Source organism: Lissotriton helveticus, chromosome 11 (genome assembly GCF_964261635.1).
Source record: "Lissotriton helveticus chromosome 11, aLisHel1.1, whole genome shotgun sequence".
Lineage (NCBI taxonomy): Eukaryota > Metazoa > Chordata > Amphibia > Caudata > Salamandridae > Lissotriton > Lissotriton helveticus.
Window position 1 is genome coordinate 381,728,008 of NC_136072.1, and position 72,089 is coordinate 381,800,096.

Here is a 72,089-nt window from a genome sequence, read left to right on the forward strand (position 1 = left end):
AATAGGCAGGCTCTTGTACAATACATGTGCTTCAACATGTACATAGAGTTAAACATTAATTGCATAGGTCGTCATGAAATTGTGATGACAAAATTAATATATTCGAGTGGTATGGGCAGGAGAGTCAGTATGCATGTCAAGGGAATTTTATTTAGTATTTGAATGTCAATAATGGCCACTGACACTCTCCCCATTTTCTAGCATGTGCTGAATTCTTTAAAAAATTGCATTTTATCTCTACTGAATGCGTGCTCCCTACAGTGATCTCATCAGCTTAGGCACCTTATGCAGTCTGATGGCCCTCAACCATTGCACGCTCGTCCCCATCTGTGGTAGAACAGGAAGAGCTGTTTAACCTAAAAAGGCATTAACAATTGTTTACATGTTGCAGAGGAATATTTAGGCCTAAATTCAGGGCATTGTCATCGGATAAAATAAATAGAAACAATGAATCCAAAATTACATAATTGGGTCTTGTAGTAGCAGCAAAGGAAGGACCTGGATAATGAGGTTAAAGGTGGAAACAGTAGTGGAAAACAGAAAAAAAGGTATGTTTCTACCTAATTTCCTTGGATTCTGCCAAATCAAGTTGGGCAAGACCCCACCACAGTTTCCTCGATGGAAAGGCACATCGTAATTGAGCCAGCGGTAATCTTGTCTGCACTCCCTCTGATAGTCGCTTTTGCCCATGACGCTGTCAACAAGGGAGAAAAATTCTGTCAGAGACGCCAGCCATCCGACAGACAATCTTCCATAGAGCCACCAACATTTAAATAGAGCGGGTGGACCGCCAAGTAGGCGGGCTGTGTAACCGTTAGAAAAGTGGTGGCAGGACAAACCCCACCAAGATCTAAAACAGGTCCTATATACGATCAACAAAGATCACATTGATATAAGTAATCATTTCTTTAGAAAAGAAGAAAATTACTTCCACAGAGTGTCTCAATCCTGGATTGGTTTATTCATCTCGGGCTGCCATTTTTCTGTCAGAGCTGGCCTGTTTCTGCTGCAGCAGGATAGCCTCGACATTTAAGACATCCAAAATATTCGATAATTGGGTGAGTGGTGCTCTAAACATCAGAGAAGACAATTGAAAGGTAGCTGCTGGGAGAAGGTCCTAAGATGGTGTTGAACTACATTTAGAGCTCACCTAATAAAGGTTACTTAGTTGGAATAATTACTCTACAGCAACAATTTTAACACCGAGACTTACAGAATGTGGATGGATCTAACTTGAACCCAGAGGCCTACCATTCTCACATCAGTGAGTACATACCTCACATACTTTTTTGTCTCATGACAAACTGGTCAGTGAGAGTCGTGAGGGAAATCTAAAGTTTGTTTATTTAACATATGGTGAAAATGAGGATTTTCGATAAAAAGTATGGTGAAAGTCCTGTACTGATTTTCACTGGATGGCTAAAATCATATACTGTGAATAAAACTCATTGCATGCATAATTATTTTTGAGAACTCTGCATAGTAAGGAAGGTAAAAATATGCAGCTTTGCACACCCCAGTGTTGGACTGTCTTTATTCACATTTTTATACCTTTAGGGCTCTAAGCAGCAGTCTACATTAGTTTGTGTTGAGGGCTCACAGTGCATGAATGAGTTATCCCATCAAAATACAAAAACAAATGGGCACCTGTAGACCATTTTGCGTATAATACAATACTATTCTGGCATTGGTTTGATCAAGGCAGATTGCCGCATTGTGGCCCTCTAATGCAAATGTAATAGCTGCTAATACTCTACGAGAACCCCCTCAAATATATGTGAAACATCTAACTGAACTGTATTTAAAAAGATATCTTGAGGTTAACACAGCGATGCTTCACGGAAGAGTAAAACTTTCTCTAATGGTTGATGATCCGCCAGAGGCATATAGGGTCCAATGGTTACTCTGCTGTTAGATATTAAGATGGGTGGATGAGTTATATTATCATGGCTCTTCCAGATTTTGTATAAACCTGCTGCACATTGTCAATTGCAGCATTACTCGAAAAGGTGTTTGTTAAGTCTGGCAAGAATGGAGCGATAAATGCATTGACATTGACTCTGCTAGGTGCTTGGAGAAGTTAATGCCCAAGTTCAATGCCTTGCCAATCAGAGATCATGAACACTTTAAAACAATGCGTGTTAAAAAACAGCTTTAAAATCTCCACTACTCAGAGGATCAGCTGAATTTGTCATACAGTGCACTGCCATATGTTGGCATGCACCTTAACTTAAATACATTTAATATTGTGTACAATATTTGAACTTAAATACATTTAATAATTAAATGCACTTGATAATTTGTGTATTGTTGGAGATAAAGTGACTCCAGTGTCATTCAGTCTCCACTATTCAAGGCTGGATATTGTGAGTCCAATGCTATTCATGTTCTGACTATTCACAGAGTTTCTCCTAAGTGACTATGCCACAGGCAAGAAATGTGAGGACCTTAGGGCATATTGTGATTGAGAGGAGAAAAGAAACTAAGTCCACTGAACCCTTTTTGATTTCTGCAGGAGAATATGACTGCTGTGGCTCAAATAACAATTTTGGAATCCTAAAACACTTACATCTGCCTGGGATAGGATGTAATTCGTGTGACGTCAAACTTCGATTTGAGATGAAGGGAGGCACTATCAATGACTTGGGTTTTGTGACATGCTAATTATAAAATGTTTGCAACTAGCGAACTAAAAACTGGACAAGAAACTTTCTGGATATTTTATGCAACTATACATGAGAAATGGCAAGCAATGACGTATTGCTGTAGTCCATCAACAATGTTTTTTAAGTGAACCAAGAATTTTTATAGTATTCTGTGCATGTTCTTGGCCCTTTCCATGAAGGAAAACGTTTTCCAGTTTTTGAAAAACAGTAAATTATCATTGATTGCTTTTATAATATTGACTGCCTATGTAAATAGTTCTGCACATATGCTGCATAGTCTGTAAAACAGAAAATACACTCCCATTCTGCTAATGTTTGAGACTGTGCTGTGGGTTGGTTTTAGATACCCTTACACTCCTGAATTCCAGCACCAATGTTAAGATGTCCTGGCTCACACCCTACCTTCTTTCCCTTTCCACATGTAAATCATCTGTCCTTTACCCGGTTCTAAGATAAGGTCAGATTAATATTAGATTGTGGGATTCAGAAGGCCACCCAATGAGCTGTGTAGTCCATCCATTTAAGAAATGCTGCCAGAGATCCACCAAAGGTGCAGCAGGGGCTCTTGAGGATGGCCTGCAAGGCAGAGAAGCACAGTGAGCCTTAATTTGCCCTGAAACAATTTATATACAATGGAATTGTGGTTACCTTGCTTCCCATCAGTACACATGGGCAGGAAGGCTCATACAATATATAGGACCTGGGCCAATAAAAACTGTATGCCCAGGACCAGGAGTATTTTACGATGAATACCTCAAAGATTCTGGTGCCAGTCAGCTGTTCCTCTGAGGACAGAGTTATGTTTTGTTTTGTTATGTTTATGTTTTGTTATGATTATGTTTTGTTATGTTTATGTTTTGTTATGTTTATGTTTTGTTATGTTTATCCCCTTCGCTGCTTCTATCGGGCAACGGCGGTCGTGAGCACTAACTCCGTAGTGCTGCGAAAGTCCGTTGGCCGACGAGGCCCTGTCTACTCCGCTGTACCGCCACATCGCGGCAGATTTGCAGCCGCGGTTAAGCGGTTATGTTTCGTTATGGTATGTTTATGTTTAGTTATGTTTATGTTTTGTTATGTTTATGTTTGGTTATGATTATGTTTGGTTATGTTAATGTTTTCTTATGTTTTGTTACCTTTATGTTTTGTTACGTTTTTGTTTTATGCTTATGTTTATGTTTTGTTATGTTTATGTTTTGTTATGTTTATGTTGATGTTTTGTTATGTTGATGTTTTGTTATGTTTATATTTTGTTATGGTTATGTTTATGTTTTGTTATGTTATGTTAATATTTAGTTATGTTATGTTATATTTTGTTATGTTATGTTATGTTTATGTTTTGGTATGTTTTTTATGTTATGTTTATGTTTTGTTATGTTTTGGTATGTTATTTTTATGTGTTATGTCTTGGTGTTATGTCTTGTGATGTTTTGATCTGTTTTGTTCTGTTTTGTTATGTTTATGTTTTGTTATGTTTATGTTTGTTACGTTATGTTTATGTTATGTTTATGTTTTGTTATGTTATGTTTGTTTTGTTATGTTTTGTTGTGTTATGTTTATGTGTTGTTATGTTTTGTTATGTTATGTAATGTTCATGTTTTGTTATGTTTTGTTATGTTTATATTATGTTTATGTTTTGTTATGTTATATTTATGTTTTGTTAAGGTTTAGGTTTATGTTTATGTTATGTTTATGTTTTGTTATGTTATGTTTGTTTTGTTATGTTATGTTTATGTGTTGTTATGTTTTGTTATGTTATGTAAAGTTCATGTTTTGTTATGTTTTGTTATGTTCATGTTTTGTTATGTTTTGTTATGTTTTGTTATGTTATGTTTATGTTTTGTTATGTTTTGTTATGTTTTGTTTATGTTTTGTTATGTTAAGTTATGGTTATGTTTATGTTTTGTTTATGTTTTGTTATGTTTTGTTATGATTATGTTTGGTTATGTTTATGTTTTGTTATGTTTATCCCCTTCGCTGCCTCTGTCGGGAAACGGCCGTCGTGAGCACTACCTCCATAGTACTGCGAATGTCCGTTGGCTGACGCGGCCCTGCCTACTCCGCTAAACCGCCGCATTGCAGCGAAATTGCCACCGCGGTAAGCTGTTATGTTTTGTTATGTTTATGTTTTCCTATGTTTATGTTTGATTATGTTAATGTTTTGTTATGTTTTGTTACCGTTATGTTTTGTTACCTTTATGTTTTGTTACGTTTATGTTTTGTTATGTTTATGTTTTGTTTATGTTTATGTTTTGTTATGTTTATGTTTTGTTATGTTTGTATTTTGTTATGCTTATGTTTATGTTTTGATATATTATGTTTATGTTTTGTTATGTTTATGTTTTGTTATGTTATGTTATGTTATGTTTATGTTTTGTTATGTTTTGGTATGTTATGTTTATGTTTTGTTATGTTTTATTTATGTTCTGTCATATTATGTTTATGTTATGTTTATGTTATGTTTATGTTTTGTTATGTTTTGTTTATGTCTAGTTTATGTTTTGGTATGTTTTGTTTTATTATGTTTTGTTATGTTTTATTATGTTTATGTTTTGTTATGTTATGTTTATGTTTTGTTTTGTTATGTTATGTTATGTTTATGTTTTGTTATGTTTTGTTATGTTTTGGTTATGTTTTGTTATGTTTTGTTATGTTTTGTGTATGTTTTGTTATGTTTTGTTTATGTTTTATTATGTTTTGTTATGTTTATGTTATGTTTATCTTTTGTTATGTCATATTTATGTTTATGTTTTGTTATGTTAATGTTTTGTTATGTTATGTTTATGTTTTGTTATGTTATGTGTATGTTATGTGTATGTTATGTTATGTTTATGTTTTGTTATGTTTCTGTTTTGTCATGTTTATGTTTTGTTTATGTTATGTTTTTGTTTAGTATGTTTATGTTATGTTTATATTTTGTTATGTTTATGTTTTGTTATGTTATGTTATGTTATGTAATGTTCATGTTTTGTTATGTTTTGTTATGTTTATATTATGTTTATGTTTTGTTATGTTATATTTATGTTTTGTTAAGGTTTATGTTTATGTTATGTTTATGTTTTGTTATGTTATGTTTGTTTTGTTATGTTATGTTTATGTGTTATGTTTTGTTATGTTATGTAATGTTCATGTTTTGTTATGTTTTGTTATGTTATGTCTATGTTTTGTTATGTTTTGTTTATGTTTTGTTATGTTAAGTTATGGTTATGTTTATGTTTTGTTTATGTTTTGTTATGTTTATGTTTTGTTATGATTATGTTTGGTTATGTTTATGTTTCGTTATGTTTATGTTTTGTTATGTTTATCCCCTTCGCTGCCTCTGTCGGGAAATGGCCGTCGTGAGCACTACCTCCATAGTACTGCGAATGTCCGTTGGCTGACGCGGCCCTGCCTACTCCGCTAAACCGCCGCATTGCAGTGGAATTGCCACCGCGGTAAGCTGTTATGTTTAGTTATGTTTATGTTTATGTTTGATTATGTTAATGTTTTATTATGTTTTGTTATGTTTATGTTTTGTTATGTTTATGTTATGTTTATCTTTTGTTATGTCATATTTATGTTTATGTTTTGTTATGTTAATGTTTTGTTATGTTATGTTTATGTTTTGTTATGTTATGTGTATGTTATGTTTTGTTATGTTATGTTTATGTTTTGTTATGTTCATGTTTTGTCATGTTTATGTTTTGTTTATGTTATGTTTTTGTTTAGTATGTTTATGTTATGTTTATATTTTGTTATGTTTATGTTTTGTTATGTTATGTTATGTTTATGTTTTGTTATGTTATGTTTATGTTTTGTTATGTTATGTTTATGTTTTGTTATGTTTTGTTTATGTTTTGTTGTTTTGTTTATGTTTTGTTATGTTTTGTTATTTTTTGTTATGTTATGTTTTGTTATGTTATGTTTATGTTTTGTTATGTGTTGTTATGTTTTGTTATGTTTATGTTTTGTTATGTTTTGATATGTTTTGTTTATGTTTTATTATGTTATGTTATGTTTATGTTTTGTTTTGTTATGTTTTGTTTATGTTTTAATATGTTTTGTTTATGTTTTATTATGTTATGTTATGTTTATGTTTATGTTTTGTTATGTTTTGTTATGTTTTGTTATGTTTATGTTTTGTTGTGTTTATGTTTTTTATGTTTATGTTTTGTTATGTTAATTGTTATGTTTATGTTGTGTTATGTCATGTTACATGTTTGGTTATGTTATGATATGTTTTGTTATGTTATGTTTATGTTTTGTTACGTTTATGTTTTGTTACGTTTATGTTTTGTTATGATTATGTATGGGTATGTTTATGTTTTGTTATGTTTATGTTTTGGTATGACTATGTGTTCCGATGCCGACCGGCCCAACACCGCAGGAGTGAAGAACGTCCCAATCCTCTACCCTCACCGTGACCCCCAACACCTGCAATCAAAACGGATGGTGGAGAACACGACACCGGTAGAAGGTGGGTAACAAAACAAGGGAACCCAAGGTCTTGGGGAACACAACTCGTCTCCTCTGGCTTCTTGGCAGCTGACAGCTTGACACAGACGAGAACGCTAAAATGAAAGAAGGAGACAAGATTAAACACACCCCTACTACTATTACCAGTGCCAAGTACACACACGTACCACCGACCTCCCTGCTTACCCCAGATAACAAACGGGAGTGGCTTGATATGAAACAGGAATTCTTCCACTGCAATCGTATTGGATGTTTCTTGCGTAACCCCAGACCAACCACGCCCCCTCGGGAAACTCAGAGAATGACAAAGGGGGTGGAATTCACAATTCTTAGGACAAAAAAAAGGACAGGGGAAAAATGGTATCAAAGGGAATACGAAAGACACCCAAAAACCCCTGGAATCTAAAAAAGAACACGAAGGTAGCACAAAAACGGCCGTTATTCAGCTCCTTCATGAAACCACCCAAACACAGCGTATAACAAGATGGTTTGGATACAAAAAAGGGTTAATAACGGGACGTTAAAACTCAAAGGAAACGCAGCCGCGAATCCCAGAACGTCACCGAAGATCAAAAACAGGTCCCCAATAAAGGGTTCTGAAATGCCCAAGGGAATAGGAAAACAAAGGAGCAGGGGAAAAAGGGGATCAAAACCCAGCACTAGAAAAGACCGCTGGAACGGAGCTCGAAGGAAGGGAAACAAGGTAGAACCACAGGAACAGGAAACACACGGCAAGGGACCAATAAAGAAAGCAAACACCTGTTTCCTGTTGGCAGCCCCCTTTTAAAGCGAGCTCTAGGGAGCGTCCATAAATTCGCATATGCACATGGCACTTTTAAGAAAAACCGCTAACGGGGAACTAGACAGAAGGAACCAGGCCCCTTTGAACCCCAACATTATGTATGGTTATGTTTATGTTTTGTTATGTTTATGTTTTGCTATGTTTATGTTATGTTATGTTATGTTATGTTATGTTATGTTATGTTATGTTATGTTATGTTATAGGGGGGTGCTTCTATAGCGCACAGCTACTCCGAAGAGTGTCCCGGCGCTGTCGGAGCCTCACAGGTCCAGAGTGAAGAAAAGGAAAAGAAGAAGAGGGTGAGTGAGCAGAGCGTGGCTAAGAAGGGGCGGTCTTATTGAGTAAAAAGCCCTTTGCTGCTTCTGTCGGGCAACGGCCATCGTGAGCACTACCTCCGTAGTGCTGCGAACGTCCGTTGGCCGACGCAGCTGTGCCCACTCTGCTAAACCGCCACACCGCGGCGGTATTGCCACCGCAGTTAAGCGGTTATGTTTCGTTATGTTTATGTTTTGTTATGTTTATATTTGGTTATGATAATGTTTGTTGTGGGCCACTGACTTGACTCTCCAGGACCTGTGTCTCCAAGCTCCCTGGTGACTGCTGGTGCTCGCTGGTCCCCCCGCTGCCGCACCGGTAGATCTCACGGCCGCGTGCGGGGGGACTACAGCCCCCAGAGGCCTTTGCTTTGCTGATCCCGTCCACCTCTACCCATTTCCGTGCCCGGGAGGCGCATAAATCATCAGCGCTCCCTTCGCATCGCAGGACGCGCGCGGGACGGCGCCGGGCTAAGCCCGGGCAAAGGGCGGGCCCTCTGTGGCCCTCGGAGGCCAGAGGAGGCTGGGCTGGGCCACCCCCCTTGACTTTGTTCTATGGGCCTGGACACTACTAAGTAAGCTTAAACTAGGTGACCTGTTGTTTATACCCCATTGTATTTGTCAATTCGATTCTATAATTCTACAGGGGGTGTATTTTTGCTGCTTCTGTGTTTGATAACATCCTGTCACTTTTAGAAATATCACCAACATTATGACCACAAAAGGGGTCCCTAAAAATGTTATCTCACAGGGAGGGTCACTTAAGGGGACAATTGATCATTATTTAACGCGGGCTACATCTGCCATAGAACGGGAAATTGTGAGGGTAGAACAATGCTTATCTTCAGAAACATTATCCAATAAACGGTCCCCCTTAGGGCTATCTGATCTTTCCCAAACCCCCCCCAATATCAGGGGACATAAATGAGCTCATTAATACAATTAATTCCATTGGTATTTCTGTGGAGCGTGATCCAATTAGGGTAGCTAGCCCTGATCCATATACGGGGAATACAAGTGCTGCACCAGACGTGCAAACTATATCAGAGGAAAGTTTCCATGAACCCCACCCATTATATTGAATAAAGATGATACCCAACTTACTGTATCTGAACAGGTCCCCCCCAAAAAAAGGAAGCGTAAGGGCGCTAAGCATAGGGGAAGGTCGGCTAAACAAGCTAAATTGTATCAAAGTTCCACTAAGGTTATTATCAAAACCCAAAGATCCGTGAAGAGCAACATAGGACCGCAAGTGCCTATTTTAACCCCTCCACTAGATCTACTGGCGCAAATTGAATATCTAGTGAGATCTTTAATTCTGCCGCTAGTAGAAAGATTAAAAAGAATAGGTGAAAAGGTGGGGAATATTGAGGTAGTAATTAATGCCAACGCCGTATAAAATAAGAAATTGGTTGAAAGCAACCATACTGTGACCTCTGCTGGAATAACAGTGGCTAAAACAAACGGGGCGACGAAAACGAACACAAGTCAATCCGTTGTTTACAACATCCCACCTCCTAACATACAGAACCCCAAACCAAAGAAAGGTCCTACCCCGTCAAAGACAGCTGTCCCTATAGTGGGGCAGCTTGATAATTGCACTAACTCAGATGGGGTAAGCACAAATCATGGCAGAATTCATAGCAGCACCACTTGTATTGATTTACCGCCAGAGGCTGCACCCCTTGTGTGTGTTCTCTCTGGGGTACCAGAGCTTCCATATGGGAAAATAGAGGGTCACCAAGAACTAAAAAATAAAGTAGCATTTTGGTTAAGCAAGAATAGACCCCTCCCCCGTAATATTGATGGGAGAATCTTAAATGTTAGAAGGGTTGGGTGGTTAGGTCCTATGACCAAGGATATACCAGGAGACTTGGTCATAGTAAATTTTAGGAATAACCGCGAGATCCCTGCCTTCGAAGCTGACAACCACAAATGGGAGACGGATGCATAGTAACATGGGAATTATTTGATTTTTACCCCAAAGCACCACATATGCCATCCGTAAGACCCAGAACAGAAAATGGCCCTTTCTTGGGGAATGTGGGATTTGCCTCAACACAGTCCCTTTTGACTCTCAACAGATATGCACCACTGTCATCCCTTGAAGAAAACGACTGACTGAGGGATGGTAATGCTTGCCCTCTGTCAGGTGTAAATTACGTTCCTGCATCAGTTGAGAAGTATCCATATGATTCACCAGTCTTACCATGTGTAGGGTCTAATGACCATCCAGTATCGTACCCCTCACCAGTAAACCTGAGTCCCACTATATCAGTCAATCAAAATATCCCCACTATGACGGGAAATGTGTCTATGCCATCCCCCCATCACACCAAGATCTCCGGTTGGAATATAGCCGGGTTGGAGTCCAGACTTTGTGTGCCTGATTGGGTGGAGTTCATAGAACAAGGGGATATTTGGTCTTTTCAGGAAACTTGGGCGGTTTCTCCTTTATTCCGCACCGGTTTCTTAAACTTTTTTAAACCGGCAGTTAAAGGCCACAGAGGGAGACCAGTAGGTGGTTTGACCACCTGGGTCCGTCAACATGAAGGAGTCACAGTGGAAGAGATTACAATTGACAGCCCTGATATACTGGTTATTAGGATTCGTTCGACCAAGGGTTTTAATATTCTGCTTGTGAATGTTTATGTAAGGGGTCTCCAGGGTGGGAAAGTTTCTCCAACCATTAAACTCTTGGAGAACTTCCTCACTAATACACAGAGTGAGGGGTATAGGGTGGTGGTGGGAGACCTTAATACCTGTTTTGAGCCGCTGGATGGAGAAGATGGGAAGTTCTCCGAGGTTGAGGACATGGTGTGGGGAATTCCACAGTTGGAACTGGTACCCATAAGGAAGTGGAAACAATCAGCTGTGTATCTCAAAGGGCTGTGTCTTAATCTAGGATTGAGGGCAGTAAATGGTAGGGTACAATCAGACAGGATGGGTAAAAATGGCAGACATGGTAGCCGAATCGATTATATATTGATCGATGTGCAGCTATGGTCCGCTGTTGTCGATATGGAAGTTATGGCCAGATTAGAAAGTGACCACAACCCTTTAGTACTGGTCTTAACAGATTATAGCTTCTCAAGGCTGCCCCCTGACGAATCTAATGTCGTCCAAGCTCAGGTCACATTAAAAAACGATCTGAGAAGATTTCGGTGGCCCAAGATAGCCACAGATGAGGTAGCCAGAGCTGAAATAAGATCAGCTGTCACACAAACCGTGGAGATCCTGAGGAGTTGTGATACCCAGGATTCAATTAACGCTAGAATTCCTAGTGCCCATAGAGAGTTATTCCAGGGACTTAACCGCATGCGTGCGGCGCGAATTCCCCGCCCATGCTGACTCCGCCTTGCGCGGGCGGAGTCATGACGGAACGGTTCCGTCATCAGCACAGCTCAACCGACGCTCATGACGGAACCGTTCCGTCATCAGCATCGAAGGGGTTAAAAAGTTATTTATTAAGAGTATCACAAATCAGGGTAGAAAGGGAACCCAGAGGATTGTCTCCTGGTATGATCAAAAGTGTAGCCAGGCCCACCGTGAACTAATTGCTGCAATTAAATCTGGAGTTCCGGGATCAATAAAAACCTGCAGAGCTAACTACAAACTAGCACTAAAAAATGCAAAAAATAATTGGGATGAGGACCGCTGGAGGGTCCTTACAGAGGCTTGCGATGGCAGGAACATGTCGCAGTTTTGGCACCAGCTTAAAGGGGGCAATAGTCCTGACGAGCAGCCCAGGTCTGCCCATGTGGAACCACAACAGTAGGTTAGCTTTTTTGAAAATCAGTTTAAGACTAATATTGGGGCTGTAGTGGTTCTTCCCCCTCCAAATTTTGATGATCCCCTAACATTTACACACTGAGAGGTAAAATCTGTTATGAAATCTATCCCGAGTGGCAAAGCCCCAAGCCCCGACTGCATTCCGGCGGACCTGTACTTACAAGAACGGGATCTGTGGGTCCCCTATATATCCATCTTAGCCAACGCCATAGCAAACGGGGCGCAGGTCCCCGATTCCTGGTTCGGGGCTGAGATTTTGCCGATATATAAGAAGGGTGACCGCTCAGCCCTGTCCAATTATCGGCCGATCAGCTTAATAGACGCGGTACAAAAAATGATGGCCCGTCTAGTTCTGGGACGTATACAGTCCTGGATGCTTGATTTTGATATACTAACACCCTTACAGGCGGGCTTTCGGACTCATGTAGGGACGATAGATCAAGCATTTAGATTTGTGCTGCTTTATTGGAAGGTTGTTCTCATTGGGGGTGGCAAACTATATGCGGCCTTTGTGGACCTAAGGTCCGCATTTGACCTAGAGCCAAGGGTAAAGTTATGGGAATGTTTATTAAAACTGGGCATGCCAGTAGAATTGGTGAGGCTTTTGGTAAATCTACATGCCCACACGTATGCACAGGTTCGCTGGGGTAAGCCAGGTGAGGTGACCGACCGATTTGATGTTTCCAAGGGTGTCAGACAAGGGTGTGTATTGGCCCCTACTTTGTTTTCTTTATTTATCAATGGGGTCCTTAATTATTTTACAAACCACCCTACTGACACACCATCCCTGGCAGGAATGAAAATTCCTCTGCTCATGTTCGCGGACGACACGCTTTTAATATCCAAAACGAGGCAGGGACTACAGTTAGCCCTGTCTAGGTTTGATTTGTTTTGCCGCGAACATGAGCTAGAGGTTAATGTGGCCAAGACCAAGTTTATGGTTCTCCGGGGGAAGAGCCCAATTACAGCCAGGGTAACAATGGGCGGGGCTACCCTTGAACAGACATCGGTCTTTACTTATCTCGTTGCCACTTTTAGTGATAATCTAAGCTGGAACCCCCAGATAGACCTCCTTACTTTAAAGCAAGCCCAATTAGGAGGAGCTCTTCTTAAAGAACACAGATGCTCCCAAACAAAACCCATGTCCCCCCTTATGAAGATCTATGGCTCCAAAATTTTGCCAGCAATGTTGTATGGTGCAGATCTTTGGGATTATAGTAACCTGGATTCCCTTAAAGTAGCCCAAAATAAATTCCTTAGGGAAGCTACAGGCCTGCCGCTGTCTACACCTCGCATTCCTCTTCTATATGATCTAGGGTGCCAACCGGTAGAGGATATTGTGCGTTACAGACCACTGGCGTTTTGGCGGCGCCTGTGGACTAAGCCTGAATTATCGCTCTATTCTAAAGCCCTGTTAGAAGTTAGAAATCTTTAGGGTTCTTACAGGATAGGCTGGTTGAGTGACCTTAGAACCACACTGTTTGACATGGGGTTGGGGGATCTCTGGACTAATCCGGACACAGTTTTTTTCCCCTCGAAAAAGCTGTTGAGAGATTTGTATTGGGGATGGGCCATCTCTAAAAGACATGCTTCACTGACAGATGGCTCACTGAAGGCATCATTTGTGTCGGTGAAGGACGTCTGTCGCCTTGAAGACTACTGGAATGTTATTACTAGGCCTCTGGATCGCAAGCTATTCATCAGCTTAGGGTAGGGACACTACCGCTACGGGGCCTAACGAAATCTTGGGCCAATAGTGGTAATGGATACTGCCCATTGTGTAGAGAATCGTAAGAAACAGTTGATCACTTTCTCTTCGTCTGCCCTTTGTATCACGCCCCAAGACATAAGTGGTTACGCCCAGTCTGTAGGGCAATGGGTACACGTTTGGCGAAGACAGCTAGCAGAGAAGACCGACACCTCATTATTGGTGGTAATTGGGGTTGCTAAATTCACTATTGGGCCTGGATCCTGCGGTTAAGGTTGATTAATTCTTTATTAAATGTTTCCTAACCTGCTAGATTGGGTACAGGTTTGTCGTATAGGGGAACGTTATATTGCACCATAATTGTCACCTTTTATGAGTTTTTATTGGAAAGGAAGTCTTGTATATCGCGATTTAATGCTATTTTATCTTGTTCTTAATGCATATTAATTTATTGTTTTAACCATAGCACACAATCATACTCATATTTGTGAATTTGCACAGTAGGGTAACGAACCCACTCCAATTGGTTGTTTTTAGGGGTTGGGATTGTTTTATATGGTTGATTTGTGCAGTATGTCTTTTATGATGAAATATCGAAATAAAGACTTTTTTGAACTTGACCTTGATAATGTTTTGTTATGTTTATGTTTTATTTTGTTATGTTTATGTTTTATTTTGTTATGTTTATGTTTTATTTTGTTATGTTTATGTTATGTTTATGTTATGTTTATGTTATGTTATGTTATGTTATGTTATGTTATGTTATGTTATGTTATGTTATGTTATGTTATGTTATGTGGCACCAGGCTTGCTGCCCGATCATTCTGTTCGACCATGGCCATTGCAACTCACCCAAGTCTGAATGGGCACCTCTGAGCTAGTCACACATTTACATTCCAACACCTATTGGTGACAACACATGGCAGACGAATAGCCTTTACAGCCTTTTCTCTGTCTCCTCCAACATTACCACAACAAGTATGACACCTCATGCACTACACCACCACAGGATTGAAAAGGTGGGTGAAGGAGCAGGGTAGACTCAAAACACAAGGGGTCTGTGACACATCCTTGCTAAAAGTATGCTCATGTTGTGGACCTTGTAAGCTTTATTTGAACATGAGCGCATTACAGTCGGGTTCTGACTGACAACCAAAACTTGGCATAAATGTTAACCCTGCTCGACTCCCTTGCTCTTTTTTCTTTCCATATACTATCTCTTCCTCGTCTCTTGCTCTTACTCTGTCTCTCCTCGTGCCTCCCGCTGTTCGTGCTGCCATAAACCTTTAGGTGGCTTCATGTGGCTGAATACAGAAGTGCCAGCAATTGAGATTCAAACGTGGCCTCCAAAAATCTCCAGAGCCCCTGGGAGAAGAATGCAACTGCTTGAAGGAAATGGATCATGGATGTGTGAGTCAATCTCAGGAGGGTTCATATTAAGTGAGTGTATATTCTTGTTGATATCCTTACAGGGTAGTGCTGTCCTAGAACTAGTATTTGTGTTATACCCGAAAAGTACTTTTTATCTTTATGAAACTGATGGTATTCTTGGGCTGGCCTTAGCTGCCAATATGCCAAGTGTGAGAGATGGATGGTTGGTTCTAAAGTTTGCCTAAGCCAGGATGTTCTGGGAGAGTGAGAGGTGTTTTAGGGCCCTATTACAACTTTGGTGGTCCTGCAGAGGTGCCACCTCCACACCGTCCACTAGCGGACCGACAAGGCAGTGGTGCACCCACCCGCCTGATTAGGAGTTTTATTCTGGTTGGGCACGTGAGACTGCAATGGTCTCATGGCGGTGGGCTGTAGGCTCATAGGAGAGTCTAAAATGCAGCCCGCTGCTGTGACAGCACCTGAAGCACTTTCCTGCCTGATGTGGCAAGCATGCCACACCGTGCATGAACAGGGGTGCAATTCCAGGGGGGTACAATCCCCTGCATGCACTCCCAGGTCCAGGAGTGGCACCGGACCCTGTTAGGGCCCCCTTAGTTGCCTCTCCGCCACCCATTTTATGGTGGGCTCCCCGCCATATAAAGTGCTGTGAGAGGGCAAAACAGAATATGCATGACAGTGCTGCAGCGGCACCGTCGGCATACTCCTGCTCCTTACGACTGTGCGACCGTCGCAGGATCCTGGATCCCCAGCAGATGCTGATTTTCTGTGGTGGTCCAACCACTCCAATCATAACTCTGAGGGCGGGCCTGCAGTGTGGCGGTGGTCGGACAGCCACCGCAAGCATGGCCGTCCTATGGATTCCCGTACTCGTAATAAGGCCCTAAGTCTTGATACTGAGGTATAAGAAGCTGCATGAGGAGAGTGCTCTGCGTCCAGTGAGATTAGCTCCTTGTGCATATCCAGTCTGATCTGTGCCTCTCAGAAACAGAACACGGTTTGAAAAGAATCCGAAAAGCTGGAAAGGTGTACGCAAGGCATAGCCGGATCCACTGGTGGATGATGGCTTGTTGGGGCCTGAACTGCATTAACAGTCTGGAAAATGAATAGGCTAAGAAATGCAAAAAATGTGGCATTGACCAGTCCTGGGATGTGGAAGATATGCAGGTTTCTAGTAGGTCACACCAGTGAGTTGGTCAGACAAGGGGCCAGTCAACAACCCTTTGTGCGGGATGGGTTGGCAGCCCATTTTGATGGCTTAGATAGCCCTGAGTGGAATCCATAGACTAGGATCAAATATGATTTTTTCATCATCATGGCTCATAGACTTGTCCTAGATTGTCCACTATCTCTATTTACTACACAAATGGGTGCGCCCACAGTTGGTGATGTTGCAGAAACAAGGTGGCTGGGTGCAATAGGAAACCTAGACATGTCCTGATGTCACTCTGCTACATTCTGATTGTGATAAAGCCACAAAGGATTGAGGCTATAATTGAATGCTGTTAACATCATGACAAATTTGTGAGGGTCTGAATGAGTCTGAACCACCTTGAAGGTTTCTCACCTGTTGTCTACATGTGGGAGCGCAGTCTGTACCCACACTTTTTAGCTAAATATGATGATTATTATCATGAGTGAATTTTTAAACAGTGGCTGTTACTAGAAATTTGTGCCCTGGCACTAGCTCTGTCATAAGGTGTACATGGGTCAGCTGAATAACCATGCATAATTTGAGATAGTGAGTTTCTTGACAATAATATGTACGTAATGTGTTTCAGTATTTTAAGGCCAGATAAAAAAAAAAGACCCTATCTCCCAGATGAGGTCAAGGGAGGCAAGGAACTGATGCCAAGGAAAAAACAGTTGCAAAAGAAACAATTGATTTACAGAATGCTCGACAATGCAAACATTCACCCCCAGTTACAACGATCTGGGTTTAATCCATCATTCTTTTGCTCAACGCACCAACCCAGTTTGTACCCAGCCATATGCAAATCAGTCTTGACCCTGTTACTTCTGGGAACAGTCCGTCCGAATTACCAAGCCAGGTCCTCCCTGAACCGGAAACAAGCATCTGCGACACTAGGCTATTCACCTCTCTCTTCTATCAGCCCATCCTCCAGCTAGAAAAGTCACAGGAAGAATAGAATTTTCAGGCAGTCCTTGCCCATTTGCAGAACCGTAGCCTTAAGTATATGTTAGGGGGGCATGGCCCTTAGTCATGGCCCAACATTGAAGACGAACTCTGGGGGGTGCATTCTCGCACTGATAGTCGTATGAAACATGGTACAGTATTCAAAGCTTGCAAGCACACTATCATTTTTAATAAATTTTTATATTATTCTACTTAGGATTTTTTTAATGGTATGTTTAAAAGCACACAAACAACTTAACACACCAATTGATTAAATGTAATTTGAAGCAGGGATGTGGAATGTTACAGGTCTGTTGACTAACAGAGTTTTTTTACTTTTCACAGTGAGTGAAATACAAAGCTTTTTTTTTATTAAACTGCACTCTACTGAAAGCTCCCTTCCCATACTACTTAGATGAGATGGTGGATGTCCAATATTCTGCTGGATAATGTCTGATCTCAGACACTTTGCATCAGGAAATTATTACGATTGTATAGCCATACAGAATAAACCTCACTTCAGGCAAAGTCATGATTCCATCCATCTTTGTGGGCAAACCTAACATGCTGGTAATTTGCAAAAAAACTTTAAGTAGCTTGGATCATATCCATCGATTTCTATTTGGAGAAATGAGTGGTAAACAGTGTGTTAAATATACATTAGCGCTGCAACAATGATGGCAACTACATAGAATTTGAATGCAATTTTATGAGTGAGGAGATGGGAAGGTCCCAAAAAGAATTTCACTGTAATGGCTTGCCAACTGGTTGATAAATCAGTCGTTTTTAGCTGATACTCGAGACTGCTAGTTTTCCAGCAGTTTTTGCCACTCAATAAGCCATAATGGATGTTTGGGAAAGATGCCTTTGTGATAAAATTGGAAATTAATAAAATAGGTGGAATCTAAGCTAGGGACAATAGTTCCTTTTCAGTCATGAAGTCCCAGTTTGCCTATTAGCGCACCTGCCCTTAAGGTTCTGCTAGTGAGAGGCGATGTAAAACGTTGCATCCAAGATCCTGCTGCATAATGACTTCTCTCTTTACTGATTATTTCATGGTTCCTCTAATTTGACTGAATTGATTATAGCAGGGGCGGCTCCTCCTCAGGAGCAAAGGAGTGTTGCCCCACCTGGAGCAAGCGTAGTAGACAAACACAAATAAATAAAATGGCATGTCCATGCCATTTTATTTATTTGCCACTGCACCCGCTCGCACTGTGTACAGCGCAAGAGTGGGGCGGGCTGAATCCTGTATATGTAGGATTACACCATTGGTCTACAGCACGGATACCGGAATTGCTGGCCGTCCCGACATGTAGACCCAGCAATCCAAAGGCTGTGAATCAGACTGGGGATTGCTCATACAGGCCCACAGCCTCAATATGAGCACTGGGTGACCCTGCTCCCACCAATCCTGGAGCTGCTTCCACGGCATGAGAGCAGCTCCAGGATTGGCTGGAGTTACGTTCCCCAAGCAGGAAGGAAGTCCTTCCTTTTCCTGCTTGTGGACAGCAAAGAGAACTGTTGAACCAGCCATGCTTCTGCTCCCGAATTTATGGGGGTCATGAGCCTTCGCACCACATTATTTTTTATTGTTAGCTGCCTCTCAATTATAGACATTCTCCTCTCTTTCACTCACAATAGACTCTTTTCATTACCTCCCCTGAGTATCACCTTCTATGTAGGTAACTTTAGTTAGACAAGTAATTACTTTCTGAGAAATTAATGTAAAAAGCACGGGAGCCTGCCATGGTTACTAGAAATGGAAACTCCTTACTTTCAGAGGGATTACGCGCCCTGGTTTTCTGAGGAGATTAAGGGAAAAGATCTGAATGTAAAAGATTGGAATGAAATTGGAGATCAACCTATGCTCAGGAAAGTAAAACGTGTTACTGTGCAGAGCTTAAAGAATACCGTAAACACCTCATTGCAAAAAAAAGAGACTTCTTTGCCGAACACATTACAAGTGCAAAGAACTCATCTAGGGAAATCTTCAATATAGTGAAGTCTTTTACGAACCCCCTCGTGCTCACTCACGTTAGTCCCCCTTCACAGAAGCTATGTAATAAGATCTCTGATTTCTTTGAAGAGAAAATCGCCCTGATTTATGTGTCCTTTCCAGCATTACCCTGCCTCCTAGAGGTGACTAATTCTCATAAACCGGGGCAGACACTTATCTCAGTATTCTCGGAATTTGCTGTTATCCCTATGGAAACATACCTGACTGAGCTTCAGAAATGCAAATCTGGGTCCCCTGGCAACCCATGGCCAGCCAAACAATACAGTGCTCTCGCTGAGTGCCTCAACACCCATTTAAATGCCATCTAGAATTCCTCAATCTGACAGGGTGTCTACCCATCAGCCTGGAAGCATGCCTTTCTTCTCCCAATACTGAAGAAAGCTAACCCTGACCCAGAAGTCACCAGCAACTATAGGCCGATCTCTCTGCTTCCCACCCCGGCAAAAGTTTTAGAAAAATGAGCACACCAGCAATTGGCAGCATTTATTGAGTCTAATAGTCTATTACATGAGTCCCAGTCCGGCTTTCGCCTGGGATTTAGGACAAAATCTGTCCTGATCGAAATGGCTGACTCTATACGCTGGGCAGTGGATGGAGGCTCTAAGGCCATGTTGCTGCTGTTAGACCTAGGCATCCAGGGACCTAGGTATCCAGGGAACAGCACTGAACTGCATTACATCTTTTTTTGCATGGCCGTAACCAACAGGTCTTCACCCACCCTTTCACCTTGCCCACTAAACCTCTGAAATGGGGGGTACCTCAGTGTTCGGCCCTAACCCCGCTTCTTTTTAATGTCTACTTAACACCTTTGGCGAAACTCATCACCAAAATGGGGATCAAGGTGACATCGTACGCTGATGACACTCAGCTGCTGTTTACTTTCAGCGAAGTATTAGACTCCACCTTTGACCATCTAAACGAGTGCCTCAAAAAATCACTGACTGGATGAACTGCAATTTCCTAAAACTTTTTTTTTTTTGTAACTTTATTTACCAGTTTCAAAATAATCACAATATCATTACCAGCTCAAAGTGTAGTAAAATTAGCAACATTACACAATATTCGACAGATGTACCATTTACACGTGAGACAGAACCCTGTATAACTTCTCCAATCTTGGCACAATATCACATTTTGAACATAGCAAGGTACTCTGACCCAGTACATACCTGTTGTCATAGTTTAGCATTGCAGTTAAATCACATTTCAGGAGTCTTGATTCAGTTTGAATTGAAGTCTTGATTCAGTTTGAATTGAAGTATCTCAATTGTGTGGGTAAAAGAAAATCAATGATTTGGAATTTAGCAAACACCCGGAGGGACCATCCCGTTACTGTGCAGTGGGTGATATTGTGTTTGTGTTGTGGCTATGTATTGTTTAAGAAGACTCCAGATATCCCGGGGACGTGATTTACTGGGCAGCGTGGATGCATATAAATCATAGTTGTATTCTCAATACGTGAGACTGCGCAGCCAGTCCTTGCATTGCGGTACTGCCCTCTGCCCCCATTTAAGTGCAATCTGCCTTTTAGCTAGCAGCAGCCCCAACGCTGTGAACTTCCTGACCGGTTTAGGGATATTGAGGACATATCCCAACAAAGCAATGGCTGGTGCAGGGTCTATATCAAAACCAATCATGTCCTCCAATGTGTGAAATATGTCAGTCCAGAATTTGCATATATTGGGACAAGTCCAAGCCAGGTGCGCAAAGTCTGCAGGTAGTGCCTTATATTTAAGGCAGCAATGTGGCCTATCCGGGTCTATTTTGTGTGACATTTCAGGCGTGATGTAAATTCTCCGTAGAAATTTGAAGTGAAGAAACTTATGTCTGCTATTTAAGGACACCTCCTTAGTTTGTAAATAGAACGCAGCCCATTGCTCATCAGACATAGGGTGGCCCAGGTGTGCCTCCCACATGGCCCGTATCTTGGTGTCTTGGACTGGAACCATCTCTATGCAGACCCTGTATAGTTTAGAGACTAAATGATCCCCTGTGCTACTGTCTAGTATTATGGATAAGGAAGTTAGAGAGTCAGATTCAAGTGGAAAGCTGGGGACTCTAGCTTTTAAAGCTGCTCACATCCAGGTAAGAAGAAACCTGTCCATAAATGAAGCCTCTGGGAACTTGTCCCCATCGGGGACTGAGAAAATCTGTCCCTAAGTGTAAAGATCATCTATTTTTTTCACATCTAACCTATTAAGTGTATTTTACACTATCTGTTCCACTGTAATTGGAATCCATCGCAGATTCGGAAGTGTTAGGCTTGGGGAGTACATACTCGGAGAACCCAGTACCCTGAGCAGTTTTTTCCAAGCCCAACTGGTAATGGATACCGTCTGGATGTCTAGGGGATCGCTTGGTAACCCCTGCGGTAGTATCATGCTCAAGGAGTCTGGAAGGACGAGATCTGATTCAGGCCTCAGAGAGGGGATTCTGGCATCTGGGTGAAACCAGGAATGCCCATAGCCACATTGAGCAGTCAAAAAATATAACTGGAAGTTATAGACTCCCAATCCTCCTCTGTGATATGGGAGGGTCATGTTCTCCCAGCGTACTCTTAAGCGCCTTCCGCCCAAGTCAGTCGAATAAGATGGGTGTTGATGGACTGGAAGAACCGGTTCATGAGAGGAATGGGAATGTTATTGAATAAATACAAGAACTTCAGCAGGACAATCATCTTGATTAGAGCTACATGCCCAGTTATCGAAAGTGGAAGCCAAATCCATCTCTCCACCTGTTGCTCCAAATTGTGTATAGCCATGCCACAATTTAATAATAGTATCTCATTTCAATTTAAATGGATGTTTATCCCCAAGTATTTAACAGACTCGGAGGACCAGGTGAGAGCATACTTGCATTCCCCTCGGATAGTGCCAGTGGTCAGGGGGAATATCACAGACTTGTGCCAATTTATACCAAGCCCAGAGAACCTACCAACCTGCCGAGGTCGCCGGATTAATATGGTGTAGTTCTGCAAAGAGAGTACGTACGTTTAGGGAGGTAGATCTATGGGGGACAAATCCCGACTGGACTGGGGACATTATTTTATCTAACAACAAGACAAGACACACCAAGATCGTTTGAGCCAGAATTTTATAATCAAAATTTAACAATGATAGATGCCTATATGATCCACATTGCAAGGGGTCTTTGTCGGGTTTGGTCAACAGAACGATAACCGCCTCCCGTAGTGTTGGCGGAAGCAAATTTTGTTCCAATGACCCATGCACCACCGAGCCACGTTCCGGGAGGAGCATGGCTACGCCAGGTACGGCAGAGGGTGTCGGGCTGGGCTGGGATGCAGGAAACCTCTACTGAGTAACATTGTGTAGCCTGCCTCGTATTACCCTTCTCACGTTTTGTAAATAGCTTTACCCGCAATCTTTCTCCGACCCTTCCCAATCACCAGCTCCCCTCACCATACTTTCCTCACAGTCCCGAGAGGGAAGCGCATTGTGTGAAACACGAGCAGCGGTAATCCCTACACTTCTCGATCAATAGCGTGAACTGGACAGCAGTTCTGATTTCCTTATATCTTTCTTTCACATATCAGCCACGGAGAGGAAGTGATCTAACAAGGGAGTCCGAAGGAGAGAAGCTCTGCAGGAAAAGATCAGCCCGGGAGAACCTGTCACCAAGGAACCTAACAAGCATATCCGGGATACTCTCACCACTCGCCATAAAAGACACTTGACAAAAATAAAACACTATTTAGCACAATCTGGTCTCCGGTCCCTTACTTCGACCCCGCCACAACTGGTGTCAGAAGTGGGATCAACATCCTCCCCCAGCCAATCAGGGATGGAGCAGGTCATTCAACAACTCATTAAGGGTCAGGAGAAGTTAGAATGGGCGATAGAAAGACAAATCTCGTTGGCCCAAGCAGATTGCGAGGTGTTTAAAAAAAACATCTCTGCCCAGATTGACAGTCTCCAGAAGGTTATACATGATCCTGGCACCCCCACCTTGGGAGAAAGAAGAGCCCTTGTTCCTCATCCTTCAGGTGTCTCCGTGCAAAAATACGTTAACGGGGATGACCCTGACGCCTTTCTGACCAACTTTGAAAGGGCAGCCCGAGCTAGCGGATGGCCAGAGGACAAGTGGCCATTCTTTTTGGCAGCACTTCTGACGGGAGAAGCGCAATCAGCCTACCAGGTGGCTAACGCTACTGGGAACACGCCTTATCCTGAGATAAAGGAAATAATCCCCGATCACTTGGGACTTGACGCCGAGGCATATAGGGTCAGGTTACGGAACGAAAAAGGGATCCCTGGGGAGAACCCCAAAACTTTGTTCTTTAGGCTCAAAATGGCAGCAGATAAGTGGCTGCGACCCTCAAGCAGTAGTAAAGAAGAAATAATGAACAGAATATATTTAGAACAGTTCATGCAAGCACTACCGTATGGGACCCAAAGGTGGATGAAACAACACTTGGGCCTCTCAGCAGAACAGGCTATTGAGATGGCGGCCAACTATTCCCGAGCCCAACCACGGGCTCCACCTTGGGAAACTGATAAACCCATCAAGACCCCCTACAAAACAGAAAAAAAAACCAAATACTGGGGTGGACACAGTGAAAACCAAACCCTTCAGAACCGAACTTTCTACACTGAAGGGTCCACAATGCTTTGAATGTGGAGAATGGGGCCACATTTCCCGATTGTGTCCACAACGGAAACCGATGGAGGTCGGGTACATCCCGAAAGCGGTGATGTACACTGCAGAGATGGGCCAATCATTTTACGTATGTGTTCAAATTAACAGTAAAACAGTTAGAGCTCTACTAGATTCAGGGTGCAAGCAATCAGTCATTCAAAAGGGACTAGTACATACACATCGTTAATCCCTGACACTGTAGTGCACATTAGATGTGTACATGGGGATGTAAAGACCTATCCCCTCGCGCTAATAACATTAGATCACAACGGCAATCCACCTTGTATGGTTTGGGTGGGAACGGTGGAAGTGCTCCTAGAGGATTTCATAATAGGGGTAGACAACCCAGATTTCCTGTCCCTGTTCCAGACAGAACTAAAGAACCAAAAGAGAGGCCAGGGAGACCCCCACCCCGCACTGATTACAACAGAACCTTGGGTACTGGACCATAGTTTCCGAATCGCTCAGGCCAACGATACTTCCCTTTTCAATGCTTGGGAAGCTGCTCACATCTCCCAATCCTCTCCAACCACCACATATCCCAGATTTGTGATCGAAAACGACCTTCTCTACAGGGAGGGACATGCCGATGAACTGCGGCAACTTCTAGTATCCAAGGTCTTCAGAGCACAGGTTCTCTTTTACGCACACACACACACACACACACACACACACACACACACACACCTTACAGCAGGACACTCCGGGTGGAGAAAACTACACAAAACAAACTGAGACAATTTTATTGGCCTGGTATCTACAAAGAAACCAAAGATTATTGTACCTCTTGTGAGATCTGTCAAAAAAGGAACTTACAACGTCCCCCAGCCATACCCCTTCATTCCTTGCCTATTATAGGGAATCCTTTCGAGAGGATGGCCATGGACATCATAGGGCCCCTACCCCGAACAACAAGGGGAAACCTATGCGCTTTGGCCCTCGTCGACTATGCCACTCGCTACCCCGAGGCTTTTCCTTTCATGGCCCCTACTTCCAAGAATATTGCAGAAAAACTCATTGAACTCTTTTCAAGAGTCGGGTTCCCCAGAGAAATCCTGACGGACCAGGGGACGCCCTTTATATCCCAACTCATGAGGGAGGTCTGTCAGACTCTCGACCTACGCCACATCAGAAGGTCAGCCTACCATCCCCAGACCGATGGTTGGTAGAGCGATACAACATGACCTTGAAAACCACCCTAAAGAAGATGCTTACAGTGGAAAATAAGGATTGGGATTGCATTCTCCCTCTGGCCTTTTATGTGTTGAGAGCTCAAGAACAAAGCAGTCTTGGTTGTTCATTATTTGAGCTACTATATGGAAGGCAGCCACGTTCCTTACTCAAAATCAACAAGGAAGCCTGGGAGAAGGAAGATGAGGTGGAACAGAAGTCTCTATTGGAGTACACATATCAACTAAAATCCAAACTGGGGAAACTGAGAGATTTGGCTTACTCACATTTGGAAAAGAGCCAAGACAAGCAGAAGAAACAGTACGCTAAAGGGAAAAGATGGAGAAAGTTAACTGTTGGAGACTGGGTGCTGGTGTTACTACCGTCATTCACTAGGAAGTTTCAGAGCGAATGGCTGGGGCCTTTTCTAGTTATGGAGACCATTGATAACACAACCTACCATGTACAAATATCACCCTCAAGGCGCCAATGCTTTCACATTAATCTATTGAAAAAATGGTCTAGGGCTATTACCAAAGAACACACAATTCGGTTTGCCTACGGCTACTAACATCACCACGGTCAACCAACTACCCATGAATAAGGACCTTACTACTGGCATGCAGAAAGAACTCCAAGACACCCTACAACCTTTTTTGGATATTTTTTCAGATTCGCCAGGAAGGACAACCCTAACAGAACACCGCATCGAGACCATCAAGGGGAAGTGTGTGAAACAAAGGCCCTACCCTATACCCACCACCAGAAGAAAGGATGTTAAAAGGGAGGTACAGGAAATGCTGTGCCTGGGAGTGATTCGTCCATCCAAAAGCAACTGGTCGTCTCCCATTTTCATGGTCCCGAAACCAGATGGGACAACAAGATTTAGTATGGACTTTCGAGCATTGAACGCAATCTCCTCTTTTGATGCATACCCAATACCCCGAGTAGATTAATTAATCGAGCGTATGGGGGAAGCCCGATTCATTACAACCTTCGACTTAATGAAGGGCTATTGGGAAGTGCCCTTAAGAGAGGAAGATAAGCGAAAAACAGTGTTTGCCACGGATGAGGGGCTCTTTGAGTTAAATGTTCCTCCTTTTGATCTGCATGGAGCCCCCGCCACTTTTCAGCGCCTCATGAATAGCATCCTCCAACCACACACGTTGTACTGTTCAGTATACCTAGACGAAAGTCGTTTTCAGCGCCAGCTGGTCAGAGCACTTGGAACATTTGCACAATATCCTACATGCCCCGAAACAAGCAGGGTTACAGGTAAATGCAAAGAAATCCAGAGCCACCTTTCCACGAGTCAGATACCTGGGCTACATTCTGGGAGAGGGGGTGATTGCCCAACAAACAGAGAAAATCAAAGCCACGGGATCTATGTGCTTTCTTGGGTTTAATAGGATACTATAGAAGGTTTATACCCAACTTTGCCGATCTGGTAGGTCCCCTTACCTGTCATGTATTCCTATAGGTTCTGAATCGATCCCCCTATTCCTGACCCTATTCTGGTTAAACTAACTATCAAGTTAACTAACAGTCAGCCCATGAGGCAAGAACAGCCCCCATGATGCAGATACCGTTATCTGACGCAGTCACACTACGGCACAGGAACGTGTTATCTGATTAGGTCATAACGCTTGAGATCTAATTAGACAAGCGACATTCCTCCAGCCCCTGATAAGGCATACGACGTTCTCATAACAAATCAAACCTATGACAACCTGGAAAATCCGTGCGGCCATTGTTTTGATTTCACAGAGAACTTTAGTAAAGAATGTGCTAACGAGCAAGTCGTATGACATCTTTATTGACGTATCTATGTCCATCCTTACGTCAATCTCGGCACCTTTAAGGTATAAATATTGCCGATCTTTCCCTATGCAAACACACGCGTGGTGACGAGACGGAGCAGCCACACTTGCCGAAGCCGAGAGCAGAAGCAGACCCCGCTGGCAGCAGCCCCGCCTTCCTGACGCGCTGAGAGACGCGCTGCTATCTCAAGCCGAGAGACCCAGCACCGGCGTTTCTGGGCAGCCCTCGCAGGCAGCCTGGAATATCGAGAGCAGAGAAAGAGATACCATTCCTCATTCATCCTAAATTCCAGGTACAGAACTGAATAACCCCTCACAGAGAATTCTTTAGTTATTCACTTGGCAAAAACAAACTTAACTTAAACTGTAACTTTCTATTCCCGCCCACGCATTAGACTTAGGTCAGGTACACGGGGTAGGCGTATTTAGAAACACCAGTTGAGTACGTTTAGTCAAATGTATATGTGTATGTAAATATATTTTAATCATTTTAAACATCATATGGCTCAGAAACCATATCAATGTTTTTACAGTATTATTTTATACTATTGCTTTTAATGTATGCACTTTACTTAACTATAAGTATTGCAATAATATCGATCCATTTCTCTTGTACGAGAAAAGAGACTGATCAATAAATAACACCTTTTTATTGAACACGCCCGTCTCTTCCTTTTCTCTACAATCTGATGAGACTAAGAATGCACGTACTGACTGAGTAAAATAATTGCCTTGTGCTCACACGACTCTCGAGATTGACTCTTGATTAGGGGAGAGCAAAGTTGTCATGTTCTATGGTTGTCAGAAACTAAATCCCTTCTTGTCTAATCAGGGGAGTTAATTCTTTCCTGAACATTCGAGAAAGTTTCTAGCGAACTCTGAGCTACGCTGGCAAACCCAAAAATTAAGTCTAGTATCGACAGTAGTAGACCTAGTTAACGTCTGGTCTAGGCCTTTACTGCTGTAGGTATTATTCCAATGCGCAGAGCCTATTGGGAAAATAGGAGCTACACTACATGGCGCCCAACGTGTTTGGAAAGGGCGATAAAACTAACGTAAGACATTTAGAGTAACTCAGTCGTGCTTTCTCACTCAGACCCCTTTTCCCATTATACTCCAAAGACGTCTGGAGTGGGTGAAAGGTAATATCCTCCAAAACCTCGCAGGAGGGAACTCCTATGTATGGTTCTTGGTATAGTCAACGTTGAAGGATAAAAACATTCCCAAAATATTGTGCATCTAATCTCTGTTTCCATAAAGAAACCTGATCTGCAAACAAACATAATACCATCCTGTCTGTAAAATGGCAGAGAGTGATGATGAAAGAGAGGCAGTTAGATTAGCAACTGAACTCGCAGATGCTGATGCTACCATGCAAGCAGCAGACCCGAATATAACACTCATTCCGGTCATTAAAAGGAGATCTATAACCTTAAAACTTATAGAAATTGGACTGACACCTAGAGGTGGCACAGTCATATTCGTAATCGAGGCACACGAATATCGGCAGACAGAGGTATACTATTCATGGATACATTTTCCAGCAGCAAATGCTGTAACAAAGTACTTCCACTATTACAAAGTAGAGGAACCTCCTGAAACGTACACTCCATTCGAGGAGGTGGAAGTACCACTCAAATTCCAAGAGCATTTGCTCTTATTTGATGGCGCCCTAATACATAACAATCACATTACAAGGCTCGGTCCTTTAGGAAGACCAGGAGCAACGTGGCCGGTCTTAGCCGGATACACACCACATCCAGACATCGAAAGAATGCCTGCAGCAGAGCTGTTAATACAGCTAAAACAACTACTAAAAATTCATAGACAATTAGTTCAGTATGTAATGCGGACTTCAACAATTCAGCCAGCGATTAAACTTCCACAGCTGACCCCTCACCAGGGGAACACAAATAAAATTACACCACAGAACATCCAATCCTGCCTAGGTAAAGTTCCAGCTAAACGGGAACAGATACCATTCTGGTTGGCACAGAAAATTACCCAAATAGAGGCGGTGTTTCCTGACACCACCCCATTAGAAAAACACAGGATTCTGACTATATGTCTCCCAATGGGAATCGCACCACACATTGAGGACTGTGACACTTGGGGTACAGTCTTTGCTTCCATCTACACAAAAACGCACGGTGTTCCATCCATTTCGGTAATACCAGATGTGCTAAAACAAATTCAAGATGAATACGGTCCAGAACCTGCTTTAACCCTTGGTATGAAATTACTAAAAGACTTCAAGCAGGTCTCGGCTATATTATTAGCCAACATAAAAGGTGAGGCAGCAAACGTGGCGATCCGCCAGAGGTTAAAAGAGACAGATATAGCAGACCAACCAGCTGAAATTGCCAGAATCATAGAAAAATCCTATGAAGAACTAGGCAGAGATAGTCTAGGTGGAATACCAGTAAAACCGCAACTGACTACAAGTCCAGAAAAAATATTTTTTAATAATAATTCACCAAAAAAGAACTGGGATGGAAACAAACAATCCAATCCTAAAGAAAAGAAATTCCAGTCCCGAGGGAGGTCTCCCAGGCGAAGAGAGAAATCTCCAAACCAAAGACAGAGGTCACCGCAGAGTGACCCCTCTGGGAATAGATATAACCTTAGAAATAGGGACAATATTAAAAAACCTGATAGATATCAAGACATTGATACACGTCCCTCTCAATCTTTTCAGACTTCCTCGCAGAAATCGGAAAGAAGAGGACGATCAGAAGAGCACGCCAAGTCCAAAGACAAGGAACCTGCTCAGCTAAAAAAGAAATTACAATTTCCAAAAAAGAAGGTAGCCAGTATCAAGGTAGTTAAAAATGCCGAGAATACTGAGGACACAACTGAAAAACGGAGAGTGGGCTCAGACAATGCTAGACAGCGCAGCAGAGGTGAGCATAGCTCGCAAAGTCCTTATGAATCATCTGGAGACAGTGGACACGAATGAATACCTTCAAGTGGAAACTGCAGACACCAGAGTTAGCAAGCCCCACAAGATATACAAGATAACATTACGTATAGAGGGAGATAAGACTAGGAAAATAAGGGGACTATTTTGGGATAACCTCTCAAAGGGTTATGACATCCTTCTAGCTGAAAAAGACTGGCCACCAGAGTTTGTCAGGGAGTGCCCTTATGGTGAAGAAGTAATTATGCCTGCCTTCTCGAATCAAATCCCGATTCATAAAAAATACACACTTGCTAGAAAGTGGGCAGTGGCCTTAGCACCTGCTTTATATAAAAATCATGTAGGATGGGATGAGGACTCCCCTCCTCACAAAATCCAGTTAAAATCACAACCTACTGCACAAAGGCAGTACCCAATTAAGCAAGAAGCTAAAAAACAGGTAAATGAAATACTAGATCAGCTAGAATACCAGGGGGTGATTGAAACTTGCACCTCACAAATGAACAATCCTTTGTTTCCGGTCTCCAAACCAGACAATTCATATCGTCTAGTTTTGGCTTACCGACACCTTAACACATGTTGCAAAACCTTTGCAGTGCAAAACTCACACAGTGCTGCACTAATGAATAACATAGTGCGCAAAAAATACAAAACAACCTTGGACATCTCCAATGGATTCTTTTGTCAAAACATAGCACCAGAGAGCAGATATTTAACTGCATTCTCAGTAAATGGCACTCAAAAGCAATTCTGTCGGTTAGCCCAGGGGTACAAGAACAGCCCGGGGGTATTCTCAGCGAGAGTAACAGAATTACTACAACTATATGATGATGAAGCATTATCTTATGTCGATGACATTTACTTAACAGATGATGACTTGGAGACTCACTTGAAAAGGGTGAACACCATAATACTTGGGTTCGCTGCAGAGGGTTCCAAATTCAACTTTAAAAAGTCCAGAATTGCCCATCTGACGGTCCTATTCTTAGGATATGAGTTATCAAGTGAAGGCAAAAGCTTGGCTGACAATTTCCTAGAGAAATGTGCCGTAATCCAAGCTCCTAAAACACTAAAAAACCTACAGTCAATTCTAGGTTTCCTAAATTTCGGAAGAACATACATTGCAAATTACGCAGAAAGGGTCAAACCCCTTTATGATCTAATTAAACCAGACTTTAAAAGATCCAATTGGACTCAAACACACACAGAAATTTTGAGATCCTTACAAACAGACATGCTAATTAAAACAAAATTAAAAACACGTGATAACACACGCAATCTTGTGATTCGAGTCATCCCAGGGAGATGCGGATTCACATACCTGACTTCTAATGAAGGAGAAAAGGTACCAATTGCATTCAAATCACACTTATACACAGATGCTGAACAGAAATTCAGTAATACAGAAAAAATCATTCGTGCAGTTCAAACGGCAATAGCTAGAGAAAAAGAGATAGCTGACGGTAGACATATCACAGTCAGAACAGCAGAATCAGCCTTTGAGGCACTAACAACACCGTGTAATTTACCAACAACAACATTGAATCCGGAATGGATACAATGGGTGAATTCAATCACAACGGACAAAGTATATTACTACTTTGATCCAGAACTAGAAGAATTAAAAAATCTAAAGTATGAAAAGACGTATCCTCTGCCAATCGACATTCTTCCTCTACGACATTACGCCTGTGTAATCTATACAGACGGACATGCTCAACCCTCCGTTTGGGGAGAACAAGCATACAACCCCACATGTGAGATTACAAAAGAAGTGTGGCGGGGAGGTAAACTAAGACCTCTATTAACAAAATCACACTCAGTAGAAACTAATTCAGAACTACAAACTGAAATAATAGCTTTGAAAATGGCGCTAGATAATGCGGATCGCAAATTCCCGACACTTATAGTGTCAGATTCATATTACTGCGTCAAAGCATATAACAAGGATTTGCAGACATGGATTCAGAACGGTTACAAAGATGACACAGATGCACTAATAAAGCAGAAACTGCTCTGGGAACAAGTAGCTCTTTTGAAAAAAGAACTACCAAAGACTCACGTGACACACTCACTGAGTCATCAGCGTGATGGCGTTCACGTTGTGGGGAATTCATTGGCTGAAGCAGCCGCAGCGGCAGCCACTAAACCGGCTCCCGTAGATCGAAAAAAGCGTACATTAAAATACATTGACGGTGAAACAATGCTGGCGGTGAAAACGTCATCAAAAGGCGACTGCTCAGCGTTACCGATCAACTATCCACTCAATTATACATACATAATCGATGCGAACTCCGTCCCTTTTGCTCGAATCCCTGGAGTGGGGGATAGAGTGATTCCAAACATGGACAGGAGAAGCTTGTTAATCGCAGACGCACACATGGGCGAGGGTCTCAGACACCTTAAATTAAAAGATTCTCTGGAAGAATTACAATCACGGTACTGGTGGCCAGGCATGAGCCTGCACTACACCATGTTTGTAAAAAACTGCCCAAACTGCAACAGAGATCGCAGTGGGGAGAGAAACAGTTTAATACCGCGTCGTATTAAGGCAGATAATATCACCAATAAAAAGCAGGGCTTGCGATTAACATATACAGGCTAGTTTCCACTTATAATGTAGATCACCAGCACTCGGCTGACGTCCGGACTATTATACAAGATTTGCGAGTCTAAATGGCATATACGCTAAGAGCATGTTACGTTCGACCATTGTTTTCACTCTGGCACACCAGCCTGGGGGGAAACATGGCCAAATGAGCACGGCCCAGCGGGAATCTTCTCACTTCCTTCCTGAGGGTACTGGATGGTGTAAAGAAAAAACCAAGGCAGAAAGCAATCTATAATGGAAAGGATATTAGGTTCGGGAGCTGGGTGGGTCAAACATCTAATAAGTGTCCAACGTAGTCTAAATAACTTGCCAAGAAATTCTCTGAAGGGATTCAGTCCGTACGAATTATTATTCGGAACTAGGATGTTGATCTCTGACCTTGATAGTCAGACTTCAGTGGTTAAAGAAAAAAGCTTTGATGTCAAAGACCGTTTGGCTATTTTGCAGGACTTAAACAAAACAAGAAAAGACCTGAGCAACATACAGTTGAAACAACAGCCAACAACCACTGAAGAACCACCACCTGTCCCAGCAAGACCTGTCTGGATTCCAAAAGTCGGGGATCTAGTCAGGGAAAAGATCGCGGTAAAGAAGGAATTTGGGCCTTCCTACAGAAAAGCAGTTCCTGTCTTGTCTGTCAACGGGACAAGATCAGTTGTACTACCGCCACTTGCTGGTAAAAAGGAGAACCGAGTTGTATCCATCGACCTGGTAAAACCACAAAATGTGGCCGACAACAAACAGTAGGCCAAGTGGACTCCCAATAAGTAGCAGAACACCAAGGTTTGCTACCAGCACAGAGGTCCTAACAAAAAGGCTCATCACATTCGAAACGCCTAAAGAAGAACAAGAAGGACTATGCAACAATGCAATAGAACTCAGACCTCTTAAAACCCAAATAAAGACATTTAGCAGAGACAAACCAATCTATACTGAAGTACCAAGTGAAAATGCAAAAAACAGAAATCCTGAACCAATTGGAACAATTGACAGAACTGCATCCGGTTACTTCATCAACTTCGATGATTCCTCTGACGGCTTCAGTGAATCAAAGACACAGCCATCATCAAAATCCTTTAAAGACAAAGCTAAGGAACTTTTGAAACATCTGAAAGAAACATATCTGGTTTCTCCATGGATTGAATTTTGGGTGGGTTTTGGTGCATTTATCCTCATACTTTGGCTCATCATGGTATTTACTTTGGGACGCTTCATTGAGGGAAAATATGCTAAAATGGACACAGCAAGTCAGAACATCAACTTGGTCCTCAAACCACACACATCTTCACACGTCGGGAAAAGAGAACTTTCTTCAGCCAACTTCACAGCCAATCCTATACCTGGTGGGGTAGCCTGGGACAACACTGACTATGAAATTTATGGTCCGGTCGAGATCCTGAAATATCCACACCAAATCAAGATCTCCTTGAGTGACTTTGCAAAACCAAACTCATTTGCTGATGATTGGGACTTCGAAAGTATTAACAACATGATGTCTGATCTAGTAATGTCTGCTAAATTTACAAAACATGATTATTTGCAAGGTTCTACAAATTATGATAGTATGTATTGCTATAACCATTATGGTAACCATTTTTTACATAAATCTGCACAACCTAGAAATGTTTTAAGTTATAATCAATGGGAACATTGTGCAACACCTCCAAAAGGGAGCTCAAGAACTGTTTACGACAAATATTCATATTTTTCAGGTTTTAACATAAGTAATGCTGAAACATTTTATTTTAAATTGTCAAACAAGACAGGGATGAAAACCATGATAACCAACACAAAATTGATATATTCAGATTCATTCTTTGAAAAAATTAATACATTTGGATTTGATTATTGGGACAAAAATGTTGATTTGAAAAGTGTTTGGGGTACAAAAGAATGGCAAGTACAGGGTATAGAAGCTTTGTTTAGAGCCTGCATGATCCCAGAACAAATGATATTTTTAAATGACACTGTTCAACAAACCACCTGTCTTGGCTTAGCCAAAATCAAAGATTTAAATAAACCGTCTATTCCAAAGCCAACAATGTTTAGCAATAGCTCTGATACAGATGAAGAGATAGACGTAAACCATATATTAAACCAAAACAGAACACATCCTGATTGGAAACAATGGTTGATCTGGCCCACAGATACAAATAACTGTCAAGATAGATTCCTGAATAAAACACAGGGTTTCAAAATGACCAGGCCAGACCCTAGATATCCCCAAAGACATCACCCAGGGATAATAACAACCTACAGTGTGGGCAAATTATGCCTTCAATGGCTACAAACTTCCACACTGCCTGAAATTAAGCAACACCTAACTTTACTTACTGATGGTGCTGACTTGCGTGATTTCATAATGGGACCACGCAAACAGCGTCAAAAGCGTTTCATAGCAGCCTCTGTATATGCAGCATACAATGAGGCCTGGAAGGTTACTCAAATTGAGACAGCAGAAAGAATACGGGAAATTGACCGTATTAATTTGGAAAAATCACTATCTGTAGTGGACAATGGGTTAATGACTCTGTCCTCCAGAATTTTTTCATTGGACAGCATTGTGTCTTCAGCAATCGATATATTATCGCAAGACTTACTGTTATTACAACATGGTCAGTCACAATTGCGTTCCATTGTACAGCTTGGCTGGACGTTACAAAATCTGCGTTCAGGCTATGTGCCTTGGCGTTTAATCAACACAACGTCACTATTCCAAATCTTTAACCTTACTGATAGACAAATCGGTATGGCGCAAAAGGGTGCTGATTATACAATCTTGAGCATTGAAAAACTAGAAAGATTACCAATGACAATGTCAGAACGACCTGTCAGTGAATGGATAATCCACGGAATCATAAATATTCCAATCTCAACCTTCAGGTTTCAATACTGCCAAAAATATATACAGGCTGGCATGTACGAGAAATTGGGAAAGGGGTACCTTAAAACAACTTGAAACCTGCCCTATTCACATGCATGTGTCAGTAATAAAGGACAGAAAGTGTTTCTTAGTGGCAACAATTGTGCTATGTCACTAAGCGGCACGCTTCTGTGTAACGGTATTAGTTTGCACGGAGCCTGTGAAGGGAATTCATACAACCTTTCATGTCACCAGCAAGGCGCACCTGCAACTGAAATAGAACCATTCTTTCAAAGACTCTATAATAGGAGTTACATTCTTATTGTAGACCGCAGATGTTGTAGTCTTATGCCCGGGACTCCTTATCTAGTCACTACGACGGCGAAGGTCAAGTGCTGTGGACGTTCTTTATTCCCCAGCTCCTTTCCAGACAGGGAGGCAAGGGCATGGCCCAGTTTGAAAATTACTTCTATTCGAATAGATACTTTAAGCAGAATGAAAACAGTGCTTCTTCAGACGCCTACAAGGCTCACGTCATCAAAAGAAACGTATGATCTACAAGTCGCAAGGACGACTGCAGAGATACATACATTATTATCAACTAATTCCCCCGTACATTTCGCGGAAATCCTGAGCGAAATCTTAAATATTTCTGATACCACTGGGGTCTCAAAGGTATTTAAGACAGTATTTTCGATGGCATTAACACCATTCAAAGCCATACTGGGTATTTTTCCAGATTTCGTCCATTCGATTTTTGGCGGACTTCCCCTGATCCTGGGACTAATTGCAGGAATCCTATTCTTAGTCCTTATTTTTCGTTATGGCAACCCATGTCACAGATCAAACTCTCGCGACAATGGAAGATACGATCCTAGCCATTGGATACCGGGACCAGATATCAAAAATCCTGGAACTCTCCCGGCTTAGAGACCTAAACATGACTTGGTTTCTATCATTTCGACCAATGTGGCAAAGGTGTGTTTTACCTGTACTAAGGTGTCTGCTATGCGGAGAAGAATGCGTGTTAGACACCTGTCTGACGCTACAATCGGATGCGCCAGTGGATGCAGATACACTGTTGGTTCCTACCAAGGTTCACGCTTTGTGCTGCCCTCAAAGGCTGCCAATCCTGATGACGGCATTCCTGGAATCTTCACCACTGCGATTGAAGAGTAGTGAAGTTCAAGATAAAAGCAGCATCGAACAGGTACGACCTTCTGTCAGCAATGCGAACCAGAATGTCAATGCAGACAATCATGCGCACAAATTCATGGTTACCCCTATTTCCGACTTAGTGGAACTTTCCCATGAAGCTGTTGACAGTTTTTTCGAAAGCCTGAATGATATGATGTTCTCTCCAGAACAGAAATAGAGACTTTTGAGCAAGCTCGCACACGGCGTTCCCTGAATTCGGCCTTCAACTTTAAAAATAAAGTCACATGAACAATTCTTCCCACCAGTTCACGGACAACAATTTTTTAGCAGCCCCAAATTATTTTTCACAAATTTTTCGGGACACTTATCTTCTGCTTAAAGTAAGAAACTATTCCTAGAGAACTAAGATTTCTATTTTTAGATACTTTATAAAAACTTTAGTTGCCCGCTGGGATGTTCACAAATATTTTATTATGTGATGAGATGGTCTCGAACTTCCTTTCTGTATAGCTATATTAAGAGCCATTTCATGTGTATTTCTCATATACCAAATAAGCAATAATGCATACAAATGCGTGTTTACTTTTGCATTTAATTCATAGCTTAAGTGCATACAATATATATGACTGCAATTTTTCAGTATATTTGAAAATTTCAAAATGCATTTATGTATTTTGGGGTGGTAAGGTATACACTATACTCTATAGTATGTTGTACTATGTTATACTATGCATAGATTAGTAAATATGACCATAGTTAGCGTGGAGTGGGTGTCATGTATTCCTATAGGTTCTGAATCGATCCCCCTATTCCTGACCCTATTCTGGTTAAACTAACTATCAAGTTAACTAACAGTCAGCCCATGAGGCAAGAACAGCCCCCATGATGCAGATACCGTTATCTGACGCAGTCACACTACGGCACAGGAACGTGTTATCTGATTAGGTCATAACGCTTGAGATCTAATTAGACAAGCGACATTCCTCCAGCCCCTGATAAGGCATACGACGTTCTCATAACAAATCAAACCTATGACAACCTGGAAAATCCGTGCGGCCATTGTTTTGATTTCACAGAGAACTTTAGTAAAGAATGTGCTAACGAGCAAGTCGTATGACATCTTTATTGACGTATCTATGTCCATCCTTACGTCAATCTCGGCACCTTTAAGGTATAAATATTGCCGATCTTGCCCTATGCAAACACACACGTGGTGACGAGACGGAGCAGCCACACTTGCCGAAGCCGAGAGCAGAAGCAGACCCCGCTGGCAGCAGCCCCGCCTTCCTGACGTGCTGAGAGACGCGCTGCTATCTCAAGCCGAGAGACCCAGCACCGGCGTTTCTGGGCAGCCCTCGCAGGCAGCCTGGAATATCGAGAGCAGAGAAAGAGATACCATTCCTCATTCATCCTAAATTCCAGGTACAGAACTGAATAACCCCTCACAGAGAATTCTTTAGTTATTCACTTGGCAAAAACAAACTTAACTTAAACTGTAACTTTCTATTCCCGCCCACGCATTAGACTTAGGTCAGGTACACGGGGTAGGCGTATTTAGAAACACCAGTTGAGTACGTTTAGTCAAATGTGTATGTGTATGTAAATATATTTTAATCATTTTAAACATCATATGGCTCAGAAACCATATCAATGTTTTTACAGTATTATTTTATACTATTGCTTTTAATGTATGCACTTTACTTAACTATAAGTATTGCAATACTATCGATCCATTTCTCTTGTACGAGAAAAGAGACTGATCAATAAATAACACCTTTTTATTGAACACGCCCGTCTCTTCCTTTTCTCTACAATCTGATGAGACTAAGAATGCACGTACTGACTGAGTAAAATAATTGCCTTGTGCTCACACGACTCTCGAGATTGACTCTTGATTAGGGGAGAGCAAAGTTGTCATGTTCTATGGTTGTCAGAAACTAAATCCCTTCTTGTCTAATCAGGGGAGTTAATTCTTTCCTGAACATTCGAGAAAGTTTCTAGCGAACTCTGAGCTACGCTGGCAAACCCAAAAATTAAGTCTAGTATCGACAGTAGTAGACCTAGTTAACGTCTGGTCTAGGCCTTTACTGCTGTAGGTATTATTCCAATGCGCAGAGCCTATTGGGAAAATAGGAGCTACACTACATACCAACCTGTTGAGAAAAGACACTAAACCTTCTTATCTATATAACCCAACCTAAAGAATGCCATTACCACTAGCCCCGTGTTAGTATCCCCAGATTTCCACAAAACCTTCCTTTTAGCCACTGACTCCTCTAACTCTGGGTTGGGTGCTGTACTGTCACAACTAGGGGACTATGGCTTTGAACACCCTATTTTGTTTATTAGTAGGAAGTTATTCCCCAGGGAGTGCAAATACCCGACAATAGAGAAGGAATGCTTGGCAATAAGGTGGGCGGTAGAGAAGCTCAAATACTACCTAGAAGGGCAATCATTTGTTTTATATACCGATCATGCCCCTCTGCAATGGTTGTGCCGAAATAAAGCCCAAAACCCCGAGTCCTCCGCTGGTTTTTGTTCTTGCAACGTTTTAAATTTTGGATGCGTCACCGCAAGGGCAGTGTCAATGGCAATGCCGACTATCTGTCACGGGCATGCCTCCTCCCCGAACGGGAGAAACCAGGGGGGTGGCTTATAGCCAGGAGGATCTGCTGACCACCCAAAACACCCCTGATAAAAAATGGTAGACTGTGCATACTCCGTTGTTACCCTCTGTCCCTTCTCTACAGAACGAGTGGAACGAGGAGAGCTGCCTACTATGGACCTCTCAAGAGGAAGAAACTACGGATGGTCCCTTTAACTGGGCGTTCACATATGAGGAGGAATCGCCCCCGTCTGACGTGAGTACAGAGGTATTGGTTAAAAGCCAGGAAATACAACCATCGTGGTGTGGCATCACCAGAGAGTATCGAGAGGCAAAAGATGGAGTTCTAGATGAGTCAGGAGAGGAGCAGCAACAGCGCGACGGAGAAGACCGTACCGAAGGAAGAGTACCGTCGGCGGGAAGAGTAGCAGAGCCAGGAGGCCAACGACCCCATGCACCGCCGAGACACGTTCCAGGAGGAGCGTGGCTACGCCAAGTACGGCAGATGGTGCCGGGCTGGGCTGGGAGGTGGAGAACCTCTACCAAATAACATCGCGTAGCCTGCCTCGTATTACCCTTCTCACATTTTGTAAATAGCTTTACCCGCACCCTTTCTCCGACACTTCCCAATCACCAGCTCCCCTCACCATACTTTTCTCACAGTCCCGACAGGGAAGCACATTGTGTGAAACACGAGCAGCGGTGATCCCTACACTCCCTGGTCCCCTGGGTGATAGCGTGAACTGGAGAGCAGTTCTGATTTCCTTATATCTTTCTTCCACATATCGGCCAGGGAGAGGAAGTGATCTAACAAGGGAGTCTGAAGGAGTGAAGCCCTGCAGGAAAAGATCAACCCAGGAGAGCCTGTCACCACGGAAACTAACCAGCATTTCCGGGATACTCTCACCACTCACCATAAAAGACACTTGACAAAAATAAAACCCTATTTAGCACGATCTGGTCTCCGGTCCCTTACTTCGACCCCGCCACAATGTTGCAGAGTTTTGTCCAGGGTAATCTGAAGTCCTAAGGACTGGGTTCCTATACTTATATTAAGTTTAGGGGTTGGACTTATTCTAGGACCCAGGGTGGGGTGGTTACACCCTTTGCCCTTTGTCCAGAGTCATGCCAGAGCAGGGGCTGAGCACCCATGCAACCGATTTGAACTGGGGAATGCACCAGGACACCAAATGGTTCCCAGGTTAGTGGCAGTTCCCTGGTACCACTGGGATTCAGTGCGCTTAAGGGGATACATTGTGGCAACAGTGCGGCATAATAATTTATTTTAATTTTGCTGAGGCAATCTATTTTCTTCTTATTTTTATGTCTGCATTTTAACCTTGATATTTGCGATATTTGCACCATCGTGGCGTTCTGCAGAGCAAAGGCAGGCGCTTAGCTTTTTAAATTCATTGCTGATTCCATCTTGCATTGTGTCCTTACCTGCTGTGTTGAGCTCCCTTCCGCCCCGGTCCATCGTGGCTCCTCTGCCGTTTGTGTGGAGGGTGTCTCTCTCACCGCGGCTCCTCGTGCCGGTCCGGTGGAGAGCGGGCGCCATATTGGGAGGAGCCTGAAGGGCACTGGGACCAGAGTCAGCGGTCCAGTTGCCCGAGGCTCCCTCCCATAAAACATAATGTGTCTACGAGAGCGCAGCGGACGAGCGCAGCGGGCGCGACGATGGCGCGTCGAAGGTGCGCCTAAGGTAAGCCCGTCTGCGCCCATTTGCGAGCGTCCGGGACCCGGGGCCACCGACTTTGGACAACATTTTATTTACTCTGCCTCTGATTTACTTGCACTCAGACCTACTGGAAATTCGAGGCCGCTATTATCTCCGCACACATTAAAACGTACCTCTCAGTTTGGGATTTCTAAAGTTATCCCACCTGTTGACCCCTTACCCATGAACTCACTGCGTATAGACCATAGTACACCTAATAAACCTATGCTAGAGTTCTGCCGCATCTACCTTAATACACGGTCGATGATTAAACACCAGGTAGACATCTTTCTTTTACTGACTTATGAAAAACCAGACATTCTTCTTTTGACAGAAACTTGGTTTACTCCTGACTCATTACCAGACATACTCCCATCTCTCCCCTCTGACTATTATATTCTCTCAGCCAACCGTCCACCCGGGAAAACAGGGGGGGGAGTAGCTGCTATTAGTCTTAAAACCCATCATTTCCGAGAACTTTCACCCCTGTCTCTCCCGGATACGGAGAATATTGTCAATAAGTTAGATACTGATAGTGGGGCGTTATTATTAGTTTTACTATATCGTCCTCCTCAGTTTATGGCCACGTTTCCTTCACTTTTAGTAGACCAACTGGCCTCCTGTGTTATTAATTACTCTAAAATTATATTAATTGGGGACTTGAACTACTGGTTTGATAATGTGGCATTAGACTCCCAAGCAGCAGAACTCAAGGACTTACTATCGGATATGAATCTGAAACAGCACATACACTCTTCTACTCATCAGAAGGGCCATAGTTTGGATCAAATTTGGTCATATAATTTGTCTCTACCTCCGCCCTCCATACGTCCTTGCAGTTGGTCGGACCACTTTTTCATATAGTTTTCATTTACAATCAATGGGACTGTTAAATCTAGGCCACAGGCGGGCAAAGAAATTCGAAAATGGAAGTTCCTGGACTTACCTGCATTCCTAAACACTCTGGCCACTACCCTTCCCCCTCAATGTGAGGATATAGAATCCAGTGAAAAGGCACTTTCACAATGGCTGTGCCAAACTGCAGATTTCCACGCTCCCCTGGTAAGCTTCCCCAGATCACGAGGGAGGGATGCCCACAAATGGTTCACTCCAGAACTGAAGAAATTAAAACTCGAGATTAGACAAAAAGAAAGGAAATGGAGAGCTAACTATTTATCACAGGATAAAAAGATCTATTGCTCCGCTAGGAAAACATATCAAAAAATTCTTCTACAACACAAAACTGATTATTTTTCGGCAAAGATTTTGAACTCTTTGAATAAATCAAAGGAGATATTCGATATAGTGAACGCTCTTTGTAATGATGATAGGACAGCCCCCCCTATAATTCTTACACAAAATTATGTGACTCTCTGTATTAGTTTTTTAGGGAAAAAATCGTCACCATAAAACAGAATATAATCAGCTCTCCCACTCCAACTCCACTAGATGATATATTTTATAATCCCCTTACACTAGATACCTTCTCTTCTATTGATCCTAAAACCTTTTCTGAACTCCTTGTGCGTGTCAAATCTGGATCGCCTGATGATATCTGCCCGCCCCACATTTTTAAAGAAATAGGACTTGCCATTCCTCAAAGTATTCTTCCTCTATTAAATGAATCACTTGCACAGGGCAAGGTACCTAGTAGGTTCAAGCGTGCTCTGCTGATCCCTTTAACTAAAAAATCTGGCATTGACCCACATGATCTTACGAATTACAGGCCGATCTCCCTCTTACCCTATCTATCAAAAATTCTGGAAGCCCATGTCTCTAACTGTCTCTCAAATTTCATTGAATCAACTGAATATCTGGAACCAAATCAGGCAGGCTTTCGTCCATGCCACTCGACTGAGACAGTGATACTTGCGGTCCAGAAGACCCTGAGATCTAACGCAGATAGAGACATTCATCAGGCATTGGTGTTCCTTGATTTGTCGGCCGCGTTCGACACGGTTGACTATTCTAATCTTGTCAACCGTGTCGAGCAGGCCGGCCTCAGGGGCCCTGCTTTGAGCTGGCTGAAGTCTTTCATCCCTGAACGTACTCAATCTGTTAGATTGGGGACATTTACAGCCCAAAAAAACGTTTCTACCTGTGGAGTCCCTCAGGGATCATCTTTGTCCCCGTTATTATTTAATTTGTATTTACGCCCTTTACTGCACTCTTTGAAAAATCATAAAGTTACAATTTTTAACTATGCAGATGACTTGCCACTTGTTTTTTCATTGAACTCCCCTGACGCTGTGACAGAATTTCAGGAAACTATGACCCATATCCAGAGATGGATGAATCTGAACCACCTCTTGCCCGGGAAAAGTGAGATTAGTTGGGGGACCCCATTTCTGGCCATCTGACATGGGAATTCCACCTACCAAATCCCACACAGTTAAGAGCTTAGGGGTGACTCTCACTGAGGATCTATCACTTAAAGGTCATATAGGGACGGTAGTTTCATTCAGTTTCTTTCAATTGAGAAAGATAAAGAAAATTGCCCACCTTTTAACTTATTCTGCTTTGATTCAAGTAACTATCACCTTACTTTTATCTCGGCTTGACTTTTCAAATAGTCTGTACCTAGGTCTTCCAGCAGGTCAGCTAAAGAGATTACAGTATGTCCAGAACCAGGCAGCCAGGCTCATTTGTAAGCAACCTAAATGGCAATCCATTAGGCCAGGATTAGAAAATCTTCACTGGCTGCCGGTAGCCCAGAGAGTTGCATTCAAAGCCGACTGCATTATTTTTAAAGCATTGCAGGGCAAGGGTCCCAAATTCATAAGGAATTTGGTATGCAAATACATCCCTTCACGTAACCTTCGCTCGGCCCACCAAGATCTGCTAATGGTCCTCTTATTTAAGAAAAAACGTCAGGGCGGTAGTTGTTTCCACTACCTTGCCGCCTCCTTATGGAACTCCTTGCCACTGCCTTTAAGACAGTGTGACGGACTTCTTACCTTCAGACAGGCCTTTAAAACATGGCTTTTTATACAGGCCTATCCTTAAATAAGTGCAAAATGTTCCTTTAGCGTTATGCTGTGTTCCCAAAAAAACTTCAATAGCGCCATGAAGCCCATGGGCGTACGTGCGCTGAATAAATAAAAATTTAACATAACATAACAAATGTGCCCCCAGCACTGTCTGAAAAGCATTCTATGAATGCACCTACCCAGCCCCAATACATTAAAGCCTGTCTGGGAGGTGCTTACACCTCCCTGTGACAAGAAATGTATTGTCCAGGCCTCCCCTGCCGGAGTTTCGTCCAGCAGCAGGAGGTCAGACTGTGGCTGCAGCATCCATTTTGTGATGCTGGGTCTCTTTTAAACTATTACCGGTCAGGTAAGTGTGTACATGTCTTCTCCCTCTAGAAGGGTGGAATTCTAACCCCGCTGCCAGGACTGGCGGGGGGTAGGATTCCAAAGTGTTTGACACCAAACACAACATGTTTCCATGCAGCCATTCCAAAGTTAGCAATTCCCGCATGGCTATTATGCACTTAAGAGTATATGGTCTGGCTGCATCACAGAACAGCCTCAGAGAATAGATTCCCAAAGCTGCATAGGGGCTCAGCTCATGCTTGGGCACCCTCTCACAAAAAACCAAGCACTCTGCCTTCAGGATTGATAAGGTCTGGCATAGGAGTGACTTATAGATTTATATGTGTCAGTGATTAAAGGTAGATATAGGTAACCTATATCTTAGTAAGGGGTGCATGCATCACCTTACCAAGGCTGCAGTAGCAGACCAGTGGTGCCAATTCGGAAGGCTTCCCATGAATGCATAATACATGCTTCAGCCCCTGGTAGGCCTCTGGGGTACCTATGCTCTTGGTACCTAAGGTACCATATACCAGGGACTCACAAGGGAAACCCAGTAACCAATCTGGAGTGTACCTAAAGTACATGAAATCAATTTAGAGAGGAAGCAGCTAGGCTTGGGTCCTGAATAGCAGGGCCCCAGCCAGACTACAGTCGAAAAACAGTGATACACCAGCAAAAAGTGGGGGTAACCATAGTAAGCAGATCCTACTCTCCTACACTCCCCATCTAAGTATAATGCAGTCCGAACAGGAATTCAGAAAGGCCTTGAAAACCTGGCTTTTCAGTCGGAGTGACTAGTATTGCGCTTTCCTCTACCTTGTTCACTGTCTGCTATAGAGCCAGGACATCCCATCTGGGGTAGCTGAGCGCTCTACAAATGTCTTTCATTATTATTATTATCACCACCATAGGTGCAGCTAAATGCCAGACTTCTTGATATGGAATGATTACGAGGCTTCCAAGTTTGTGTACTGAAACTTAATTATCTTTCTAATAGAGCCCACACATCTCAACATGTATTTTGCACTTTTCAGTGACTAGTCAAGGAATTCTAGATATCATTGACATATAATGAAAAAGAAAATAGCACCTCTCACCAAATGTTATAGTAACAAAAAAACAGAATAAGTAGGCGCAGTTCCACGGTTAAGAGATTAGGCAAAATCCAATGTGGAGCAAGTAACATCTGTCAGACCTTAATAGAACTTTGAAGATCGCTTAGCAGATTGATTTCTCAGTCCTAAACGAAGGTCATTGTAGAAACTAAATGTGATATTGTGCATTTTAAAGCACATTAGGCTGGTTATGAGCACTGATCAAAACGTCTGAAACAAAAATGTTACTTGAAATCTCTAATCACATTTTCTGCATGTCTCTAGCTCTCATTTTGCTCATTTAGGCTCTCATTCTCTCTCATCTCCCACAGACTTATCTCAGCCACCTTTTCCCCTCTACCCCTTTGTGTTTGCCTCTGTATCCGTCTGCCTTCTTCCTCTCTTCTGGTCTTTCTTCGTGCCTGTTCAAAATACTATCCCTTCTTTCCTCCCACTATCACCCTCATTCTTTGCTTTTCACCTTCTTCTTACATCTTTTTCTAGTGTTCTTACTCTTCAATATTAATCTCTTCTTCTTTCTATTTCCCCTCTCTGCTATAGTATCTTTTTTCTCTTTCTCCTTCCTATCCTCTCCTTTTACTGATCTTATCCACCCTTCTTTCCTCCTATTTCTCAATCTTTATCTTCCATCTCTCTATAGCCCCACCTTCCCATATTTTGTTCTCTTTCGACTAACTTTTACAAATAGGCCTGTCACTCTTCTTCGTATGTGTAGCCTAAAAAAGCTTTATCTCCAGGATTCAGAGCGACTGATGTAAAGTAGAATAAAATAGAAGTATCTGTAAGGACCATTGTAGGTAGTAAACACCATTCCTCTAAACTAACTTGGGCATCTGTATGCAGTGTGAGTGTGGGATGCAAATATTTTTTGCCGAGGAGGCAGTGGACTTGTAAATTGCAATATGTCTATATTTTATGCGTAAGCAAACATAATACCTAAAGGAAAAGCAGTCTATACCATGTATAAAAAAAGACAGGAGAATCATGTATTTCTCCGTGTTTTTTACCCGGTTCGTAAAACCACAAAGATGCTGCTGGTAACTGTCAAGTACGTATTCAACGATACAGCACCTCTTTTTCTAGGAAATATACTAAATTCATAATCATGCGGCAGCGGCGCACTTAACTAAGATGTGCCAGTATATCCAAGAGGTATTGCCAGTCTGAGTCTGCAGCACCAACTGATGTAGCAGTGGGGGGTCACCGCAGACCTAAATTCAACCCTACGGCACCTCATTAATATGAATGGGTATTCATTTTGGAAAAAAATCAAACATAAACTATCTATTTCTTATATTATATGCTGGTACTGCCTCCGGAGCTATTTAGAGTATTTAGCTGTATTCACCCATCTGTTGGCAAATTCCTATTAGCTGAGGAAGATACCTCGACGATCAGATTCCGCAGCCCCTGGTTATGAGCTGACCTATTTTTGAGGTATGCAAGGTGTGTGTAATTCCATGGCATCCAATCGTTCATAAAGTGGAGTGAGTTCCTTCTTTATTAGATCTCTAAAGCACGCGTAACATTTATCAAAGAAAATGTCCACACTGTCCTGATGTGTAAATAGTGTTTCCGTGCCCCCTGCTAACGACTGCGATGAAGCAGTAGTAGGGTCTATTTGTGGGCCTTGTGTTGCTAACCGTTGCTTTTTGTGTGTCAGCTTAGCTGTTCTCCTGTTCCCGCCCACAACCTTACTTCTTGTTGTGTCCTTTGTTTTCCTGCTCAGGTTGAGGTGAGGGCTAGGACACAGACTATCAGAGGACTCCGCCATAGGAAGCAAACCGGTCGGGTTGCCAATAAAAGTGCTCTGACTTACAGTCTGCATAGGATCCGTCTCACGGAGGGCCGGGGTTAATCCCTGGGGAAATTAACTTGATCCATAGATGAGTCTGGGATGACAGCATCAAAGTTTAGTGACAGTCTCCTTTCCTGTGGTTAAAGTAGGCGGGATCAGCAGGCCCCTACTTTTGAAATTTAATAGATTCCGTTCCCCTACGTTTTTATTTTTTTTTAAATGCGTCCCAGGACGGCAGAAATAGCCAAGGCCAATAGATAAGGCTCGGCCCTTCATGGACCGAGTGGGGTGGGCAGAAAAGAAAAAGAACTCTGGCCTTTCCTTCTTGTCCAGAGAAGACAAGAAATGTGTCCACTTCTCCTCTGCTGCTGGCAGCTGCCCCCCTCTTAATTTCTTCCTCTTATTCCCTCTCTGTCTCTGCCTCTCTCCTCCTTAGTTGTAGAAGACAGGGACATCAAGAAATGGCTCTTACCCTCTATTTTATCTCTTTTTCTTAATTCGTTCCCATGTGAAATGGATTAAAGAAAGAAATAAACGCTTTTGCTGGAAATGTCATTTTTGGACATTTTTGAGAAAAAAAAGGTTCAAAATACAAAACATAAATAAATGACAAAATAAAGCAAGACAAAATGGTCAGATTGATTTTATTCACACCCAATCACATTAGCGCAACTTTACAGAGTTTGCCAGTGAAACGCTATTTTCCTTTTTTCATCTTGCTTTGAACAGCATTGTTTACCCCGGGTGGGGAAGTGCACCATTCCTGGAGGTACTGCAATACCTGGTTGATGCATGGAGTGGAAAACGTTTAATGTGCTCCTTATCAAATGTTTTCCAAATTTTAGTTTATTAAAATGCGTACAGCAGCTCTGTGTTCAGGGATGCCGTCTTTGTAAACCTAACTGCTTATGTTGTGTAAGGATATAAGCAATAGGCATTAAAATGAGATTTCCAGGCACTGTAGTCATGTTCTTAACTTTTCAGGCAAAAACACTCATTGATTTCCGAATAATGAGTGTAAAAGTGTTAAGGTAACTATGTTGTTCCTGCTAACATTTCACATGCTTTATTTAATCTTGCATTCCCTATGAGTGTTTGCTTTTTCTAGGATGTTGTAACTTTCAGGCAGCATATTACTCTTGTCTAGTGCATAAATTGAATTAAGCTGCATTCAGGTGTTTAAAGCGGGCCCAATTGGGTTGTAGCTGAGGGCAGTGAGAGTTTCTCTCAGTGGGGCAGTATGGTGTTCAGTGGGGGGGGGAGGATGTGACACTATGGCCAGAGCAGCCAAATTCGGAACTGGGGAACCAGGTCCAGCCTTCATGACCAGACAACTCTCCTAAGGGAGCACATTCCCATGCTAGACCTTAGAAGCCCATGTCTCTTAGCTGCAGGTGTAGTGAAGACAGGGTTCTGCTTGCACACATTGCTATGTTAGCATCAGCGTATTAGAAGTTTAAACGCCATTTTACCCCTTGGCAGCTTTTGCACAGGACACTACATGTAACTGTTGTAAGTTAAACTGCTTGATTTTCTACGCATGAGGACAGTCTGATTTTCACGTCCCCAGACTTACACAGCGACCTTAGTCTGTACACTCTGTGCAGAAGTCTTCAAGGTCATAATAACAATGTATGCTGTTGATTCAGTTTGATCGCCCCCCATTCTAGACACAACACGCACACAGCTGCAACCAACTGAAATTCTTGTGTCTTTAATATTGCATTGCATGCACGATTCGAGCACTTGGAGAAACAACCTTTTGAGAGACAGAGAGCTGAGTTGTGATCCACCTCTGCTTGGAGGTATGGGTTCCTCATTTAAGCCTAAGAAACCTTATATTATTATAAAACCTAGTTCCTAGCAGGGAGGGTGGTACACAAGGCACTATATGACCTGTTTCCACTATCATTGTAACATGATTTCTCCCTTTGTGTTTTATGGAATTGTAACAATGCTGATTGTTTTATTTCTAATCATATGCCTGCTTATTTTAGCCAAAACACTGCATCTTAGAGCACGTAGTTAAAAATTAACATTTTAAACTTTTCCTTGTCTCTGATTACTCACTTTGTGGACTGGTATGAGAATAAAAGAGTGTTCTTGATTCCCACCTTTCCTGAGAGTACCCTAAGTTGCATGTTCTGAATCGTTTAATCATTGGTAGCTTTGCTGTAGGACGGAGAGCTAATGAGACACTGATGCTAGTCGGATAAGGGTTCTGGGTACTGAGGTAAGTTTTTTGGTACACCACAATTCACTGAGGTCCTGGTTTCTTGTGCATAGTTCTGTGCATGAGAAGAATCCCCGCAACATGGCGCACCTAATGTTTGGTCTAATATTCAAGACACTTGAGTAGTGCTTATTTTAGTCCACAACACCCTCACTCCTGTTTCCGGTTGACAGGAGTGACGGATTAACCTACCTATATGAATAAATTATAGGTTCATTCAAGCTTGAAATTTTAAAAAGGTTTGTACTTCGAATTATTACCCGTTTGTGCTACAAGTCTTTTAGATTGCTTTTTCTATACTGTGTCCTTATGGGTGATATTGATATAGCTCAGCATAGTCGGGTGCCAATCCGGAATTATTTGACACAGTACGGGGTGCCCGCCGATGGTATGGCGGTGCTCTTTGTGGTGAGTGCAGATGCAGCGTTCCCGTTTGAACTTTACTACTCTTGGGTTACGTTTCCTGCTGTGAATTTGGATGATGGTACATTCCATACTTACACTGCCACGGCATTGCCCACGGTCTATGCACCATATAGGACACAGGAGACTCCAATTTCTGCTTGGCAGCATAATATTTGGTTTAATTGTGCACTTCCCCACTCCAAAACTCCGGTTCGTGTAGGCCCTTTGATTATACCTGGAGCCACTTGGCCAGTCTTGGCCGGGTTCACACCACATCCACATTATCTTACAGTCCCTATAGCTGATTTGCGACAACTCTATACCTCCATTGTTGGGGTACATAGGGCTTTAGTGCAATACGATTCACGCAACATCCAGGTGGGGGCACCTGGAGCTGCGGCGCAATCAGTTGGACCGGCAGGGATAAAAATCAGTCCTGTCATGGCTAATTTGGTAATGGGCAAGGGCCCCCAAGATAACGAAGAGATGCTTTTTTGGCTTGCCGAGAAACTTGACCAACTGGAAGAAGTATTTCCTAATACAAATCCGGTGGAAAAACACAGGATTCTACCATTAGTTTGCAGAAAGATTGGGGGCAGATTTATGACGGCCTTGCGCCGCGTCACTTTATTTGACGCAACGGCGGTGCAAACAATGTGCCCTATTTACAACGTGACGCATCTAGCAGATGCGTCATGTAGTAAAGCCCTGCGCCATAGGAGGCGTTCCTGCGCAGGGGGGGCATTCCTGCGCAGGAACGCCTCCTAAAAGTGGCTGAGTGAAATCTATAAGATTTCACTCAGTCACTTTCAGGACAATGCTGCGCCAAAACCCTGCGCCTGCTTGAAGCAGGCGTAGGTCTTGACGCAGCATTGTGGAGATGGGGCACCCCCGAGCTTTGCTGGAGCTGCGTCGCACTTGCGACGCAGCTCCAGCAATGCGCCACCTTTACGGCACAGATGCGACACGCATCTGTGCCGTTTTTGCCCCATGGTGCGCCGCATTGTAAATGCGGCGTACCATGGGTGGCGGAGCAGCGGTGCAGGATGACTGGCGCATCCCTGGGGATGCGCCAGTCATCATAAATCTGCCCCTTGGTGCCTGAGGCAACCGATTGTGAGAACTGGGCTAAAGTATTCGCGGCAGTCTATGCGAAGTGCTTCGGCACACCGTCTATGACTGTCCTGCCCTCTGTGATCATGCGTGTTCAGGCTCAACATGGTCCGTAGGCGGCTGTCGAGTTGGGAATGAGACTTGTCCGTGTGTTTGACGTAGTTTCAGATCTGATCCTTGCTAACGTCAAGGGAGATGCGATTAACTTTCAGGTGTTTAATGCTTTACGCCTTGTCCCCGAAGCCGATAAACCATGGCCGTTGCAAAAAATGATTGCGGAGGCTATAAGTCCATTGGCTACAATAGTTTGGGTGTTAAGCCTTTTGCTAAAACAGCAGCTCAACCGCAAGCTCAGACGTCTAAGTCTACTTAAGACAACCGTCCAGTTTTTCCAAAACAGAATTGGAAAAATAAAAAACAGGGGAAGCAGCAAAAGAAACAAAGGTCGCGTCCTGCATCCCTAATACCTGTGACCACTGAGCGAACATAAGATTTGTGCGACCACGTGAGAATTAGGTCTCCTGATAGATTTCAGGTTCCTGATCAACGTTCTCCTCATTCTTTACAGGAAACATCGTTCTCACAAACAGGTGGAAGAGAGCGTGGCAGAGGCCGGAGAGCCCCACAAGTACGAGAGCAGCCCCACCCGGCTGAAGGTAAAGGCAAGAAGGACGACTTTCTACGTCAATGCCCCCAGTTTCAGAAAAAGAAGGTTGCTGTGTTAACCGCAAAGTATGCCACGGATAGTGAGAATACAGCTTCGGAACCTGACATGGGGGCTAAAGCTGCTAGACAGTGCAGCAGAGGTTACCGTAGGGCGGCAAGCACTGCGTCCGTATCTGAAGGCGACAGCAACTGACACGTTCATCACAGTAGAGACTGCTGACACTAGAGTGGCTCCCCCTGATAGACTATATGAAATAGTCCTTTTAATTGAAGATGACATACAACGTGTAATAAAAGGGATTTTGGGGGAAAATCTGACCTCTACATATGACATTTTGTTGGCGGAGGCGAACTGGCCCCCACCTTTCGTTTCAGCGGCTCCAATAGTTGAGGAGGTAATCCTCCCTAGTTCTGCACACACTGAGCCTAAGGAGCAGGCGCAGAATTTTGCAGAAGAGTGGGCTCAGGTGCTTGCACTGGCTTTGCACCGTACTCAAGCCGGATGGGATAAACTTTCGCCCAGACATGAGATTCCATTGCCGTCTATTCCACAGCCACAACCCCAATATCACATGCGGCGAGAAGCGAAAGCTTCCATTGCAGAAATCCTTGAACAATTGAAATATCAATGTGTAATTTAAACATGTGTGTCACCAATGAATAATCCTCTTTTAACTGTAACCAAACCTGATGGGTCGTACCACCTAGTTTTGGATTATCTGCATTTGAACTCTCATTGTCGGACATGCGCGGTCAGAATACTCACAGTTCTGCACTGGTTGATAGTCTCGTGAGAAAAAGGTTTAAGACCACACTTGACATTTCCAATGCCTTTTTCAGTTATAACCTGTCATCTATTAGTAGTCAATGGACAGCTTTTACTTCTGGCGGCAAACAAAAACAGTTTAAAACATTAGCCATGGGCTTAAAAAACAGCCCGGGCGTCTTTGCCGCATGTGTTGTCTCTCTGCTAGAGAGCATCGACCCTGATGCGTATTCGTATGTTGATGATATTTATCTCACTGACGATGAATTATGGCCGCATCTGTGTCGCGTTGGCAGCATCATTGTTATATTTGCTGACTTCGGTTGCAAATGTAACTTTGCAAAATCACACATTGCAGAGTACACAGTGTTGTTTCTGGGCTATGAGCTCAACAACGAAGGTCGAGGTTTAGCACCTCACTTCCTGGAGAAGTGGGCACAGTTGCGCGCTCCAACAACTCTGTAAAAACTACAATCTTTAGTGGGATTTTTGAATTTCGGGCGTACTTACATTCTCGAATATGCCCAGGAGATCAAGCCACTATATGCCTTGATACAACCTATGTTTACCAAATCTTTCTGGCTGCCAGAACATTTAGCTATACTGCAATCTTTGCAGTCTGACCTTCTTGAATCTAAATACTTACTGACACATGACAACCACACAAACCTGGTAATCAGAATTGTGCCAGGAGCAGTGGGTTACGTTTCCTGCTGTGAATGGGGATGATGGTACATTCCATACTTACACTGCCACGGTAGTGCCTGCGGTCTATGCACCATATGGGACACAGGAGATTACAATTTCTGCTTGGCAGCATCATATTTGGTTTAATGGCGCCTTTTCCCACTTGCCCTTGACGTTTAATGAAGGAGACACAGTCCATATTGCTTACAAGTCCCACTTGTACACTTCGGCTGAAATGTGCTTTTCTACTGTCGAAAAAGTTTTGACCACAGTGCAGATGGCGATTCTGAAAGAGAGAGTGCTGTTGCAGGGGAAATGCATGTTGGTTGTAACATCATATCTCGCCCTTGAGGCGGTGACGAAAGCCAGTGTACCAAATTCTAAAGCTTTACATCCACGTTGGATACAATGGTCCACTTCCTTGACGTCTCCGGATGTATGTATGTATTGCACACTTGTATAGCGCTGCTGTCACCCAGAGGGTATCCTGGCGCTTTGACTCTACCTGACCAGATACACAATCACAGAATTACACTACCCTGGGAAAAAAGTAAGTCTTCAGGCCTTTTTTAAAGGATGGAAATTCCCCCCGGCTCCTCAAGGATAGGGGGAGGGAATTCCAAAGTTTGGCAGCAGCATATCCAAAGGAGCGACCTCCCATCCGTGATCTCTGGACTCTGGGAACTGCCACCAAACATGCCATAGAAGAGCGTAAAGGCCTGGCTGTGCGGTACCAGGAGAAGAGATTCTGCAATAGGACTGGTCCCTGATCATGCAGGGCCTTAAAGACCAGGCAAGACGCATTGAAGTAAATACGCTGCAAGACAGGTAACCAGTGAAGGTCTTTTAGTGCCAAAGAGGAAGAAGCAGCGCACGGCCTAGACAAAGCAAGCTTAGCTGCCATGTTTTGTACCCGCTGTAGCTTACTAATCAAAGTGCCAGGTGCCCCCAAGAGCAGTGCGTTGCAGTAATCCAACCTGCTAAGAATAATACCACGCACTACCTCTGGCCTCACCTGCACCGGAAGCATAGGAAGAATCTTATGCAGGGAATGAAGCAGCATCATGCAGGTGGCAATAGTTTTATTAACAAAAGCATCCAGTTGTAAGTTAGGGCTGAACATAACCCCCAGGTTACGAGCAGACTCCGCCTCCACCACAGTACCAAAGGAAGACGATGGCCAAAAATTCTCCTGCAGAGGGCGTGGAATACGGTCAGATGAGCAGTACAGCACCTCCGTCTTGGAGACATTAAACTGAAGGGAGTTATATCTCAGCCAGTCTGCAGTAGCTGACATGTAGCGATGAAAAGTCTCTTTGGACACTGCGTCTTTGCCTTCAAGGGAAAAGATAAGCTGAGTGTCGTCAGCATAATTGATCACTGAGATGCCAAAGGACTTAATTAGGCTGATCAGCGGGCGGAGGTACAAGTTAAATAGAATGGGGCTAATCGCCGACCCCTGAGGCACACCCTGCCCTACTCTTCTGATGCCAGATCTAAAAGGCGGTAGGGCCACCACCTGATGTCTGTTTTGAAGATAGGAAATGAGCCAGTCTCGCGCCAACCCCACCACCCCAATCTCCTCCAGCCTGCCGATAAGAGTGGTTAGGCTGACCGTATCGAACGCGGCCGACTTGTCGAGCAGCACTAAAAAGGCCGCCCGACCAATGTCGACTCGCGTACGAAGGTCATCCAGCACGACCACCAGTGCCGACTCCGTACCATGCGCTGGCCGGTAGCCGAACTGGGCCACATCCAAACAGGTGTTGGATTCCAGAAAGCTGGAAAGAGACCGGGTGACGAGTTTCTCCATGATCTTAACAGGAAAGGGAAGCAGCGAGATTGGCCGATAGTTTGCCGGACAGACAGGATCAAGTGTAGGCTTCTTTAAGAGAGGGGAGACCACTGTCAACTTCCAACACTCCGGAACCGTAGCGGTACTGAAAGACTGGTTGCAGATGGAATAAAGAGGACGAAAAAGTTCCTCCTGAAAAAATTTCCAGAATTTGTGAGGCAGTGGATCCAACGGAGAGCCTGAGGACACACCATTTGCCAGTTTACAAAAGTCGGTGAACGGGAGAAGCGTAAAACTATCCAGCCGTAGTTGACCAGTTGATCCTTCTGAATCACCTATAGTGAGGTAGGAAGGTGTCGGAGCTACCAAGGACTGAGAGCAGGGAGAACCTGAGCTGGAAAGACCACTTAGAATGGTGGCGATCTTATCCTCAAATGCAGCTGCCAAGGAGTCACATAGGGACTGAGAGGCCGAAATGTTATTCGTGGCACACGCCAGACGGGAGAGACCATTGACGGTTTTAAACAAAGTCTGCGACTTGTTAGATGCCTGCATCAGCATAGCCTCAAGATATTTAGCTTTAGCATTCCTAATTTGAGCTTTGTACACCAGCAGTGATTGTTTATAAAGGTCTCTAGCTGACTCTAAATAATGCTTTCTCCAGGCCCTTTCTGCCTGTTTACACCGTAGCTTCCATTGAAAAAGATCGTTAGAGTACCACGGCATGGCAGGCCTGTGCCTAACTCTCGATTTCCGTAAAGGAACCACTTTATCCAGGGAGTTAGTAATTTGCTGGCACAGACGAGTATAGCTCTCCTCCACAATTCTCCTCAAGGAGAAACCACCAGGAAGCAGAATAGGTGGACCAGTGCTGTTCAAAAGTCTGGACCATTGCCTACTAGATTTGGAAGGCCCCGGGCCACTATCTCTCAAAAGGTCGGACGGGAGATGTAAAGCAAAGTAGACAAGAGCATGATCCGTCCAACCTTGAAAGACTATATCCCTGATCACAACTTGGTTAGCCTCCGCGAAAACTAGATGTAAGGCGTGGCCCTTCAGGTGCATCTGGGATAGTATCAACTGCTGCAGCTGTGAGTTGCTGCAAGCCTGGCATAGTTCCCTATAGGCAGTGTCCAGTGGACCATTAGGCCACAGATTGAAGTCCCCTAGAACAGTTAATCTGGCATGTGTGTTGGAAAGGTCGTAAATAAGATCAATCAATCCAGATAAATTAGGTAGTGCATTACCAGGTGGTCTATAGCATAGCAGCCCAGAATGCAGGACTCCTTTTAGTCCCTTTAGAGAGAAACCCATCAGTTCAAATCCTAGAACCTCCTTAACCTCAAACTGAGATAAGGCCAAAGTATCTCTGAAGATGAATCCTATGCCTCCCCCTCTACTCCCCGAGCGGGGGTTATGCCTGATTTTATAACCCAAAGGGCAGGCCAGCCCCAGTTCTACCTCGCTGTCTGCTCGAGTCCATGTCTCCGTAAGAAAAAGCACATCCAACCCATAGGATTCAATTAGGAGTGTGATTTCAGTATGATGTTTACAAAGAGACCGAACATTGAGCAGACCGCAAGACAGAACCTCAGGGTTATTGATGGCAGTATCCGGTACACTGCTAACCGTGTGATGTTGATTAAGCTGAAGGAGCTCTGCCCTCGAGTATGTATGACGACGGTGATCCGATGAGGCAGCATGGCTAGCACTGGCCGCGACCTGTGCGCGAACGGGCGCAAACTGGCTTTTCTCTGGCACACCTCCGGCGCGCCAGCGGCGCGCTCGCTGTGCGCATAAGCTGCGCGCTTGAGGGATATGCATCTTAAATACCGTTAAGCACGGGAGTCCTGCGAGGCAACCCTCTAGCCCCTCACCCAAGATGGCGCCTGAGAATCGGCACCTCCTGGCTACCCATACCCAAGATGGCGGCCAAAACGCCGTGATGCGGTCCCCACAAGCCCTGGATCGACCTGAGTCCCGCAAAGTGCAGGTGAAGAAACGATTATAGTGCAGGTAAGAGCAAACTTAATTAATTATGGCCCCCAAAGATGTCCACAGTATTCCAAGCGCTTGCGTCCTAAATTCGAGCAGCGCGATGGTGCTAGTGCAAGTAGTTTTTTTAAAATAATAAAATCCGCAGGTAGTAGCAGCTTACGCGAGCGTGCAGTAGGCAAGTAGAAAGTAACATCACGTTTATCTTTCATTCCTCATTCCAAACTCAGGAGTACTTGCAGTATGAATTAGTTCCTCCTGCTCCTTTGTCCTTGCGTCCGCTTGACGAATATCACTGTATCATTTACAACGACGGGTTCTAAGCATGCTTATTCAGCGGCCTGCGCAATAGTAGTGGATACCATGGTGAATGGCGAATTCAAGTCCGATGTCGTGCACACGCAGACATTAGGGGGCTGTACCACCCAGTTGGCAGAGGTACGTGCTCTGGTGCTTGCACTAGAGTTTGCTGATCCTCGTGTGACTACTCTTATTGTAAGTGACTCTTACTACTGTGTTCAGTCTTTCAATGACAATTTATTCTTTTGGACTCAGAATGAATAGCATGACTCCAAAGGTAGGACAATCAAACGCAAAATGCTTTGGGTTCAAGTTGCAGACCTGAAAGAACATCTGCTTCACCTGAATGTAATTCATACTCTTGGTCACCGGCGCGTAGGAGTGCACACTGTTGGTAACAGTGTTGCTGACGAAGCGGCAAAGACAGCAGTGGCGACATATGTAGTAGCAGCAATTACAAGGTCCAAAAGTAAGATTGATGACATCTTGGCAGCAACAGAGAAGGGAAGTGATTACCCTAGAGGTTTCCCTTCTAAATACTCTTATCATTTAAGTCCTGATAAAGTACCCTAAGTGAAAATTAACGACAGATTCATTCCCAATGCGGACCGCAGGCTTTCCTTGATAACAGCCTCTCATGAGGGCATAGTCTCGGCTCATGCCAGCGTCTCAGTGACTGTCACTATCTTACAGCAACGTTACTGGTGGCGCGGTTGTACAAAGAAACTTGTGATTATGTCCTTACTTTTGACATTTGCCAGCAGATTAAACCTTCATCTGCTGCACGTCTACCACAAACACAGCTGTACATATCTAATAAACCACTTTTGTGTGTTTATTTAGATCACTGCAGTCCTTTCTCTTCTGACACTGTGTATAAATTCATCTTAATTGCAGTGGATTCGTGCACATGCTTTTCATGGGTCTGGCTACAAAGCAGCGCTGAGTTTCGAACTGTCATCAGGGATTTGCGTGTCTTTGTGAGACTTTTTGCATGTGGCACCCTCCATTTGAACCAGGGTCCTGCGTTCACCTCTAAGGCATACAAAGAAGCCATGAGGTCTTTGGGGGTGCAGGTAAAATTTTCGTCTCCATACCGGCCTGAGGGCAATTTTGTTGTGGAGCGGATGAACCGAGACTTAAAGCAATTCTTGACAGCTAGGGGTTTAGGTACTGGCAGAAACTGGTTGGCCCATCTGTATAGCATTCAAAGTGCACTTAATAATCTCCCTAGAAGGTATCTGGTCGCGTAAACCCCATACAAAATGCTCTTTGGCATAAAACTGTTTGTCCCAGACCTTGAGGGCCTAGACATGGCAGCATCTGCTCCACCCTTTGACATAGACGTTCATTCTGCTGTATTACAGAACCTACAAGAGGCTCGAGACACTCTTGCAAGGGAATACTTGCCCTCCACAACTGATGCTACACTTCAGATTCCGGTAGTTGGCTGGCTACCTCGAGTCAGTGACCTGGTCCGTGAGAAGGTGGAGAACAAGGAGGAGTTTGGCCCCTCATATCGTGCACCAGTTCCTGTGCTTGGAGTGCAGGGTACAATAACAGTAATTTTATCTCCACTTCCTGGTCGCAAAGATAACAGGTACATCTTCTTCATATGACTCCAGTGGTCTCTTGTCCTGCAATGCTGAGAAATTCTGTTTTGACCTCGGCAAACACCATCGGGCCTGACATTGCCATCAAGATGCATTCAGTTACTAATCGATTGTTGAATCCACCAGCTGCTGATCCCCACAAAGATACTGCGTATACCTATCCCACAGATGTGTCATTGCCTGGTGTGCAGACAAGTGCAATTAACCAGTTACGTTTTTCATTTGAAACTAAGTCTACAACATCGTGTTCCCCATCGAAAACTTCAATTTTTGCTGTTTAGTTTAAAAGACATTTTTTGATACCCCCTTGGACTTACATTTGGCTGGTGCTTTTCTCACTTTTTTATTTATGTCAATTGGATTTGTAGTTGTATTTTTTCGTCTAGTGAATGGACATTATGTTAAAGAAAGATCTACAATTCGGTTAATTGATGGCACTTTGGCACCCCACTCCTAATCACACATCATGAAGAGGGACCAGACTATTGTCAACATCCCGGCTTGGCCTGTGTTAGACGGGATTGTATGGGAAGCTGTGAAATTTCAAATTCATGGCCCAACGGAAGTTATTAAAATTCTCAATGTACTTCGTGTTTCAATGGGGATGTTGTTAAACAAAATATATGCTCTGCTGACTGGGATGTCCAGGCCGTAAAGGCTCTTTTTTTCTGATTTTAAATATCATGCTGCATTTGATGCTGAAGATTTGTACTTAGACTCTGCAAAGTATGCAGACGTGTTCTGTTACCAGCACTATGGCAATCATTTCCTGCATAAAGCAAATACATTTAGAAATGTGGTTAATTATACACAATGGGAACATTGCCCAGCTCCCATTGAAGGTTGCTTGAAAACTCTCTTGAAAAAGTTTACTTATTTTACTGATTTTAATCAATCCAATCCCAAATTGTTTTATTTTAAAATTACTGCAAAGTCCTCTTCCAAAGTTAGACTCACCCACACTAAATTACTGTATTCAAAGTCCTTTTTCGGTCAACTAGCTAAAGATGGCTATGAGCTGTGGAAATATACAATTGATCTTAAATCTGTTTGGGGTTCTAAAAGCTGGCAAGTGCAAGGCACGGAAGCTTTGCATCGTGCATGTCTTATCCCTAACCACATGTTGTTTTTGAACTCTACGGTTTCACAAACTACTTGCTTTGGATTGGCTACATCTAAAAACTTAAATGCCCCTTCCATTCCTGATCTGGGATTATACCCTACATGGTACAATCACACCAAAAGGTCTCTTGATGAATTGCAGTCCCAAGTGACACATTCCTCCTTTAATATTTCCGTCTTAGATCCTCAAGGTTGGTTATTGTGGCAGAAAAGTTCAGATTCATGTCAACAACGTTTTCTGGGTCTGGGCCCAGGCTATACACAGGTTAGGGTGGACTCCCATTTTGAAAATGCCCATTCTTTTACTACCTATTCAGTAGGCAAATTATGTCAGAACTGGCTTACACATTCCACTTTAGCCTCATTAAAACTTCATTCATCCCAATTGACTGACGGTGTTGATTTGAATGACTTTGTTAAAGGCCCTGTAGAAGGCAAGTCCAAAAGATGGGTATATGCTATTTACAACGAAGTCTGGAAATTATCCTAAAATGAAGCTGCTTCTAGATTAAGAGCTATTGTTCAAGCTAATTTAGAAAAAGTGCTTACGGTCGTTGACAGTAGCATTAATATTCTTTCTTTCCAGAATTTACACCTTAGATAATATTGTGTCATCCGTTGTGGGTATTGTACAGTGTCTGTTTTGTACCATGAACAAAATCAATTACGATCTATAGTGCAGTTTTCTTGGACTTTACGAACTTTAAAATCTCGGAAAGTGCCTTGGGACTATATGAATACCTCATCTCTGCTTTTACAGTTTAATCTAACTGAAAAACAACAGTTTATGTCAATGAAGGATGCAACATATTCACTTTTACATATCGAAAAATTAGAACCTTTACCATTTTCTGTTGCTGAATTAAATTTGGCTGTATGGCTCATTCATGGGTTAATAACACTGCCCTTCCCCTTGTTTAAGTTCAGTTTGTGTATGAAACACTTTGCCATAGGTAGATATGAACAGTTGGGAAGCGCCTATCTCCATGAAGTTTGGTCTCTGCCATTCACATATAGATGCCTGAGAGAGGGTAAAGAAGTTTATTTGAAGGGTGAGGAGTTTTTTTTTACATCTGATCATTCACTGGTTTGCAAGAACATACAATTGCATGGCTCATGTAACATGCAAGTCCCAAATTTAGCTTGCATTTTAAATGGTAATCCAGTGTCAGCTATAACACCAACTTTCACGCTAATAGCTAACGGTAGCTATTTACTTTGAAATAATGAAGATTGATGCGGTATACTGGCAGGGATTCCGTACATTGTGACCCTCTCCTAACGTGCAGTTTGCTGTAAAAATGTGCTTTTTCCGTCCCCGCATGGGAGACTCGACTTATCCATCTGGCCTTCCATTCCGACCTTGAAAGCAGAGTTCTACAAGATGAGCAGAATAAGGACTCCATTGTCACAAAAAGAAGTCGCCGTTACTTCTTCCCATGAAACATTTGTCCTTCACTTGGCTAACACCCGCACTGAGGTGCATGTGCTTTTAAATACTGATCTCCCGCTACATTTCGGAGCTTTGATTCACACTATATTCAATGCCTCGTCAACAACTGGCTTGGCGCATTTTTCCAAAGTTGTGAGCTCCGGCTTTGTGACCTCATTCCAAACAATATTTCATGTGATACCGGCATTTTTTCATTCTATTTTTTCCAGCATCTTTGGCTGGTTACCATTGATTCTCGCCTTGGCTACTGTTGTGCTGCTGTTGATTTGCTTGATCAGAAATGGCTGCCCAATCTGTGTCACAAGGCAGCCTGCCCCGGCTGCTTCAGCATTGCAACCGGATGCTTGAATATTATGGAACGCTACTTCTGGCCACCTTAAGTGTAGCCTAGGGATTATCCTTCCGATTTTCGTACTTTACTTGCTTGCAACCCATTTTCCATTGCCTGGATTGTTGTTTTGAATGGGCTTTCGATTTGTGTCTCACCCATACGGTGTCTCCTGCCCCGGATTATGATCGACTGATGAGTCCCTTAGTGGCCAATGAGTTGGACTGTTCCGGTATCGTGATTATGGCCTTTGCAGCTGTGCACAGAGTTCTAGGTAAATGGGACATATGTGCAGCAGCTCATATGGCCATGACTTCCTGGCACAAAGTTACCTTGAAGAATACGCAAGTTGTCCTAGAGTGGTGCTAGAGGCTCCGACTATCGAAGAACATGTATGTTCATTCACTTTATTAAAGTGGATGGCTGAATTGTTTGCTGATGATAACGATGACTTTCTCTTGGAGGCTGTTGCAACATACTGTGCCTTTACGCTGATGGGTTGAATTGGCACTTGTCCATCTTCAACGCGTACCGTACTCAATGTAATCTAAAAAAAAAATCTTTCCAGGCTGGGCATTACACCGCCCTTTTTCCTGTTTTTTTAGGTTTTTCTTACAAACTTCGAACTTTTCACTTCCAAATATACAGTTTAACAAGTTATGAACTTGGTTCTGTCCCAATCGAACTTGAACTCTGCATTCCTCCTTTGCTTCCCTTCTTGTTCGTGGTCCCATCAGGGGAGGGTGTAGTAAAGACAGGGTTCTGCTTGCAAACATTGCTATGTTAGCATAAGCGTATTAGAAGTTTAAACGCCATTTTGCCACTTGGCAGCTTTTGCACACGACACTACATGTAACTGTTGTTGTAAGTTAAACTGCTTGATTTTCTTCGCATGAGAACGGTCTGTTTGTCACGTATCCAGACTTACACAGCGACCTTAGTCAGTACACTGTGTGCAGAAGTCTTCAAGGTCATAATAAAAATGTATGCTGTTGATTCAGTTTGATCAGCCCACGCTCTAGACACAACACGCACACAGCTGAAACCAACTGAAATTCTAGCGCCTTTAATATTGCATTGCATGCATGATTCGAGCACTTGGAGAATAAACCTTTCCAGAGACAGAGAGCTTTGCTGATCCTGAGATGTGATCCACCTCTGCTGATCTTAGAGGTATGGGTTCCCCATTTGGGCCTAAGAGACCTTCTGTTATTATAAAACCTAGTTCCTAGCAGGGGAGGGTGGTACACAAGGCACTATACAACCTGTTTCCACTATCATTGTAACATGATTTCTCCCTTTGTGTTTTATGGAATTGTAACAATGCTGATTGTTTTATTTCTAATCATATGCCTGCTTATTTTAGCCAAAACACTGCATCTAAGAGCACGTAGTTAAAAATAAACATTTTAAACTTTCCCATGTCTCTGATTACTCACGTTGTGGACTGGCATGAGAATAAAAACGAAAGAGTGTTCTTGATTCCCACCATTCTGGAGAGTACCCTAAGTCGCATGTTCTGGGTTGTCTAATCATTGGTAGCTTCGCTGTAGGATGGAGAGCTAAGGAGACACTGATGCTAGTCAGATTGGGGTTCTGGGTACTGAGTTTTGTGGTACACCACAATTTACTGAGGTCCTGGTTTCCTGTCCATAGTTCTGTGCATGAGCAGAATCCCCGCAACACAGGAGGTGGACCCTAACGATGGCAAGTGGGGGTTACCCTTGAAGGCCTCTCCGCCACAATCCATACTAAAGTTCACCTACAGTCTTGCGGGCAGACCAACGAAGCAGCACAACCTAGAGAAACAGTGACTGTCACAGAGGTCACTGGACACTTGATCCAGTCCACCTCACCCATTAGTACCTCCATTGGCCTTGTTTCAGCAGTAGTAGTACAACTCACCAGGGATTGACAATGCAGAATTTGCAAACACACCAAACTAAGTTTGCAAGCTTCACTGTGTCTCTGCTTCATGCACAAGCACTTTTAACATGTGCTGCCTGCTTTGGGGCTACTGGAATAATGCAGCAATGGAGGAGAAAATTAAGTTGCAGTGTTGAGTAAATTATACAGCAACAAAAAGGCTGCAGCATAATGCAGTACATTTTACATTTGTACACATACTAACAGTCCCTGCAAAGATTTTGCCTTGTTAGTACCAGTATAACATAGAAATGCAGAAGTGAGAAAGATGACCAGTCAACATTTGCAAAGGGTCCACCACTTCACAGCAACACAAGGCACATTATATAATCCTTTTTGAGCTACAATTTTTCAGTTAAAATCGTCAGATTATGCAGTAGATGATGTATTGTGTGGCAAACATGGCAGAGCCATAATTATGTGGAAAACATTTGCAGACTGGGATATTTTGCCATTCATGTTTGAACTGCTTTTGTCGAAAAAGGGAGGAGAAATGCTGATGACAGAAACTCCATAACTCGGAGATAAATGGCTTGTGATTCCACTTTTAAGTGTATTTGGGACATTCTGTGATTAGAAATGTATCCACTTTGTGAATGTATTTTAATGTCAATAACCCATATTAAACACGTGAAATCCATTGATTTGATTAAATAACATAATAAGCTGTAACTGATCGGTGAAATGTCAAACAAATACAAAAAAATTGGATGTTTTGCTCTTTCTAGCCACACCTCTGACTCCGCCCACTGACCCAATCCTCGGGTTATTCCCACCGTTTGATTTTCCACCCACAGGTCCCCACTTTGACCACTGCTCCTTTCTGATAGCTCTATTTCCCCGTTATCAACTGCTATAGCCCTTTCTAGCATTTGGTCAATGGCCTCGTGCTTTGCTGAAGGGTTCATGGCAGGTTTCCCCCCATGCAATTTTCTTTTGACCATTTTCAATAGTGTTCAGCAATAACAGCATAAAGAGTTACTGATTTCCCCTCAAAATCTCCATTTGTCTACAATAAGTAATGTTTTGAGTGTGGAAACAGAGGGACCCAACTGGGAAAAAATTATTAAAATGTCTCGTACTCATTGGATACTGATCTGGCAAACGATTATAATGAATAGAGTCTTACCGTCAGAGAGCCATTGTTAGGGGGTTGGGGGTTGGCCAAGCCCAGCCTCCTCTGGTTCCAGGTGGGGGCAGACAGGCCAGCCTTGGCTTCGCCCGGGCACTTGCCACACCGTTCTGCACTTCATTGTCCTACATCAGCTGAAATGCGCCTGGTAGCACAAAGAAAACAAGGCTCCACCTCCAGGCAGGGAAAAATGGTAGCTGGGACTGGAGTCAGTTAGTGTGTCCCGCGCTGTGTTGTCCTGCGACAGCTGAAATGCAGCTAAAGGCGTGAAGAGAACAAGGCCCAGCTCCAGGCGGGGAAGAAGGGTCGCTGGGACCTGTAGTCCCTCTCAGTGAGTGCATTACCTCCTCGTCCGTCTTCCTCGCCACAGTAATCACCATTGAGCCTCCGGCTCCCACAGAAATTCCAAGTCAAATTTTACATTCTAGTCTCCCTCTCCCTCTCCCAATATGGCCTCCGGTGGCAGCAGCCAACCCAATAAAGGGACACAGAAACAGACAAACAATCCGCTTTTTTGTTTCTGCACTACTCCGAGTGCTGTGCGCCTGCGTTGCAGGGAAGTGGGGCTGGGGTCCTGCGTTTGCTGGGCTCTGGGTCCTTGTGGGGTTTTGATGTGGGGGAAAGTTGGTGTATGTTTTATTTGTTTTTTCTCTGTTCCCCTCATCTGCCGTGTTTTATTTGGTCTCGTCTAGTTCTGCTTTAGCGGACTTGAGATTTCCATGGGGTGGGCTCGCATGGTAGACGGCCTCCATTTCGGGGACACATGAGTCTTGACCTGCATAGCGGTTTTTGTGGCTCATTTTGCGAGGTTGCACGCGTCCTGCTCAGCGGACGTTTCGCACTCCTGGTATGTGATTCTTCCCCCGTTGGGGCACGGAGTTGCTGAGCTTCTTCATTGTCCCTTACCTTGTTTGTTTGCCTCCGCTGCATGTTTCTGGTCGGAGGGTCTGGCGGCTTCGTTAGGAGGATCGTAAGGTTGATGGTGAGGTTAAGCGCACTTTTGCTGCTGCTAATTTTTCCATCTGAGCGGCGGCCTATTCTTCTTACGCCATCCAGTCTTTACTTAAAGACTTTCAGTCATTAGCGGAATGGATGGACCAGGGGGAAGATGTGTCTTCTACACTGGCTATGATGGAGCAGCAGGTTCGTCTGCTTTCTGACGTGTCATTTGATTCCTTGGGGGCGGCTGCTTCTGCGGCGGGTTCTTCTGTCGCTGCGAGGAGGCAGTTGTGGCTCCGCTCCTGGAAGGCTGATGCCACGCATTAGGGTCTGTTGATGAAGATACCCTTTACTGGTGTTAAACTGTTTGGTTCCCCGTTGGATGAGATGGTTAAGAAAACGGCGGAAGACCGTAAGCTGCTTGCTCCTGACCGGGCTGGTCGCTTCCGTGCTTTTGGATCCCAGAGGGCTTTTGGTCCTTCACGGAGGGGCAGTGCGAGTCAGCCCTTTCATGGGAGGAGGTGTGGCCGGGGTTCTCCTTCCTTTGACAAATCCCGGTTCTCCGGCGCTTCTACCTCCTCCTCTCCTGCTTCAAAATCATAACTGGGTTGCTCCTGGAGTGGGTCCTGTTGGGGGTCGTCTAAGTTTCTTCCGGGACTCTTGGAGCGAGACTGTTTCCGATCAGTGGGTCCTTCAGGTGGTTTCCGAGGGTTTTCATCTTGGGTTTACCCGGACTCCCCCAGACTGTTTCAGGTCCACTCCTTGTCCCAGAGACGCTCTAAAGAAGGTGGCGCTTTTAGAAGGCATCGAATCCCTGGTGCAAAAGAGAGCGGTGATTCCCGTGCCAGGGGATCAATTGGGTTTGGGCATTTATTCTGTTCTGTTCCTGGTGTCCAAATGCACAGAGGATCTCAGACCTGTGATGGATTTGAAATGGGTGAATACGTCAATCATTCAAGATGGTTTCTCTCCAGGTGATCCTTCCTCTTGTTTCTCAAGGGGATTTTCTGGCCTCGATAGACTTACAGGATGCATATCTCCATGTGCCTGCACACCCCGACTCTCAGAAATTTCTGCGGTTCTGCGTCCTGGGTCGGCACTATCGGTTCCAGGTATTGCCTTTTGGGCTCTGCTCTTCGCCCAGGGTTTTTACTAAGGTTCTGGCTCCTCTTGTTGGCCATTTACATGGGGAGGGCATTAGTGTTTTTCCTTATCTGGACAATATTTTGATTTCTGCCTCTTCTCTTTCTAAGGCGGAGCTGCATGTCCGGAGGGTGTGCCATGTCCTGGAACATCACGGATTCCTGGTGAATTTCCCGAAGTCCTCCCTGGTTCCTGCACAGGAATTGACTTACATTCGAACACTTTTCAAGACTCAGTTGGGGATGGTGTTCCTGTCCCCTGCTCGGATTCTGTCTCTGATCTCTGCTGTTCGATCCCTGTTGTTGGGGCCTTCTCATCCTGTGAGCCTGTGGTATAGGGTGCAGGGTCCTTTGTCAGCATCTTTGTTACTGGTAGCATGGGCTCGCCTTCACATGTATCTGGTGGTGTCCCACATGTTGTTGCATTGGGACCCCTGTTCCCTAGATATGAATGTTTTGATCCCTGTGTCATCCGAGGTTCGGGTGCTCCTGGGTTGGTGGTTGGACGAGGTTCATCTGGCTCAGGGTCGCCCATTTCTGATTCTTCTGTCTCGGATTCTCACTACAGATGCCAGCCTGCTGGGCTGGGGTGCTACTCTGGGGATTCCACGACGCAAGGGGTTTGGTCTCATTCTGTGATGTCCTGTTCGTCCAGCTACAGGGAACTGAAAGCGGTCCAATTGGGCCTGTTGGCCTTCTCAGATCTTCTGTTGGGTCACCATGTGCAGGTCCGGATGGACAATCGGGTGGTGATGTCGTATATCAACCATCAGGGGGGTTGCAGGGTTCTTTCCCTCAGTTGCCTCAGTCTTCGGATTTGTTCTTGGGCAGAGTTACACCTGGTGTCCCTGTCTGCAATTTATTTGCCTGGTTGGGAGAAAACTGTGGCAGACTGTCTGAGCCGTGTGTTTCCCCCAATGGGTTCATTGTCCCTGACGCACTTGATGTTCAGGAGGTTGAGGCGGATGTTTGGGTCTCCGGTTGTGGACCGCTTTGCGTCCCTGTCCAATGCCAAGGTCCGCTGCTTTTGCACAATTATGCCTTGCCGGGATGCTTAGAGGGTGGATGCTCTGTCATTCCATTGGCCGCACGGCCTCTTGTATGCCTTTCCTACTGTTCCCCTGATTCCAGCTGTCTTGCAAAAAATAAAGAGGGAGGGGTCCTTTGCCCTTCTGATTGTTCCGGGGTGGTATCGTCGCCCTTGGTATCCCCTGTTATTGGAATTGGCTGTGACACCGGGGTGGGCATTACAGTTCGTGCCTTTCCCTCTGTTGGGCCCTCTACTTCCACTTCCTGTGTTCCGTTCCCTGGGGCTGCGGGCCTGGCTCTTAAGAGGGAATCCCTGATCCGTGGTGGTTGTTTGTTGACTGTTGCTGGGGTTATTCAGCAATCCCGAAGGCCTTCTACGTTAAAATCCTATGCTAAGCATTGGGACAACTTTGCTTCTTGGTGTCTTCGTCGCGTTCTGTCTGTGACTTCTTTGGATCCGGCTTGCATTATTGATTTTCTGAATGAAGGTTTTGAGTTGGGTTTGGCCATTTCTACTATTCGTGCTCAGTGGGCCGCCATTCGGGCGTTTCATGTCCTTCCTTTGGTTTCGGTGGATCCTTTGGTGGCGCAGCTTTTCAAGTCTCTGTCTTTCCAGCGGCCCCGTCCTATCCTGTGTCCTCCTCCTTGGGACCTTCCTTTGGTCTTACGTTCAATGCAATCTGCTCCTTTCGAGCCTTTGGAGACGGTTGATTTGAAGTTTTTGACGCTTAAGGTCGTCTTTCTTGTGGCTATTGCTTCTGCAAGGCGTATTGGGGAGTTGGGGGCTTTCCTGCGGTCTGCTCCATTTGTGGTTGTTTTGATGGATTGTGTGGTCTTGCGCCCTCATCCTACATTTGTGCCGAAGGTTGATTCCTTCTTTCATCGGTCTTCTGAGGTGGTCCTTCCTGTTCTTTGCTCGGACCCTTCCTCGGATGAGGAGTGTCTTTTACATCTGTTGGATGTTCGACGTGCCTTGTTGGTTTATTTATCCCGCACGTCTTCCTTCTGTAAACTGGACAATTTATTTGTCAATTTTGGTTTGTCCCATCGGGGATTGAAGCCTTCCCTTTCCACGGTCAGTCATTGGATTAAGGAGACTATTTTGTTGGCGTGTGGTTCTGTTTCCGAGGTTCCCTCTCTTCCTGTTCAGGGTCATTCCACCAGGTCTGTGGCTGTCTCTTGGGCAGCGTTTAAGGGGGTCTCCATGGAGGATGTTTGTCGGGCTGCCACTTGGTCGTCCCCTCATACCTTCATGTCCCATTACCGCCTTCAGGTTGGGGGTGGAGGCTCGGTTTCCTTTGCCTCTTCTGTGCTGACTGCTGGTGTTCCTTGAGGGGTTTTCTTTTGTTTATCTGCCTCTTGTTAATAAATTGTTGTATAACTGCCTTCCTGGTGTGGGCTGTTTTTCTTTCATGAAGCTGATGTGCTTTGGTATCGGCTCAATGGTGATTACTGTGGCGAGGAAGACGGACGAGGAGGTAATGTCCCGGTTACTTACCGGTAATCTTCATTACTCAGAGTCCTTGTCTTCGTCGCCACAGTATAGTTTCCCTTCCCTCCCGGCCCTCTTGGTGGCTTCATGTATGCGGCTTGGGTTTCAGATCGTTTGTCTGTTTCTGTGTCCCTTTATGGAATTGGCTGCTGCCACCGGGGGCCATATTGGGAGAGGGAGATGGAGACTAGAATGTAAATTTGACTTGGAGTTTCTGTGGGAGCCGGAGCCTCAATGGTGATTACTGTGGCGAGGAAGACAAGGACTCGGAGTAATAAAGATTACTGGTAAGTAACCGGGGCATTACCCTGGGTCATTTCGGGGAGCCATAGATTAATAAGGCCTGGCCAAGCCCTCAAATGTCCTGCATGTAGCTGCAGCCCTGCCTTTTTGTGCTAAGGCTTAGATCCAGTTTCTGTTTGGCTCTACGGTTCTCTGCCAGGCATCGCTTACTATGTTACAGACAAGAACTTAGGGCTGCTGCCTTTGGGCGATACCCACACTCAAGGTATCTGCCATATCCTCCTCAAGCACGCAGGATGGAGGTAGGCCCATACATTACTTGCAGAAGGGAGGCTGAGTCAACAGGCAACCTAAGGTCCTTGTCATAGCCTGGGAGACTCAACATAATGATGAAATATGCTTCAGTGGAAAGTGGGAAGGGAAACATACTATATCAAGGTTATCAGCCTGACTAGCAACATGCCGACCACAAAACATCTTCACTACCTGCTCAGCCCAGTGCCAGTTAAAACACCTCGTGGGTCTCAAGAAATCTACTGATGTACACTCACAGATCATGGGGAGGATGGTCCCCTCAAGCGTAGCTCATGTTTATATCCTAGTGGTATAGCCTCTAAACGTCCCCTAGGTACCTTGCTGGCAAGGTTATGCCTCTTTCCTTGCTCCTGTCTGAGATTAGCCATGATAGGCCACATCCTTTCACATGTGGGATGTGGTCGAGGTACTTGGTCCTGAATGGTTTCCCTTCGCATGTGACTCTCTTTACAAAATGCACATGCTTGACCTTTGAAGCTGTAACTCCCTGAGTTGAGCTTGGTATCCATTGGTCTGAGTGGGCCTTCTTCCTTCCAAGTGGCTAATTGTCTTGGCAGTCTTTCTGTGGAAAGAAGGGGTTAACTCTGATTGTGTGCTTAGAGCCTACAATGGCTCTGTTGTCTAGCACATTCTTTCCAGGTCAAGAAGAATAAACCTCTGTTTTCTAGTTTTTTTCTGCACTCTGCCTCATATTTATACTGTATTTCCATTCCTACTGTGCAAACAACAGCTTGTGTTTCATCTGCATGTGACTTGCCTGCTCCAAGCTATATGTTCTTTCCTACTCATGCGAAATCTCTGAACTCACCTACATTCATTCAGACACGAGGATGCGGAATGTAGAAGCTCCACTACAAGAACTCCTGTGAGGCCCTTTCACTCCAGGACAAGGGCGGCCCACCCTCACAGGGCCAGTCAGACACAGGGTGGAAAGGAAGCTGTTCATGGCTTTTTCCTCGAGATTGCGCCTTCACTGGGAATTAATGGCTATTTTCACAGGGGCAATAGAACCAATACGTATGGATGTGCTTCATAAATTGGAAAACATGTTTGTAGTAGACGTCATGTTAGCTTGCCCAACATTTGTCATTGCCCTACTTGTCCTCGCGTTGTGTGAAACACCCCTTTGAAACACGGCACAAACGACGCCTTGTCAGGGGTAGTAAGCGCTATATAAATGCAATTAAAATACAATACAATACGCGTGCACTAAGCACATAAAGTGAATGTATCTTTCATGCAGAATTCCTCTGCTTTCCGTCGGATCCGGACAGGAAGAACATATACATTGTGTAAAGAGCGCAGTCGTCCAGCGAATTGCTCCTCCTTGAACATGCACCTGTGGCAGTGTGATTTATAGGGTAATTAATAAACAATTAAGCTGTTTTCTGAACATTTGGTGCAGCGCAGCCACCGAGAGCTCACAGAACGGAAATCTCAGAGCGCAGGGACCGACCGGGCTGAACCACAGGAGGAGACAGACGTGGGGAGGGGTCACTGATGTGTGAGGAGGAGGAAGAAGAGCAGGGAGCTGACGAAGGGGGTTAATGATCCTTTACCTATGACAAGTGTACCCGCAGTGTTTATTTTTTACGGTTCATTTGTCTTCCCATGTTTATTTACGCATCTTTTACCTTCTCTCTATATTCTCAACGGTTCATCTCCCGTCTCTATGGATTATCTGGGGTACCAAATTCCCAGTGAAACACATGTTCACGTAGTTAAAAAAAATGCGTATATTCAAGTTTATAACTGGTCTTTTTTTCCCAGCTGCTTTCACGAGAAATGTATTGTTCGGGCAGGGACGTTATAAGGTATGGGGAAAGTGGGCAACAGCTCAAGGCCCCCACCTTCCAAAAGGCCCCCGGAAAAGTGGTATTTTTCTCTAGCTCTATCTCATTCCTTTCTATTTTTCTACCTCAGCCTCTCTCCCCTCTCTGCCTACCGGTACCTCTCCATGGGCCTCATTTATGAGCCCTTGCGTCACTTTTACGCCGCTGGTGCGTCACTTTTAGTGACGCACCAGTGGAGTAAAAAATGTGCCTTGTTGCACCACATTTACAAAGTGAAACATCTAAGCAGATGCGTCACTTCGTAAACCCCTGCGCTACATTATACCTGCGTCAGGTATAATGTATGCAGAGGGGGCGTTCCCCCGCAAAAAGCCTCGTAATAGTGACGCAGTGAAATCTATGAGATTTCACTGCGTCACTTTTAGGACGCTGTTGCGTCAAATTCTTGCGCCTGCCTCACAGCAGGCGTAAGACTGACGCAAGCCCTTTCACATGGGGCTTTCCCCATGTGAAAGGACGCATTGCTGGAGTTGCGTCACTTTTGTGACACATTCCAGCAATGCGTGACT